This window comes from Acomys russatus, chromosome 15 (genome assembly GCF_903995435.1).
Source record: "Acomys russatus chromosome 15, mAcoRus1.1, whole genome shotgun sequence".
In the NCBI taxonomy this organism is placed as follows: domain Eukaryota; kingdom Metazoa; phylum Chordata; class Mammalia; order Rodentia; family Muridae; genus Acomys; species Acomys russatus.
In genome coordinates this window covers 33,872,871-33,944,959 of record NC_067151.1, presented here as the reverse complement: position 1 = coordinate 33,944,959, position 72,089 = coordinate 33,872,871, and the positions used below count along the sequence as shown (strand labels likewise).

Sequence of the window (72,089 nt, the reverse complement as noted above, 5' to 3'; positions counted from 1 at the left end):
TCACATATAGTCATACTGGCTTAGTAATGCCCTGAATGGGCCTTACCAAAGTGAGCCAAGGCTGGGGGGAAAAGCTGTTTGAGATTTCTGCTTTCATAAAGCTGACATCATTGTCACGAGGAATCAAGTGCATTTCATAAATTAGGAGGAGGGAAAAAAATTAGGAGGAGGTCTGAATTCTACTTGCCATACATTTCACAGTGAGCATCAAAAACTGAACTCTAGACTAAAAGAAGAAAACAAGAAAGGGCTTAATGTGTGTGTGTGTGTGTGTATGTGTGTATGTGTGTGTGTGTGTGAGTGTGTGTGAGAGAAAGAGAGAGAGAGAGAGAGAGAAAGAGAGAGAGAGAGAGAGAGAGAGAGAGAGAGAGAGAGAGAGAGAGAGAGAGAGAGAAAACATGTATGATTCTTACTAAGTGCTTATTTTACTTCAGACCACATGTCACTTGTGTAGACAACCTAGCACTCATGAATGTTCATTGCATAGTTGATGAAACTCAAAATCAGAGAAGCTGGATAGCACATCAACAATCCCCTTGTAAGTGATGAAGTCATTTTTTAGAATCCTTCTGTGTATCTCAAAAGTCAGTTCTTTTCTCCACTTATCCTAAATGCTTCTCACAACTCAAGTGCAGCCCCTGTGATTCTCTGTGCCTTTTATCTGGATTCACTGGATGTAGCTAAGGAAAGGTTTAAGATGTGGGCACTGCCCTGGCAGCTGTTTACACTTCTAGAGGCTTGGCTTCAGGGTGATGAAGCAGTCGCTGAGTGGAAGCTGTATTTTGATTTTGTCTGGAATGAATTGGTACATTTGCTCAAGCTGAGCAGTCAGTAAACATCCTACTGGAGAGGCACAGTGAAGGAGAACTAAAGGCTAATGGTCTGAATTCCTTTAGACTTGTGTGATGAGATTCTGGCCAGTAGCCCAGGGAGGATGCTGATTTCTTTGGACTTGCTATTGGTATTACTGGGCTGCTGGGTATTTCTCACCCTCCTTTCTGATCTTGAATACTCGAAATCTGTTATCTGTAGGGCTACAAATAAGCTCTTTGCCAAATTTAAAGGGAATCACTACATGTTGATCCACACAACCAATGCCTTCTTTTAGCAACACCGAAGACTTGGTTATAAACCATGAAGGGATACATGGGTGGAACTGTCATCCCAATTGTAGAGAAAGGCAAATATACGTTTCTTTAGATAAACTTCCCCTCCTCCCTGGCTTCGTGATGGACTTTGGCTCCACAATTGGGAGGTCCCCACTACCGGGCAGATATTTTTACCAATTATTCCTCTAGTATTAAGATGAAAATCCTTTACTCCTAAACAACTCAGGACACTCTCTTCATTTCCTGTTTCTTTTCTTTTTCTTCTCCCAAGCATGGTCCACCCCTTAGCTGAGATAATACAATCTGGCCAGACCACTACTGAGTGACTCCTGCGGGTTCATTTTGCAAATGCCATTGTGGAGACCCCCCAGCCCCTTTCAGCTGCAGGAGACTACTGCTTTGAGCTTTTATAGCATCATCCTTCTGAAAACCCAGAACTGCTTACTGCTTGTCAGACTTCAAAAGGATTCATCATATGTAATACATAGTAGAAGATAAATGATTTGATGAAATAATTAACTGTCTTTGTATTTACAACCTGACTATACTTAGTTTAGATTTAAAAAAAAATGTTATGTTCTCTATTAAAGTGCTAGATTCCCTTAAATATTATATGTCTGTAAGGAGAGCATGCTTAGTGATTGGGTAAGATGCTTTTGAAGATCAACTGAATTTTACATATGCAAATCATTAAGCAGTCAACACAGTCAACCCAAGTGTCACATGGGTTGAACACCTGCTTATCACTCAATGAACTTACCCAGGTTCTGTGGTCAGCCATTGTTTACACCTTTTCATGGATTCCTGGCTTTCGTCTGTAACCTTTACAAGGGCCAAGATGGTATTGAATGTGTTCACTGCTTATTCATGGGTACAAACACATTTTCCTCATAATATATGTTTCATGAATGTTTATTGAATTAACTCCAAGCTTCAAAAGATATTCCTTGTTATTGAACTGAATTTTGATAGAATAAAGTTAAGATGAGAAAAAAATTATGTGAAAAATCCTAGTCTCACTCATTTAATAACGGGCCAGTGAAATAGGAAATCTTTGTAGTCAATTTGACTAGACTTAGAGTCATGTGGAAAGACACGTCTAGGTGTATGTGTCTATGAAGACGTTTCCTTAAGGGTTAACTGAGGTTAGACCCATCCTAATTGTGGACAGCACTCTATAACGAGATGGGAACATGGACTGAGTAAGAAGGAGAAGGAGGGCTGAGCTCTAACGTTCTGTCCTCTCCTTTTGCATTCCTGACTGTGAGCATACTATGGCCAGCTGCTTCCCACCCCTGCAACCATGCCTTCACCAGCACAATGGACTGCGTCCTCAAACGGTGAGACAAACCGCCCGTCCTTCAGTTGCAGTTGTCAGGTACTCTATCATAGCAACGGGAGAAGTAACAGATACAGTTAGAAGTCAAGCCCTTCCTGGCTTCCATCTATTAAGGGCAGAACTGATGAGTCTTCCCATAGAACAGTTTCATCAGCACCTCTGTCAGGTGTCACTGCTGGCAAGTTTCCAAGCCTGGGAATGTTCCCTTGGGACACATTGAGTCCTGGTTTCCTAACCTGTTTCCTGCCCTGCTACTGAAACAGAAAGAGAAATGCAAAAAATTGAAATTCAAAACCCAGAGCCCCTTGACTAGTATTCCATTGAAGTCTCCACCATCCAACAGCACCTCAGGCTGGGGACCAAGTTACTAACACAAAGATGGGCTCTTAGGGACTGTCTTCATCACTATTATATTGTTGTAAAGGGACACCATGACCAAAGCAATTCCTATAAAAGAAAACATTTAAATGGCGGCTTGCTTACAGTTTCAGAGGGTTAGTCCATTGCTATCATACCAGGGAGCATGTTGAGTTGTATGGCACTGGAGCAACAGCTAAGAGCTACAGCCTAACTGGCAGGCAGAAACCTCAAAGCTGACCCTCAGTGGCACACATCATCCAACAAGGCCACACCTTACTCCAACAAGACCATATCTTCTGATCTTCTCAAATAGTGCCACTCTTTGATGACTAAGCATTCAAATACATGAGCCTATGTGTACCATTCTCATTCTAATTGGTGTATTCCACTCCCTAACCCCCATAGACTTGTAGCCATATCATAATGCAAAAGCATGTGTTCAGTCCAACACCAAATGTCTCCATAGTCTTTTACAGTCTCAACACTGTTTAAAACTCCAAAGCTTAAAGTCTTTCTCTGAGACACATGGCAATCTTTTAACTGTAAACCCCTGCAAAATAAAAATAAAAAACAGATCACATACTACAACATATATACATTACCATCCTAAAAGGGAGAATATACATTACCATCCTAAAAGAGAGGAAATACTGGGTTAAAATAAGAACAAACTCGTTAGAGAAAATGCCAAATTCTGCATCTCCATGTCTAATAACAAGGTGCTCTTCAGCTTTTTGACTTCTTTCAGCTTTGCTGACTGCAACACACTTCTCTTTCATAGACTGGTTCCACACCTTGTTAGAAGCTCATCTCAGTAGGTATCCTATGACTCGGGGATCTTACAACATCTTGGGGTTCCTAATACAATCCAGGCTTCACCTTCATTGCTTCATTCAGTGGCCTCTCTGGGACTCCTAAAGATCCTCAAGAGATATGCATTAAAAGTTGTGCTTCCCACTTCAAATGATTTAATTAAGAAAAGAATCTTTTGCAGGTGTACCCAGTCACTTGGATTTCCATAAATTCCAGATGTGGTCATAGCCATCCCAGGGACCATTCTGGATCTAAGCAACAGCACACATGGTCATTTCAAGGCTCAGTTTAAGCAATGCATTTTGAAAATGTCAACATACATCTATAAATATGCACAGCTGCCTCAATAAGTGGGGAGTTTTCTTGTTACTATAGAATTTTGCATTTCTAGTCGGCCTGCTCATTTTCCTCAAATTGCTAAATGTGTTTTTCTTGCTAAGGAAATGGGACTCTAAATTTTTGTGTAGTTCCCTTTGAGTTCTTAAATATCACTCAACACTATTTATACAGCGGTTTACCACTTTTCAAGTGCTTCCAGTGGCATCTCAGCCACTACACATGGCAATATTTCATAGTGCTTTTTATAGTTCTTTTTTCTCACATGGGGAATCTGGGACTCAGAGAGGTAATTTATTTCACATTCCTGAGTGGCATCAGAAAGGTAAGAGAGGAAGATATGTTAGGAATCTCAATCTTTTCATTCAAGATTCAGGGTTCTTCCCATATTACAGAGTTGTCTCCATTGTTACTGTTATTTCTATACTCTGTAGAGTGACATGTACAAGCAACCCTTATTTTAAATTCCCATTTTGTTTATTAATAATTATGTTTCCTTATATGCTCTGTGCTGTTGTCCCCAGGGTCAGAGATACATAGCTAATGAGTTGCCCTTTGTTCTTGAGAGAGATTTAAAAACCATGCCAGGGTAGATGCAGAGGGAGTCACATACCTAGTGCCCATCTCTCTTTCTTTTTCTGACTTTATATTCATATCCAGATGGGCTCAGCCCCACGGAGACAAAGGATTACAATTGGTCTCTCCAATCAGTCCACAGCAATACTCTTTATAGATCCTATTATTGTCAGTAGAAAACAATTTTGAGGCCTGTATGTGATTAGAGTGGATGGCCAGCTAGAGGCATTTGAAGAAAATAGCTTTTACATTTCCTTTTATTAAATTTGGAGAATTCTTGGTTTAATGCAGGGTTCTATACTGCATTTCAACACAGCAAAAGTTAGCAGGAAATCTCTTTTAAGACTACAGATGGATCTCAGTAATGCTTTGATTAAATAGTTGTTAGCTAGCCATATCTCTGGTGCTTATCACGGGCCCTTCTTTAACTGTGGTAATTCCGGCCTTTGATTTGATTACTTTATGAAAGAAGACAGAAGGGGAAAGGAAATAGAATTTAATGGCTTTGTTCTTTCTCCAGCTTGAAGAGAGAGAGAGAGAGAGAGAGAGAGAGAGAGAGAGAGAGAGAGAGAGAGAGAGAGAGAGAGAGAGCTAAACAAAACAGCTAAAATGGAAGACTGCCAAGCTTTCTAAGCAGTAGATTAAAAAAAAAAAACTAAAATGACTGCTTATAGAATTAATAAGTTATATTCTGGTTTAAATATATACATAGTTAACCATCTTTTTTTTTTTTTATTGCTGTAAGACCCTGGGTGGTGAGTCCTGACTTCTTAGGAGAGCATGTTGCTGCCATGCAATGATGAGAAGATATTTAACTGTGAGATCTCAGCCTCATTTTCTCGTTGCTATATCATCGTGATATAAAGCGTTTTCCTTTCTTGTAATTCAAGTGCATGCTCCTCAGAGGCAGAAAGTGAGTTTGAAACTTCTCTGTTCATGTTTTAAATGGAACAGATGTGTATCTCACATGTGGGAATGAGAGGAAAACATAGTCTTCCTAAGTACTTATGAGACCCAATGTTCTAAACTATGGCTCATTCAAGCCTATTTTTAACGTATGAAATAAATATTGCATAAAGTTTTTAAGATAAGAAATGTGGCATGGATTACAGAGTCAAAGAGGCAGAGAGGTACACAACCTTAGTCCTGTCATTTTAGAGTCTGAGACAAGAGGATCATTGTAGCACAGTCTGGGCTACATAGCAAGTTCTAAGCTACTCTGAGCTATATAGCAACTTTAAAGTTAACGTGGGCTGTATAGTGTGATGCTATTTTTAAGAGAAAAGTAGAACAAGAAAGAGTATTTTGTTTTCCTTATGTGTACTGTGGTGGTTAGTTTTTTGTTATATATTATTATATATATTATAAATTATACACACACACACACACACACACACACACACACACACACACACACAAACACACATATTTTGTCAGCTTGACACAACTAGGATCATCTTGGGAGAGGAAACCTCAGTTGAGAAAGTGACCTCATCAGATTGGCCTGTAGGCCAGTCTGGGGGACATTTTCTCAGTTGATGATTGATGTGGGAGAACCCAACCCACTATAGGCTGTGTTACCTCTAGGCAGGTGGGCCTGGGTACATAGGAAAGCAAAGTGAGTAAGTAATGAGGAACAATCCAGTAAACAGTGTCCTTCCATGGCCTCAGTTTCTGCTGCATCTTCCCTCAATGATGAGCTATAATCAAGATATGTAAGCCAAATAAATCCTTTCCTCTCCTGGTTGCTTTGGTCAGTGCCAACAAACATACAATAGACATGCAACTAAGACAGGTATGTACCCAGACTAGTTCTGGTGATTTTTTTCCTTCACCCTGTAGCAGAGGTTGGTAGCTTTTTTTACAAAGACTAGAGTGCTGTCCTTCCTAGCACTCATCCAGACTTCATGTCCCAATCGCCCTCATAGCTGGGTAGACAGGGATTGTATTGTAGCCACTGGAGTATGAGCAGAGGGGATGTTGGTTTGATCTCATCTTGGCATAAAAATTTCACACCCCTGCTCTCTCACACTTTACATTTTCACTGACTTTAGGGACAGGTGTCATAAATGTCAGTTGCCATTAGACTGGGCTGCTGAGTGGGCCACAGTTTCCTGGGATTGGGCCTCCATTTAGGACTCTCACTTACCACTCAGTCTGGGGGTTTCTGCTGTGCTGCCTGGTCCCACGGGTAGACATGCTCCTTACTGCCATATGGGCACTAGTAGAGCACAAAACTGTTGGATGAGAAATACGGCTTCTGGGAACAGAAAACTGACAGGCTTACCAAGATTTGAACAAGCAGAGTACGGTGTTTCTATGTGCACATTGGAGTTCTCTGGGTGTCCTCTAGGGATTGGAGGAAGGGGCTTGGAGGCTCAGGTGTCAGCGCTGTCTATGAACGTATGTCAGTGTGACAGTGTGGGTACACAGAGCTGTAGATGTTTCCTTTACGTTTGACCTCTTTTGTGGTCTTCCTCCAACAAGCCATCCCTAAAGGAAGTGAGGTTTTCTTCCTGCAGACTGAGTATCCTATGTCCAAAGTGTTTGATGGGAGAGTTGGTTTGGATTGAGAATTTTATTTTGAAATCTTTAAATGCCTGTGAGATAACAGTGGGATAGGATCCACCTCTACACATGGAATCCATTTATATTTGTCTCCTGAAGGTCATTTTTCACACCATTTCTGGTTCATCTACATTTCTATCGCAATCTATCACATGAAAGCAGGTGCAGATTTTTCATTTATGACACTGTGTTGACACTTGAGAAGTCTTGTATTTGGGGTTCTCACAGATTTTTGTAGTTTTGAATTAGGAACAACCAACCTAATTCTATCCAGCAAATGCAAAAGTTATGTCTCAAATGTGTGCAGTCAGGTTCTATTGGTGATGGTGAGGCTGTGGGTTTAAATCCACTAAGCGCCGTGCCTCTCATCTGCCTGTTTGCCAGAAATGTCTCAAGGTATCTGCTCTCTAAGTTTATGATGGAAACTTAGGGAAAAGTAATTTTTATCTGAGACAAAAATAATAATTCATTGTTGTGTCTAAGCTTATTTGGTTCCTTATGCGATCTGGAGGCCATCTGAGATTTTTTTCATTTTTATTTCTGTATTTAAAAATCTTGTTAACAAGACCTTGGGGACAGCATTACCATTCAGTAGTCTTTGGCTGCCTTAAATTCTCTGTTTGGTTTCTAAAGCATCAACTTACCTTTTAGACTTTTGACATTACCATTAGTAGCAGTATGTATGACCGTGTGTGTGTGTGTGTGTGTGTGTGTGTGTGTGTGTGTGTGTGTGTGTGTGTGCCCGCGCGTGCAGGTGTGTGTGCATGCACATGTGCATGCGTGCTACAGCACCCATGTAAAGGTCAGAGGATCACTTTGCGGAGTCAGTTCTCTCTTTTCACCCCTATGTGTGTTCCAGGGATGGTTCTCAATTACCAGGCTTGTGTGTCAAGTGCTTGGGTATGGGTAGCCAGCTTGCCAAGCCCGTTTCTATAATCTTGAAAGACCATTGCTGATATACTAATGGGAAAATTGCAAGAAAAAATTATTATATTCTGATGACCATCTGCAAGCATTGACTTACACTTAAGTGAAATGGATTAAATTAAAGCCTTATTTCTTGTTATGGATGAGAAAAGTGACATTATCAGTGGTTTAGTGGTTGTTTATAAAATCACATAAAAAGCATTTCCAGGTTTCCTGAGGTTTCATTCAGGTGTCTCAGATGAGACAACTCACAGGAAAGTCTGCAGCTTCAAGGAAAGTACACAGTTTTAGATGACAGAGACAGCCATAAACAGTTACCCAAATGGTGCTGTGGTCTTCATAGGATGTTAGGAACACTTAGGTGGCATGAGATCATTGGAATATGAGAAAGAGAAAAAAGAAAACAAAACCAAAACACTACCATTGATCATTCACACGAGATATTTATTGTTCATTATGAGTAATTTGGCTTTTTGCATGGGTGAGGGAGGGGGCGTGTGAGGTGAGCAGAGTCCCGCTATGGAACCATGGTATGCTTGGATCCTGCTACAGTCTCTACAGTCTCCTAAGCACTGGAATTATAAACCCCCTTCTCTCCCTCCATACGCTTTTTTTTCTCTCTGCATGCCATATATGCTTATGTATATAAGTAGGGGATCCAATTACAGAGGTTGACCTTGGGTGCCTTCTTCCATAACTCTCCACATTAATTTGGAGACAGGGTCTCTCACTAACCCTCAATATCACTGATTCAGTAAAATTAACCAGCTAACAAGCTCCCGGAAGTCCCTCCTCTCTGCCTCCCCAGCACTAAGATTGCAAGAGTACACCATGGTATGCAAGCTAATTTCTCCGACTTTGTAATCAATTGCTAAAGTTTCTCTAGATGCTGACTAACTTTTGATCTAGTTCCTGGAATTCTGCAGAGAAAGGTGTGACTGCTTTCCTAGGGCACCTTGAAAATCAGTATTGTAGTGCCTTCACTGGCCTTTTGGTGTCATAGTGGTAGCTGGCCACACCCCACTTTCTTTCCTCTTCCCATCTATGGACAGGATGAGTGACACGTGGCAGGGCATTCCTCTTCACATCAGGCTGAAAGTATTTGCAGTTGATCTTCCTTTTTTTGGAGTATGAACAAAAGAATCTCTTTAATTATACATTGCAGCAGGCAGGACCCCCAAAATCATATGTAAGGCACATGTCTATCCTTTGTGTATTTCATGGTGGCTAAAAACCTATAAGGAACCAACTTGTATGAGAACACAGATGCATCTTTCACAATAAAAGTGTGTGCAACACCATAAGAATCATAAATGTATGCCATGCTTTCCTAGAAAACTTAAAAGATTCAAGGAAAAAAATTAACCCTGAAACTTTGATCTCTTTAATTGGAGTGTGGTATAAATTCCCATCAGGGTCTTGAGGAAGCCCTATTCCTCATTTTCTGAGATAGGGCCAGACAGATTTCCAAAGTGGCTGCACTAGACTGCATTCCCACCAGCAATGAAGGAGTGTTACTCTTTCTCCACATCCTCGCCAGCATGTGGTGTCACTTGAATTTTTGATCTTAGCCATTCTGATGAATGTAAGATGGAATCTCAGTGTCGTTTTGATTTGCATTTCTCTGATGACTAACGACGTTGAGCATTTCTTTAAGTGTTTCTCAGCCATTCTATATTCCCTTGTTGAGAATTCTCTGTTTAGTTCTGAGCCCCATTTCTTAATTGGGTTATTTGGTTTGGTGGTGTTTAGTTTCTTGAGTTCTTTATATATATTGGATATTAGACCTTTGTCAGACCCAGCTATTCCACTCCTTGGAATATACCCAGAAGATACTCCAGCACACAACAATAACATATACTCAGCCATGTTCATAGCGGCCTTATTCATAATAGCCAGAACATGGAAACAGCTTAAGTGTCCCTCAGTAGAAGATTGGATAAAGAAGCTGTGGTACATTTACACTATGGAATACTACTCAGCTATTAAAAACAAGGAATTCCCAAAATTTGTGGACAAATGGATTGAACTAGAAATGATCATAATGAATGAGTTACCTCAAAAGCAGAAAGACTCAAATGGTATATACTCACTTATAACTGGACACTAGCCCAAGGGGCATGTCCCATGAAAGTCTTCACTTACCAGGAAAGTAGGATAGATCTGAAGACATCCTATTGGGACTCTAAGTGAGAGAAGTATGGGAGAATGGGGAAATAGAAGGATCCAGAGGGTCCTAGAAACCTATAAGAAGAACCTTATGATGGACAGATCTGGGCCCAGGGGTTCTGCTCAGAATATGGCACCAACGAAGGACAATACATGCAGTAAACATCAAACCCCTACCCAGATCTAGCCAATGGACAGGACATTCTTTACAGATGAGTGAAGAGTGGGGACTGACTTTCACATGAACTTCGATGCCCCATATTTGACCACATCCCCTTGATGGGGAGGCCCGGTGGCACTCAAGGGAAGGATAGCAGGTTAAGAAGAGACTTTATACCCTATGAGCATATACAGGGGGAAGAGGTCCCCCTCAGTCACAGTCATAGGGGAGGGGAAAAGGGTGAAAGTGGGAGGGAGGGAGGAATGAGAGGATAGAAGGGATGGGATAACACTTGAGATGTAATATGAATGAATTAATAAATAAAAAAATCATGGAAAAAGTTCCCATCAAGGCCCAAACTTCAGAAGATGAAAAACCCACCAGGAACATAGCACTTAAAAAAAACCCCAACAATCATCCCCCTTTCAGGGTGATGTACACACATAGCCAGGAATGAGCCAAGTTGGAGATAAGCTGCCATCTTTATCTTAGGTTTTTCTAGTGTCTTTGTCCCTGAATGCATATTCCTTCATACCTCAGACTTGAAACATGCTCCCTAAAGTGACCCAGTACCTCCATAAGCTTTTGACAAGTTGTTCTGCAAGAAAAAGTTCCCTGTCAACAGGGCTTTTGCAAACCCTGGAAAGAAAAATTACAAGTGTGCCACAACCAGGTGGATTTTACATCATAAGCTCCCAAACTGGCTTCTAATTCAGCAAGCTTCCTCATCTATTATTAATCATCAATGCAGTATTTGCCAAGCTGCCAACTGCCTTGATCCATTTCAGGGGCTCTGGAGAGTCAGGGCCAATCTTTCCTCTCCACAGAATCAGTTAACAACAGCCCCTGAGTAGAACCAACCTTCACCAAATAAAACATATACATTGCTGTTGACTGCTGTGACACCACTGTTCCTTCTGGTAAATGTTAGAAATTGAATATCCACTAAATAGAATAAAAAGTGAAAGAGGAAAGGGAACAGGTTTAGAAAGTGAAACACGAGTTATTTATCTAAATTAGAGAAATTCAGAGGTAGGGTGAAGGCCTTCTTTTTTTCACCTCACCTCCTGGAAAGTCAGCTTCAGTTTTTTGATGAAATGGCTAGTGTTGAGAATTGGCATGAAGACAGGTTACGTGGGCTGGGTAGTGACAGTAGACCACAAAGATATACCAAGCAGATAGTTAGAAGGTGAGAATACCAGTGATTTCTAGTGACCAGGGGAGTGGGGAATCTGAAAAGCAGACAAAAGAATTAAATAATACTTCTACATCTGGGTTGCAAGTGTGATTTCCTGGGATGCTGAAGTCATACAACACAAGGAAAGAACAGGTTAAAGTTGGAGGGAAAGAGGCTACTGGAATTTACAGTAATATATTTGTGACAAGTAATAAATACATCAAGAGTTTCAATACCAGTCTAAGAGGACCAAGCACTCAAACTGACTCTTCACTTCCTAATATATTTGACCTTGGATTTCAGGAGGCATAGCTGTAAGCCTAGTCTCTAAGGGAAATAATAGATTTTTAAATAGTCCTATATTGTACTTTTGTGCCTAGAGTGGTGATATTTGGTCAGCTTTGAATTGTTTCTTTCTTTCTTTCTTTTTTTTTTTTTTTTTCTTTTCCCCCATGAATACAAACCTTCTCCCCTAGCACTCTGAAAGACAGAAACAAAGGGGACCCAGCAAGGAGGCAACCTATCATCTGGCAGTCAACTAACTGTCTCTTGATCTACATAAACTGTGGATAGAAGTGATTTAAATCTACTAAGCATTTTTCTTGATGCAATTTATCTTGCTCATACTCATTTAATTTGTTTTTTCTCTTTAAAAAGCCCTACAAAGTTTAGCCTTTTCAAATATTTATTTAATGGAATTATTTCTTAAACAATATATACATAGGCTTACACAAATGAACTGTCATCTACCTGTCTGTTTGTCTTTCTATCATCTATCTATCTATCTATATCTATCTATCCATCTATCTATCTATCATCTATCCATTTATCATCATCTTCACTATCCAAAATAAGAAATAAAGTAATTCCACATGACAGAAATTGATGGACCTGTGTGTTTCCTTTCTCACTAGCATCTTCTTTCCTCACCAAGCAGCACTGTGATCTGTATTTTTAAATTTCTAAATGCATGGCTGAATTTCATACTAGTTTAAATCTATAAATAGTTACTTTTCTTTTAACTTCATTGTCATTTGAATTCATGTTTTTTGCTTTTGTTCTTGTTTTATAGGTAGCTAAAAGTCATTCACTTTCTCTTCTGTGTATTATTTAAGAGAATCCTGGGCTTCACCTACTGCTGATTCTGTGAACAAGAATTTCTCTTATAGACTTGTGATACGTTCGCCAGATTCATGTACATTCACTAGAATTGCTGACACTGGGTTCTTGGGGTTTGGATATGTTGAGATTTATAGGATAATGCCAAATTACTTCCTTGACTGCTGTCTGTAGTGCATGAGAGATTCCACTACTACACATTTTAGCTTGGCAGAACTTCATTTTCATTTACTTATCATTTGGGTTGAGTAATGGCTTAAAATCCAAGAACAAAAGGTTTAAAAAAACCTCTCTCACCTTCAGTTCTTCTTCGCAGAATCAAAGGGCCATACACTTCACATTGACCTCCTGCAACACAGACCCACACATCTACGCAAATATGGAATGCATATACATTTGTGTGCATGTATGTGTATGTGTGTACACATAAAGGGTAGCAGGCATGCTTCTGCATGTCAGCTGCTCCATTCATTCATAAATTTGGAAATTTTTTTATGCTAGCACATAATAAACAATTTAAAAATCATCTTGTAATGAATCGAACAAAAAGTCAAATAGTCTTTATAGTGCTTTTACAATGTTACCAAGCACACTAATTTTTAAATATTCTAATTTTTTCTCATTCTCATGCTCACATGTGTTTGTTATTTCTAAAGCACTTGAGATTAGATTCCATTCACCATCTCGTTTCTCTCAATAGACTACCTTTTCCTAAGGGCCACAGAGTTTGCTTACATAAGCAATGTAGTTATAAAATGTAACACAGATGTATTTTATGCAGTGTCAATTTAGTAATAATTGTCCTCAAACTTCTCTGTGGCATTTTCTTATATATGAAAATAGTTTAAAGTGAAAAATCTACATTTAGTTAGCTAGGTCATTTTTATTCTGCTTTATTTTGTATTGCTTCCTCTTTCTCATGCTGAGTTTTCCAAAAAAGCAGGACAGATATGTATGAGTTTTTGTGGGGTAGAATGTTTTTATTCATCCCAGATTCTGGTGTAGTAACAGGCCAAAGAACTCATGAATACAATATTTTTTTTTGCATTAATCTATTGATGGTAGTGTTTGCAGCATAGTGATATGATTTTTACTTCCATCAGTCTTCAGTATTTTTTCAATCAGATCTACTACAAGGAAGCTTTCCTCAGTTTATCATGCCCATTATGAATATTATTCAAATTTACCAACACCACCATTTACTTTGTTGCTTACTTCTCCCCATATTTCGTAAGTAAGAGCCTTTTGGATATTTTATCTGTCTTTCTTTTTACTAAGGCATTTGATTATGCACAATACAATTGTACCATGTAAGGGACGCCTATCATGCAATCAATGTTAGAACAGTTTCTTTTTCCTATGGTGCTTCTGTGCCCATTGCTGCTGATCCTCTCCTGTTTCCTGGCAACAACCAAGATACTTGCTAGCAGAACCATTTTTCAAAACTTTCATATGAATAAACTTGTGAAATATGTAGTTTTGCCATTGACCCAACTTGAGTCAATTTTCAAGTAAATGCCTTGATAAATTTGCTGCTTTTAAAAAGATTTTAATGTATGTTAATAATTATAATTATACTATAGATTTCCATTCTCATACTATCTTTGACAGGTTTGGAATTAAGTTTACTACGAAACTACTTAGTTGGCATTTCCTTTTTTGGTTTCACAGAAGAATGTTGGAAACATGGCTGGAGAGATGATTCAGCTGTTCAGAGCAATTACTGCTCCTGCCAAGAACTCAGATTTGATTCTCAGTATCCACATGGAAGCTCAAACCCATCTGAACTCCAGCTCCAGGGAATCTGAGGCCCTTTCCTAATCAATTCGGCCTCCTGCTTCCATACAGTCCATATAAACTTTTGAAAAATATCTATCTGTCTATCTATCTATCTATCTATCTATCTATCTATCTATCTACAATCTATCATCTATCAGTCTATCTATCATCTATCTATCTATCCATATATATTCACATAATAAATAAATAAATAAATAAGTAAATAGTTTTTAAAAATTGAGGTAATTTATTCCCTGAGAGGAGAGTAAGACTACTAACCTTTTACAAAGATTTTGAATCAGGTGATTTAAAGACTTTAATGGCTTTATATTTCATTTTGAATCTTATTTGGCAGTTATTCAGACAAGGCTTCCAATCTTTTAATATAGCTTTAAAATTTAGTGACACAATGTTTCTTATAGTTGTTTTTCTGACTCTTATAATCTCTGCTGTATAATTAAATCTTCTTTATTTTGCTTAAAATTTAGTTTTTGATTAATGTGCGTTAATTGTGGTTTTAATGGGGTACATCATGTTTCTACGCAACACACACACACACACACACAGAGCACAACACATGCTGATCAACTCAAGGTAATTCAGATCACTTCCCTCTCAATATCATTTCTTTATGTTTCGAATCTTCAAGCTCCTATCTACTAGAACTTTATAAAACATGAATTAGTTTTGAAGGATAGACACTCCTTTGTACTGAAAAACCTCAGAATTTACTGTTTGTGTGTGTGTGTGTGTGTGTGTGTGTGTGTGTGTGTGTGTGCGCGCGCGCGCGCACGCGCGCATGCTTTAATACTCACTTTCAGATTCATTGCTCAAAAGCCCCTTGGTGCCTTTGCTATATACTCTTCCAGTCTCTGATACACACTATTCTACATTACAATCTGCTAAGAGCCATAGAGATGAGCCAGCAGTTGAGAACAGGTACCGCTCTTGCAGAAGGCTAGTTTGATTCCCAGCACCTATGTGGGGCGTAACTTCAGCTCCAGGAGGATTTGAATCTTCCCTGACTCCTATCATATGTGCATGCCTTCACGTCATCCACACACATCACGTGAATATTTACAAATACAATAAGTGATATTTTTCTAAAGTTCTTTCTAAGCTTCCACACATGAGAATTTATGGTGAGACTCCATGTTTGGCTTATCTTGTCCAATAGAATGTTCTATAATTCTATCCTTTCATGTCAAATGACATAACTCCATTCTCCTTTATGGCCAAATAGTATTCTACTGTGTATATACATATTTTCTTCCTCATTCACCCTTCAGCAAACACTTGATTAAACATAAAAGTGCAAGGATCCCCTTAGCCTATTGACTTAGTTTCTCTTGTGTCTATATATCTTAAAAGAAATAACCGAGTCATGTAGAAAATCCAATTTTAGTTTCTGAACAACCTAAATTCTGTTATTCATAATTGCTATGCCAGCATACATCCCCATGGACAATGAATAAGGCTTTCTCTCTCTACATACTCACATAAGCTTTGCTGTCTGTTTTGTAGTTGCCATTTTAACAGGATTAAGATGATAACATTTCATTTTGGCTAATAGTTTCTCAGTGGCTAATGATGTAAGACATTCTTTTCACATGCATACAAGACATTTTGTCTTTTGCTTAAAGGCCCAGCTATTAAATATAATAATTCTTTTTATTATATGTCTAGCTTACATCTGAAACCCTCTGGAGACAATAAATTCCTTTGAAAGGTCTCTTCTGGAAGGTTGTCTTTTCTCTGGCCATTTTCTTCACAATCATGTAGTTAGTTTCTTGGCTTTTGACCTTACATACCTCAGGAGTCCTTCTTTGCACTGTATCACGGATGTGTCTCACCTCCATCCACTCTGAATGCTTCATCTTCCTCTAAGTGCTCCATTTGCAACCAGGTCAGCATCAGATTTGGGTTATGAGGTATTGCTTACTCATTTGCTTTCAGCTCATTTTTTTCTTTTCCCTTGTAAGTATTTTACATACCATCTGCAAGCTCACTGATGCATCTTACACTGTGCTTGTTATAATATACCCAGAGGATATTATAAAGGGAGAGATTTTAAAAATATCTAGCCTACATGCTACTCAAACACTGAAGTCCAGCTAATTAAAGACCATTTAAAGTAAAAACCAAGTTATTAAAAAAAAAGCATGAGTTTGTATAATAGTAACTGTTTAAATGGAATATAATTTGAGTCACTCTGTAAACAATTCAATGTTTCCTAGTGGCCACATTTTTAAAGAAAATAAATAGATGTTATTAATTTTAATATGTAGCTAGGATATAATTATATAATCAATCATCTCTGATATATAAAATGTATCTCAAGCATTTAAATAATAATAATGCATTTTATCTGTACCCCTCCTTATGTGCTGGGATGTGGTCTGGCTTACATTTGCACAGGTCTTGTGCATGCTCTCAACCCCACTGTGAGTTCATCTGTGCAGTGGCCCTGCTGTGCACAGAAAATAGTTTTCCTTGTAGTCATCCTCCTTCTTTGGCTCTTCCATTTGTTCCACCCCTCTTCTGCAATACTGTTTGAATGCTTGGATTGAAGAGTGTGGTATAGATGCTTTGTTTAGGGCTAAGCATTCTGCAGTCACTTATTCTCTGCACTTGTTAAATGCCATTCAAACAAGAAATGGAGAAATGCTATATTTTTAGAGATTAAAGTTCTCTACTGAAAATGGGCTACCGATAATGTGCTTAGAATTTGTTTCTATTATGGGGAAACACTGAAAACAGCTGAGTGTTTCTATGAGTATTATAGTTTAGAGGCTGAGAGACTATTCAGGGTTCTTTTATCGGTGCTAATAGGTAAGTTTTTAGTAAATTTTTATCATATTGCACATACTTGATCATGTCCTTTCTTACATGTTTCAAAAATAACCCATCACATATACAACTGTGTGATATTCCTGCTAAAATCTCAGAGAATGGAGTCAGAACACATTCACTCCAGTTATGAAAGAGTATTTGTAGTTTCCCACAGACAGACGCCTGCACATCATGTTTTGCCACAAATGTAACTAGTACCATCTATCTGCTTATCTATTATTTCCCTCATGTTCCTATCTAGTTATCTCTGGGTACTCTGGGGTAATATACAGTTTTGTCTATGTAGATAAGGTTTGTACATGATTCAGGTCATGAATAATGTTACCCACAGTTTTTCCTCAATGATTCCAGAATAAATTTAGCATGTGGAGGCTGACTGTTATTCCTAACTACAAGCTTTTGATTAAAGCTAAATCTCAAAAGCATTCCTTCATCCCCTCCTGTCACTTTTTCCTCAAGGATGACAATCTTTGTTCAGAAAGAAGAGTAAAGTGTAATGTTTCAAAATGCTTAAAAATCTCACCATTCTTGATAGAAGGTTGCCACATTTGCTTCATCAGAACTTTTCCCCTGCTAAAAACAAGAGGAGTTCATTTGAGTAATATGGAAAATAAAAAGTGATTTGTGATATATGGAATAAAACAATATAAATTGGTCTTCCAAGTCCACAATGGCTGTATCAAGACTTTAATATTTGCTTAATTTTTGTATTTTTAAATCAACTAATATGAAGAAATTTCCAATCTTTCTTAAAACTATACACAGTTCTTCCCCTCCCTCCATCTTTCCCCTCCTCTCTTCCTTCTTTCCTTTTTTTGTGGGTAAGAACCAATAAAGTCTCTTAGTACAAAGATGACAGCTCATCTGTAACAATTCTCTTGCTTTCTTGTCACTCTTGTGTGAATTCAAGCCATAAATATTTTCTTAGGCGGGCTGGGAAAATGTAAGAGAGTAGAGCAAGTTATTTGTCTTTGACCCTCATTTGTTTTTAATGGCCAGATAAAGTGATCAGCTAACCAATTATCAACCTTTGTAGTTGGGACAGTCATTGAAAAGTGATTCTGAGCGTACTATCTATGAAGGAATCTTCCCATCAATCAAAGTTTAAAGGTACAATAACAAAATACAAATAACAAGCCAAAAGCATCAAGATGCTTCTGGAAAACTGGCGTCAACACATTTCAAGTGAGGCACCACAGAGTTCTTTCAAAGGCTTTCCAGTTCTTTAATGCTACTTTGGCAAGGACTGGTGTCACTCCTCCAGCCTGGAAGGAGATTTCTGACAGGGGTCTGTGAGAAGCAGCTCCTGCAGCAAGAATGCTAGAGCAAAGTACTGCCTCTCCCCACAGGACTCAGGATGAAGATGATCTCATTTCAGACCATAATTGACAAACTTTTCTCATGGTTTCATATTGAATAGTAAATTCTTTCTTAGTACTTATTTACACTAGCAGATCACTAAGAACAGCAGGTTTCAAAAACAGTTGTTTGAAGGTATAACTGTGTAGGTAGCTACCTGACAAGAGGCGTTAGACAGGTCTGTCTGGAAGATGCTCCCTGCCAGCTCCCCCTGTCTAAAGAGAGGAAGCAGCTGGCAGGATAAAAATGCAGGGCAGCTGCCCAGCTCCTCAAATCAAGTCTGAATAGTGAGCCTTTATTAGTTTTGTTAGAGCTTCATCAGTATTCCCCAACCACTGCATCCGTCCCTGGTTAAATATCAACAAGCAAATATGATCCAAAGATAAACATAACTAGTTTGATGATTACTTGGTGTTTATAAATATTCACTTCCTGGCTCTCTTGTAGGGAAAGCCAAGGAATATCAAGAGTGGAATATCTTTGTTCAAGATTGGACATTCATTTATTGAGAACTTGTTTCCTTATATTAGAAGGGTGTGGTCATTAAATATTAAACTACCCCATTCTAAAAAGGTTCTCCTAGGTTAAGTTCTTAGATAGATGTCACAAGCGTTGAGGTGATTCCTCAGACAATATCTTGGCCATTTTGGGCCATTTCTATTATCAAATGTGCTTTGGCCCTGTCTTTTCTTTTCCTTTCTTTTTTTATTTTTATTTAATTAACTTATTCAGATTACATCTCAATTGTTATCCCATCTCTTGTATCCTCCCGTTTTTCCCTCCCTCCCACTTTGACTCTATAACTCTCCCCTATGTCTGTGACTGAGGGGGACCTCTGCCCCTACTATATGATCATAGGCTATCAAGTCTCATCTTGGTAGCCTACTATCCTTCCTCTGAGTGCCCCCGGGCTTCCCCATCAAGAGGATGTGGTCAAATATGGGGCACCACTCTAGTCAATGGACAAGACATTCTTCACAGTTGAGTGGCTCTGTCTTATCTATGCCTCTACTATTAATGTAGTTTGTCTCATGACAGAGCTGGCTCGGCATTCTTATAATGATCTCACTATCTTCACCATAACTTCTGTACCCAACCTCTATACCTGCATTTTCCAGTGTTCCTGACAACCATAAACCTAAAAGGTGCTTGATGAAGAAACAAACTTTTTGCCAGTGAGATAAGTTTGAGGAAAGTGATATGTTTTCTCCCTTTCTTTCATTGTTGCTGGAGACTTAATCTCAAGGACTCAAAGACTCAACACAAGCATAGCATCATACTGATAGAACTTCAGCCCATGTCATGTCTCTAAAGACACCAAGACATCTAAAAATTTTAGTTGTACAACATGCATCTACATTTGTGGTGAGGGGGTTCATCCAAAAATATAAGATGGTTATGTAAGTTGCTATAGTGCTGAAATGCTGCCTTGGATGCACATTTCCCATGGGGTCAAATTAAAAACTTCCCAGCAGAGAGGCAAGACTCTTCATTTTCTGTCCTAATTACATACCTGTTCATTGCCAAGCTCTGCTTGCTCATACCCTCCTCTTTTATTCTAAAGCTTGTAGCGCTGTGCTCTTTGTCTAGATTCCTCTTTTCATCACATGGAAGACTCACACCCAGCCTGAGATCAAGCTCAGCCTTACCTTTTCTTGCAGTACTCCCTTGGTTAGTGCTTCAGCCCAACCACAAACGCCTGTGTGCCAAGCTCCCGAGACTCTCATCTGAGTGTCTGCTTGTACAGCTTGTTTGTAATGTAGATTTTGTCGATGTTTTCTCCACTGGGTCTCAAATTTCATAACATCAGGACCAGGTTTTATCTGTATTACTAACTTAGAAAGTGGATTAAAATAAAATGTTGGAAAACTTAGTATAAGGGAGAGATTACCATATGAGATAAATGGTCAAGTATGTAATTCTGTGTAAGCCAAAAGAGTTAGACTGAATTTGGTCAAAACCAACCAAAATTATTCCATTGATTTTTAGGTCATTGGATTTATTTCCTGGCTTGGGCTTTAGGCTTTATATCTTGTGAGTCCATGTAGAAACATTTATGGAAATTCTGCGAGTTGAAGGAAATCTTCCAGATTACCCAGTCCAGTTATTTAGACATATAAACAAATAAAGCCCACTACACTAAGGTCTATTAATGCCTGTTTCTGGATGTGTGCCATTCCTGAAAATCAACCCATAGCTACCTATTGAATGGAACAGTGTGGTATTCAGGACTAGCATTCACCATGCAGTTGTGTGTGGACATCACCACAGGGCAGACTTCGTCCACCATGTTTGGAGACAAATGTAAAAGCTGGGGAGAAATTTGCATCTCAGAAGCCTGGAATGTAATGTTGTGAACTTGGTCAATGTTTCCATTAGCAAGGTGTCCTTGAGTAAAATCAATGCCAAGGCTAAAATATAATGCTGCTGTAGCCCAACGGAATGTCTTTTCCTTGGTCCCCTTACTTATCTTCCTGCATTAAAGTGACAAATGAATTTGCTAATGTTTTTGCAGTTTCACAGCTCCTGTTTCCCTTTTTAGATGATTGTAAAGGAAAAATCAAATATGGAAACAAAAACCATGGAGACTTACACGAGGAGACGCATTTATTTGAAGTTAATTATAAAGAAGGAAAACGGGTTTTCTTTCTATCTATTTTCCCTGCCATATGTTTTATTTTCCCTCCTGCAAACATGGTTCAGAAAAAGATGACATGAAAGAACTATCTCTCAGTGATGATACCATTTGCTCACACATGATTCAAGTCCTGATTGGTGAAATATGCTGCGTTAAGACTCAAAGTTAATGCAGCTGAGCTAGCACTTCTCACTCATGTACTTTGCATCCTTTCCTGGATTGAAAAAGGTCATATCAAGCCATCTGTTCAGTTGCTTTCATGAAAAGTGGTATTCAGTGTTTTCTTCCCCAATAAGAATTTATTGAGCTCTGCTGTGTCTTAGGCATTATGCCATGGATAATATAATGAATTAAGAAATTTGTGTACTTAGCGACTGATCGGGGAGGGACAAGTCCATTTTGGAAGGGGCCATGCCTGGGCTTGATATCTTGTGTTCTGTAGGAAAGCAAGCTCAGCAAAATATGGGAAGCAGCCAGTAAACAGCACTCCTTCGTGGTCTCTATACCAGCTCCTACCTCCAGATTTCTACTTTATTTGAGTTTTTACCCTGAGTCACTTTAATGATGAATAGTGATATGTAAGGATAAGTCAAATAAACTCCCAAGAAAGAGAAAAAATGCCTCTTGGTATTCCAGTGTAAAAAATGAATTACAACACTAGGATTTTATCCTGGGCATGGGATAGGATGGTGTGGATGTAAGGACAGATAGGACAGCCTGTAACCTGTCCCTGATAACTCTGGGATGGAGACTGCTCATCAAGGTAGTTCATATCAGAGGACTATAATTCTCATCTGTCATTGGCTGCTGTAGTCCTTCATGAACCTGACCATGACAGCTCCTTGTCTAGTTAGAATACTGTTGACTGTCGTTTATTCTATTGGTGATGTGTACTCATGCTTGCATCTGGTGAGATTTTCTCTCATCTTGGGTATTAAACCTTGTTCTATCTGTATAGCAGGCAAACACTGGGCCATTGAGTAATAGCCTCAGGCCTGTTTCATCTGTAAACAAAACTAGAGAGCTGATATTATTTTATGTTGAAAGAAATATTCATTTTAGCACATTTTATAAGAAACTAAAATTATATACATGCTTAGGTATTTATTTGGCTAAAACTGTCAACAAAAGAATAAATGATAGACAACACTTTCATATGACAGCAATGTAAGTTACCAGAGAATCAGTGATCTACACTGCATCTTCTTCTTTTTATTAGAGCACAGAGGCATGGACAAAGATAATTATGCATTCAGGTTTATACTTTTATATATAAACTCATGGAAAATGAGATTTCTTCACTCGACTGGATCATTGCAATAAAACTTACCATCTGAATCATTATTGTAGTCTCACTAATTATGGATATATTAGTTTCAAATATGAATTTTCTAGTTTTGTAGGTAAAATATTTTAATGTATTAGTTTAAATGATTCAAAGTAAGACTATAAGATTAGTATAATTTTTTATGTAAATGCTCACAAATATGTCTTACTGATTAATACTTAACAGTTAAATGCTAAAAATAGAGTTGAATGAATGAATTTTTTTTGTGTATACTTTGCTAAACTTCCTAACAAGTGTATGGATTTCTCAGCATGCTATTGACACTATGCCCAATGGCAACTCAAAACAACCCAAAATAATAAAAGGAACCAAGCAACTCATTCAGTAAGCATATTGTGTTCATACTGTGAGAAGTGACAAGGATGGGGACACAGCTCTATGCTTTCATCAGAAGCAGCCTGAAGTGTTGCCTTCCTGTTTCAGAAATCATGACTCAGGTAAAAGCAGATCTTCTGCTTCCACCCAGAAAAGAATTTCAGAATGAGCTACTATGAAGCATAGTTGGGTTTTATTAAAAGACATTCTTTTGAAACAAATTTAAAAGCTGAGTTTAGAGCTGAAGGGAAAAGGTCAGGACTTCTCTTGCCCTTCTCTTCCTCCACCATGCAAAAGAGCAACTCTTGTTCCATTTACCCCTCTATTTTCTGCCACATAAGGGCAGTGTTCAAAGCACCATCTTGGATGCAGTACTGAGCCCTCACCAGACATTGAACCTTCTTTTTTTTTTTCTTGACTCACATCTACTAGCCTTTTGAACCATGCAAAGAAAATCTTTGCTCTTTATCAATTTGTTCAGTGTCTGATGCTTTGTTATGATAGCACAATGGGTCTAAGGCAATGGAGAGGGTAAGAACATAGCCACTTCTATCTCATGTGGTCTTGGTCACAGATCTGTGCCTCTGATCATTGGGTGTTGCTTACTGCCTTTAGCCCCCAAAGACTGGAATCACATCATGAGCTCTTCTTTCTCTAGCACAGCTCAGGCAACCAGAAAGAGGCCATGGGGTGTCCTGTAAGATCTTCTGAGAAGGCTTTGGTGTCCTTAAACCTTAGAATTTTCAACGATCACTTTTAAATTGACTACCTAGGCTCAAAACTGTGATTCTAAGTTATGTCAAATGAGGAGTTAAGCATGCCCTCAGGAACAGTCATAGGGGAGGGGAATAATGGGGAAATGGGGGGGGGGATGGGAGGATACAAGGGATGGGATAAACATTGAGATGTAAAAAGAATAAATTAATAAAAAAAAAAGAAAAAAAAAGAAATCTGATGTCATCAAAATTTACATTTGTAGAATTAGAAAGGTGTCAGTGAAGGATGCTGGGAGTTCAAAGCACTCTGCCAAAGGCAGCATGGACACCTCCCCAGTAAGAGCTGACAGAGCCCAGTTCTGTCTCTGGCAGAATTCCTTCTTATATTTCTTGGAAGCAACAGAAAACCCAAGTTCAGGAGCATCATCTTCTCTACTCAGAGTTAGATAGGAGCTTGGGGGAAATTAGGGGGGTAACTACCAGCTACACAGCTGTATCTAAAGCCTTGAAAATAGGATGCAAGCGCAAACAGAATGTCTGGCACCTGCAAGAACAAAGGATGTCATCTTGGATGGAAATAACTTCATTTGCATGACCACACAAATCTGTGTGGTAAATCATTTGTTCAGACCTCAACAGAGAATGACTGAGCAAATGGACAAAAGCAAAATCAGAAATTAAATGGTTGCCTTGAACCTCTCACTTACAATGATTTCAATGCATGGTTGCACAAAGCTCTTGAAAGCTCCGCAGAGGCAACGTGGAGGAGGTCTCCTTGGGCTAGAAACCAGGGGAGTCACTAATGTTACTCCATTGGGCGGCCAACAATGTAATTACCACCAACTCCCAGACCCGAAAAAGCCTTTTTGTTCTTGTTTGTTTTTTGTTTTTTCAAGACAGGGTTTCTCTGTGTAGCCTTGGTGGTCCTGGACTTGTAATGCTCTCTTGAGACACTTTTGTTACTGTTTAGAGACAGAGGCTACATTGCCCTGGCTGTCCCAGAACTCACTATGTAGACCAGGCTGGCCTAAAATTCAGAGACATCTGATGACTTTTGCCTCCTGAGTGTTATGATTAAAGGGCTATGCCAGGCTTATCACCATCATTCTAAGATTTCTGTCTAAATGGATTAATTTATTCATTTTTAACTTTTTATTGATTCTTGGTGATTTCCATATCATGTAGTTCAGCCCCTCTCACCTCTCCATTCTTTCACATCCACCCTCTGCCCTTGCAACATCTACTCAAAAGAAGATAAAAACAAAAATATAAATATAAATAAACAAAACAAAGTATAGAAGCCATTTCATTTTGGAAGTGTGTAGTATGTCACAGTGTGTCTTACAGTATACCCCTCTTTCCACACATCTTTACTTGCACATATTTATTACAATGAACCATTGGTCTGGTACAAGGCCTCTGGCTTCCACTATGTCATCAACACTGGATCCTCACTGCCACTCTCTTCAGTCATACTGTTACTGCCCTGTGTTACAGAGATCCAGTAGCCCTAATTCTGCAGGACTGGTCTCTTCACACACTCCAGCAGGTCACTGATGAGGTAGATGTTGGGGTAGGCCAACCCAAAGCCCTGGATCTGAGGCTGGGTAGTAGCTACACAGCTGGCCGGCCACTAGGTGCTAGGTGTCTTTCTGTACCAGTACTGTGCTGCATTACGTGATGGCAAGAAGGTTTCTGCCTGCCCCTGATGTGTGGCTTGGCTGCAGCTGGTCTCTGTGTGTTTACATCCTGCCTGTGCCCTGTGGCAAGGAGCTAGCCTCTGCGTGTCCTCTGCTCACTCCATTCACTATTTTTATGCATATGTGTGCATGACTGAATGCATGCATGTGCCCTGGAATTAGATTTAGAGATGGTCATCATCTGCCTGATGTGGATGCTGGGAATTAAACCCAAGTCTTCAAGAGCTGAAAGTATTCTTAACCACTGAGCAATCTTTCTGGCCCCTGGCTTCATTCTTTTATATACAGCTTTTATATAATAGTTTTTAACCATGGAATCATCATGCTTTTCCTATGTAGCTATTTCAGGAGAGAGTTACTCCTTCTTAACAAGCAGGTATTAATAAATCTGTATTACTCAGGGATCTCTAGAGTCATAGAATTTATGGAATGAGATTAGGGTTTATTGGAATGACATATAGGCTTCAGTCCAGTTAATCCCGCAGTAGCTAGCCATAGATGGAAAGTTTTTTGTTTTAATCTAGTAGTTTCTTAGTCCCTCCAGGCTGGATGCCTCAGCTGGAATCCTGAAGAAGTAGATTCCAATGCCAGTGCAGGAATAAATGTGCTAGTCAGGCCAGCAGGCGAAGAGTAAAAGCTTCTTTCTCCCAAGTTCTTATATAGGCGTCCAGCATAAAATGTGGTCCAGATTAAAAGTGTGTCTTCCCACCTCAAGATCCAAATTGAAGGCCAGTGTCTTCCAGCCTTATGATCCAGATCAAAGGTGTGTTTTCCTACCTCAACGGTCTGGACTAGAAGAGAATTCACCTACTTCACACCAAGCAAGAAATTTCTCACAGGTGTGGCCTCCATTTCTGGACTATAGTACACAGGACTCAAGGGAATGGAAAGAAGCAATTCTTCAAAGAAGATCAGGAAGGCCATCAGGTGAATAAAATTACAGATGTTCAAACTAACATCCTTTATAGCAGCTTGCCCAAGACTCTTTGTACAAACTATCTCTTTCTGAAATACTTAGCACTGGGTTTGCGGTTCATTTCCTAAATGTGCCATCATGGATGCCATTGTGTTGAACTTGGTATTTAGCTCTTTTCCCAGTTCATTTCAACTCTTCCTTCCAGTTAGATACTCAGACTCTAGAGAGCAATGACCAAGGCTTCCATATTTCTACTCTCCTGCCGTGGAGACAGTCTCACACGAAACAGCAGAATAAGAGTTTTATTTTGATCAAGCCGCTATTAGAATGAGTCACGTCCTCCCATTAAGCTAAAGAGACATCAGACATGGCAAATACTCTCAGCTTCAGTCCTTATGAAAGCAGATAAGTTGTCCATTAGAAACTAATTGGTAAGCACTTTGTAAATGAGTGAAAAACCCATTTCTTTGCTTCTTTTTATTTTTTTCTTCTTCTCTGGCAAGAAACCCCAAAACTGTAATAAAGACACCAGCAGGTAAAGAGATGACATCTAAAACATAACTAACATAATCATACAATTCCAGATGAATGGTCTTTTTGAGGATTTTTTGTTACCAATATCCTGTTTTGTAGTATCGATTAAAAGAACTCGTTTTTGCAATGTTGCTCTTTGGGGGAAATCTTTACGCCCTAATAAACAACTTCCTACATTAATTTGTACTCATATTCTTTGAGTTCAGGCAGAGCACATGGATACTGACAGGCTAGGACAGTACAACTACTTAAATACCCTTTCCCACTGACTTTAGTCAGTGTCCATTCCGCATGCTAATAGAGGCTGCATCATTTCTGTGGGCTAATTGCCATTTTTGTTAACTGCCCCTTAGGGAATGGAGAGAGAGAGAGAGAGAGAGAGAGAGAGAGAGAGAGAGAGAGAGAGAGAGAGAGAGAGAAGGAGAGAGAGAGAATAGGAAAGAGACACAACCATATTTGTTAAGATTTTTATTGGATATATGGGTGGTATAAGATCCATCAAAAACTTCAGAGTTTTAGAAGTATGTGCATCTCAGAATTCAGAAAATACAGTAACATAACAGAAGGAGGAGAGTGGGCAGGGCTTAGTAAATAGAAAGTCATGGAGGAGTCCAGGGTGCCTGCTGCTCCTGTTTGCGGGGCACTGTGCACTACAGTTCTCTTCTCTATCATGTCAATTGCTCTCGTTTGTAAATGGCTTTCAGAAACCAAAAATGAAATTGCATTGACTTTTCATCTCTCTTCATCAGTCTCAGTCAGTTTCAGCTTAGAATCAGCTGCACCTTCTGGCCCCTTGTAGGAACCATTATTTTCATGGGGGAGAAAAATGATCAATTTGCAGGACTCTGTGCAGCCTAAAAGACTGTCTGGGCAGGCAGGAGAGGGCACTGGCTCCACCCTCCTCACATGAGCATATCTTCCCCCCGCCCCAGCCTTAGAACAAAATGTTAAAGTACAGAATTTCTGCACACATTTTAATTCATTTACTACCAGGCCTGTTGAAAGCCTAGTTCCCTGCCCTGCACAGCAATAGCCTCTCTCTCTATATGTGGTTTCCTTCCTTATTTGAATTCAGTGCTCATATCAGCTTCACGCAATTTCAGCACAGTGCAGGGGCAAGAAAATCACCAATGTAATGCTGGCTACCCACATGACAGAGCGGTGTGTGAATGTGTGTGTATGTGTGTGTGTGTGCATACACATGCTTAACTGGTAGAAATAACTCTCATGTGGCCATGCTTCCTTAATGTCTGTAACAGTTGAAAGATCCCAAACTCCTATTTCTTCTTAAATTAATAAGAAATGTAGTGAGGGAGGTATCACCCAGGTGGGAACCGACTTGAGAGAAAAAAAAAAAAAAAACCCTGCAATGTGGCATCTGAAACAGAGGCAGTGCAAAGTCAGTGAAACTCCCTGCCCCCCACCATGTTCACACAGACATGGCACAACCAAACGTAGGGAGAAAGGGAACCTTGAACCAAAGCACTTTGGAACAGTTTCAAAAATCTCCCTTTCATATATTTGACTCCAAGGTTTTCATTGGTTTTCCACATGAAATAGTGCTGACTGGTCAGTTATGGTAGCACAAGCTTGTAGGAAATGACAAGGAGGCCGAAGCAGGAGGATCATGACGTCACAATAGCACTGATGACAGAAAATGAGCAGGGGCTTCTCTTCTGGTTCCTTGTAAGGACAACACGTCCCCAGAATCTTACCCCCCAGTCCCTTGGCTCAAAACAGCTTTTCTCTGTCCCTCCCTGTCACAGGGCCAATGTTTTCCCTTGGCTGGTTGCGGTGGTTGGGACATGAAATGACCTCCATAGTCTCAATTATTAAACACTTAGTGTGTACTTGGAGAAAACAGTCACTAGGGATGGGCTTTGAGTGTCAATAGCCCCGCCCACCTTCCCGCTTGCTGTTTGCTTCATGGGCAGCATTGATGATGTGATCTCCCAGCTTCCTGCTCCAGCTGTCTGCCACCATGTCTCCCTGTCATTATGAACTCTTGTTCTGGAACTTTAATTAAAAAAAAAATCCTCTCCATAAGTTAGTTGGGTTATGGTGTTTTATCTCAACAACAGAAAAGTAATTAGTCCACCTAAGGGGTAGGCCTGTCTGATTGTCACCCATTCCATACAATGCTTCCTTATTTCTTTTTCAAGTAATTAAAGTTACTTTTTCCAAGGTTGCCTTCTGAGGCTGTGTTTCTTGAGCTATTCCAGAGAAACAATCCAATAACTGAAATTGAGAATGCCTTAAGAGCCCGTAGTTTGGCCTTCTGATAGAATACATTAAGGAGGCTGTCCTGGTCAGCTTTAACTGCCAACTTGACATAGTCCAGAGTCACTTGAATCTTAGTTGAGGGATTGCCCTGTGGGGACTGATAGTTGATATAAGAGGCAAAGCCCCAGCCTACAGTGGGCAGCACCACTCCCTAGGAGGGTGGCTTTAGGTTGTGTAAGAAAGCTAGCTGTGTATGAGCTGGCAGCCTGCAGGGGAGCTAGCAGGAAACATTCCTCTGTGGTTTTCTGACTTTAGGTTCCTGATTGAGTTGCCTCCCTGACTTTTCCTCAGTAAATCCTTTCCTTCACTAAGTTGATTTTTGTCGGAGTGTTTTCTCACAACAACCATAAGGAAGGACATCAGACGAAAGGCCTAGAATGGGTTCTTGGCTGATAACTCACTGCATAAGTATAAACACGTGAATGAACTCCTTTCACTCAGCTTTATAGCACAACCACTAATACAGATGCCATCAAAATGTAAAATTGCAAGGAGATGGTCTTTGCAGGTGACATGTTTATGGAACCAGTAAACTCGTAGCTGTACTAACACCGGAAGCATGCCACTTATCTGGCCTTCTGTCCTAACAGCTAGCCATGCTCACATACCAAAGTATGCTAAATATCTTGGTGGGTTTAAAGATACTTAGAGTGATAATAAAACATGAGACTTTAGAACAATACAGGCTCCACTGGGTTAAAATAGGCTTTCCTATGGTTACCTCCTCCTCCATTACTGATATCCAAGACAAACTCCCTGAAGTGCCCTTTGAACCCCCCACTCTTAGCCACAACTTCTCATCATTAGTGAGCCCCATTGGATGTCATCCAAGATACGCCACCTATCTCTCTTTTCATTTCTTCCATCTCTTTTTGTGCTAGTCCAAGCCAGACCATCACCATTTTTTCTTTTGTCCTTGCAAGGGAAACCTCAGACCGACAATCCATGAGGGTGATTCTTTGTTATTGACAAAGAACACATTTGTCACTGAGCCACCTTCCTTGATCACTGCTGTATCAGCCAGGCTGATAAGGTGTCATGCATCTAGTGAACCTCAGCAGCAACAACAACAACAACAACAACAACAACAACAACAAATTGTAAATGAACTGCAAGCAAGGATGCCCATGGGCTGGATATCTATAAATAAGAAGGCTGAGAATGTTTGTTCCAATGGTTATAACTTCCACCACAGAACAGAAATCACCTGCTTCCAGTACATCTCATGAATTTTTCACTGGAATGAGCAGTAATCACATATGATAAATCAAGCAATCAATTCTATACTCTGGTACAACTTTGCCATCCCCAAGTATGTTTACTGAAACATCTATTTTTTTTTCCCTCTGTAATTCTGTTTCTCATCTGTTGAATGCATGGCTGACTTTATATAATAGTGAACAGTTAATCACTTTGTTTCTCTTTAGTGATGTGCTGAAGACATGTATGTTATTTCCTGCCCTTTGATTACTAGTATTCGGAGGATGATTTCAAATGGATTCTGTCTTTGTACAATTGCAAATGAAGAGTTTTGGTGCACTAAACTATTAACTGTAGATGACACCTTATTATGTCAACATTTTTAATTCCATCATCAATGTTCTCAGAGAAGCAGCAATTTGCACTGGCACCTACTTTACACTGACATGACTGGCTCTGTAGTCATCACAGCAGAAAGTCTATTTAGAAGCTAAGCCAGCATTAAAGGCAGGATGTTCATACTGGATCACAATGAAGTAAACTCTGGCAATATGTAATTCTGGTGCTCAGGTTTCTAATTACTATTTTCTTTCTTATCCAAACAATATGAATAAATGAGTATTAAGACACATGGGTCAGAAGCAATGTGACATTAGCCCAGCCAATATAGACTAGGATTGAATTGACTAGATGATGTGGTAAACTTTTGGAAAATATGTATGAAGTCATGCAGACACAATGAAGTTATTACCAGCCTTTTGCAGAATTGCTAGGTGCTTAAAATTATAGCATGATTAAAAAAAATCTTTCTTGTGTGGAAGAGAAACTAATAACACTAAGACCTATCAACTCTGAGCTGTTTGAAAATTGAGAAATTCAAGTCAGGCTCACTAGGTCAGATGCTAAATAATACGATGATCATCATTGTCCTTGAGGTACAGATCACAAGCGGATGGAGTGAACTCATTCTGCTTGCAGACAGCATTTGTGGGCTTGTGGAGTTATGCTGAGGTATGAAAGATATCTCATTTACTATGCATGATCTCACACACACACACACAGAGCAGCGGGAGGAGAGACAGAGACAGACAGACAAATGAACAGATAGATAGAGACAGAGACAGAGAGCAAGATAGAGGCAGACATAGAAAAATATGGACAGAGAAGGGAAGGAGAAAAAGAAGGAAGAGCATGAGAAAAATAGAATTAGCAGCAGCAGCAGCAACAGTAGGAGGAGGAGAAGTAAGATAATAATAATAATAATAATAATAATAATAATAATAATAATAATAATAATAATAATAATACTTAGTAGTAGTAGTAATAGTGTTACCAGGGAAATAAGGTTCTCTGGGTTTGCTTGTTTTTGTTTTTAATTTTAAAAAACTTTTTATTGGTTCTTTGTGAATTTCACATCATGCACTCCAATTCCACTCATCTCTTCCTCCCATCGTACCTGCCCTCCATGCTTGCAACCTCCCTTAAAACAGAAAAGAAATCTAATTTTGGAAGCTGTAGATTGTCACTCTGTATCTCATAGTATACCCTTGTGTCCACATTTGTTTGCTGGCAAATATTCACTGCAATGACTCCTTCGTCTGGTATGTGACCTCTGGATTTTATTATTCTATCAATACTGGTACCTCACTGGGATGCTTCGTGTATATCATTTTGTTGCCCTGTGTCATAGAGATCCTGTAATTTTGGATCTGTAGGACTGGACCCTTCACACACTGCAGCAGTTCACTGATGGGGTGGATGTTGGGGTGGGCCAATTCAAAGCCTTGAATCTGGGTCTGAGATATATCTGATCTGATCAGCCCACTTCTTTCATACTCTCTGGGATAGCTCACCAGCAACCCCTGCAACCAAGGACAGCTCTACCCAGCTGCCCAGGCAAGGGATAGGGCCCATTCTCTCAGCGCTGTAGCAGATGAGAAGCAGGGGCAGGCCTCCTGTTTTCATGATCGTAGGGTCTCCCACCTGCTGTAAGTGGCAAGGCACAAGAGTGGCCTTCACCCACATTGCCACAAGGCAGACAAGTTGCAGGGCCAGCTTTCCCATGCTTACACTCTCAGACCCAGCTCATCCATGCCCCCACCATGAGGGTCAACTCAACTGTGCTGCCCAGGTGAGGTGCAGGGCCTCCTCTCCTGAGCACTGAAGCAAATGAGGGACAGGGACAGGTCTCCTGGTTTTATGTCCCCATTGGAGCCACTCTCTTGCTTGCCATAGGTAGCAAATGCAGAAGGAAGGGGAGGGGATCTCCCCCTCACTCACTCCACCACATAGTAGACAAGAGCCAGGGCCAGCTCTCCCATGCCCATGCCCTTGGGGCTTGCTTACCAGCAAACCCCACACCCAGGGCCAGCTCTACTATGCTGCCCAGATGAGGTGCAAGGCCCACTCTCCTGAGTGCTGCAGCTCATGAGGGCCAGGGCCAGAGCCAGCTCTTCTGCCTACCATAGGTGGCAAGAGCTGGGGGTGGGGAGCATCTCTTCTTTGCCCATGTCACCCCAGAGCAGACAAGAGCCAGGACCAGCTTTCCCATGCTCATGACCTTGGGGTTAGCTTGCCGGCACCCCCACCACTCTGCTATGCTGCCAGGCAACGTGCAGTGCTCACTCTACTAAGTGCTGCAGCTTGTAAGAGGCAGGTCCAGCTCTCTTGTTCTTGTGACTCCAGGGCTAGGTCTCCCATCTGCTGCTGGTGGCAAGGGATTGTGAGGAGCAGGAGGGTATCTTTCCATAGCCCATGCCACCACACAGGAAATAAGTGGCAGGGCTAGCTCTCCTATGCTCATCCCCTCAGAGGCCTGCTCATCCACAATGTGTGGCTGCAATGTGTGGAGCAGCTTTTCTGGTTACTGCAGGTAATGGCTGGTTAGAGGCAGGGTCTACTCTCCTGCTCTCAGGCCAGCTCTCCCACAATGCCTAGGTGAGAGGAATAGCCAGTTATGCCCAGCCCTCAGACATCTACATGTCTTCAGCCAAACCAGGGACATGTGACTGGTTTTTGGTAGTAACAGACCCTGGCTACTGAAGGACCAAGGACCCAGATGGGCCCCCCCACCACAGTGTGGCAGCACAGGCCAGGACCCCATTATGGTCCCCAGTGGCATCACCAGCTACCCCCATCAGGCTGTTCCTCACTAGTCTTAAGTCTCCAGTTCTGCCTCTCTTCATTGTGCCCATAGTCCTCTCTTTCTCCTTCTCTTCCATTTCTCCACCACTTATTTGTTCCTCTTAGTGGTACACAGGGTCTCTGACTAGGTGGGGTCATCTCAGGAGTGGTCTCAGGAGTGCTATATCCCACTTATGCATTATGGCATTGGGCAGAGGTCATCTTGGGCGGGGTCTGTCATCCCCCTCCAGGTCTACATGTTTCTGGACTGTGATCATCTCAGTCTAGCTCTCCATCCAGGTCCAGTGGTACCAGTCTGGTAGTCATATGGGGCTCCATAAAGAATCATCTGTCTCTGGCTTACTCCCTGCATGCATGTGGGATTTTCAAGTTTCCTCCCTGCCCTGGGGGCCTGTCTGAGTTTTCGAAGAGGACTAGTCATCATCTCAGCCTAGCTTCCTGTCCAGGCCCCCTGTTTCCTGACTGGTAGTCATTTAAGGCTTGCTTCCACCCCTGCCCCATAGGGAATGTTAGGCTACTAATCATTCAGATGTTCACAGGTCAGAATACTGAGTGTAGATATAGCTTCTCTCCTCTTTGACACCTGCTGATGCACATGTAAAATGGCTGCAGCGCCTCTAGGGGCAGAGGTTCTCAGGTTTATTAATTTCAATGATTTTTGGTGATTATGCTAGATGAAGCCTATGGAGATACACAGAACCAAACTTTAGGTGGAATCCTGCAGGAAAGGGCGAGGAAGGATTATAGGAGCCAAAGGTGCCAAAAGTATCATAAAAGCGGTCCACAGAATCAACTAAGCAGAGCTCACAGGAGCTCACAGAGGCTGGACCAACAATCAGGGAGATCTGAATATATGTTATGGTTGTGTAGCTTGATGTTCTTGTAGGAATACTTACAGCGGAAGCTGGCGCTGTCTCTGACTCGTTTGCCTGCCTTTGTGACCATTTTTCTCCTATGGGACTGCCTCATCCAGACAATGTGCCTGGTCTTGTTATAAGTTGATACTTCGTGTTTGGTTGATATCTTTGGGAGGTCTGTCCTTTTCTGAAGAGATAGGAGGAGGAGTGAATCTGGGAGAGAGGGGAGATGGTGGGGTGGGACAGGGAGGAGAGAAGGGAGGGGAAATTGTAGTCAGGGTGTATATATAAGAGAAGAATAAATTTTAGGAAAATGTTTTTGAAAGACTCAGAAGGAAGCTCAAGAACCCTTTTATTAGTTTGAAATACAAACAATAGGGCCAGCAAACTGAAAATTTCTGCAGCTACCAGAAGGACAGAGATGGAGAAGAAGAAGAGAGCTAGTCATATGTTTGTTTAGAGTTAGGATCGGGGGATGAGGGGACAGCATATTCAGCAATGGAGCTGAGTAAAGGGCGAGGGCTTCAGGAAATGAGTGAGAATGTCCAGAATGTCAAGGTAAACATTAGATCACTTAAAGGGTTAGAACTCAGAAAATTATGCAACAGCTTAAATAAGCAACTGCATTGAGGGAGGTTTTCTGGGAAGGGTAAGTAAATTATTTCATTAAGGAGATAATTATTCCTCCCATATCCTGAGAATGTCATGGGGAGATTAGACTTCTAAATGAATTCTTTCTTGGTGGTTGATTGGCTCCAATACATTTGATGGATTGTCAGGGGAGGCAGCAGCAATTACAAAATGGTAAGTGATAAATCAACCAAGCAATGTTTTATTTTACATTCTGGTACATTAATTCCCACAGAAGGAAACCATAGTATATCAGTTTAGAACTTCATGGCTTCATCCAGGGCCAAGTGTAATCTATTCTTTTGACCAGATGAGAGTGATTTTCCCCTAGAGAGGCCTGTACAAAGCCAGTAACTCCATCTTTTCATGTGGTGTTTTAACTCTCAAAGAGAGGCAAATGTGGATCACAAGGCAGCACTTTGTCCTCAGAGGCCTACGAGGGTGATGCTCAACTACCCCCTCCCCCAAATTAGGCAGAAAACTTACATCTCAATTGTAGAGTTTAACTTGATTATTATAAAAACAGGAAGCTAGTCACATAGACCTAAAGCAAACCCTTTTCTAGTTCTCCTGCTAAATGTTAGAGGCAGAGCTGTCCTTAAGATTAACTTCTCAGACTTCCAAGATGATTTGTCCAGGGAGTACTACATTTGAGTAGCGGGAGGTTACAGACTACTGGTCTGGTGGGTAGCCTAGAAGATGACACCAAAACACCGATATTGGTGTTTCTCTGATGGGAGCTGGGGGCGCACAGTTTCAGGCCTCCTGCAGCCATCTTTTGGGTCCAAAAGTCCCACACGGTCAGGTCTCACAGTGCCCATCTGGCACTCTCTACCTGGCTCATACTCTTTACCCTCCTGGTGCTTTCCACCTACCTGAGCATGGTTCTGAAGTACCAGGGGCACTCCAATCCAGCAACAAGACCTTTGTTCCCTCCTGCTCCCACCATGGCAGCACCTGATAACCCAACCTCCAATCTATGGTCCTTTTGCCCCCCACCATGGGAGACTGATTGGACAACAGGAACATACAGAGTCCCAGGTCCAAGATGGCAGAGCCCAGCTGAATCTGAGTTCTGGGAGGACAGGAACTACTCAGCTAGAAACCCACTGTGTGGCTGACTCCAAAATGTGTCCCTGTCCCGCGGGTTTAGTTATTCGGGTTCTCGAAGGGGGTCGCGGCCTGTGAATGAAGAATAGGCTGGAGAGAGACACGACTCTAGAAAGGAAGTCTTATCAAGAGTCATTTACTGAAAGCAGGTGTATGATTTTTAAAGTGTGCTTCAGGAAGGGCAGGGGAAGGAGGGAGAGCAGTGGGAAAGTACAGAATCTTCTGGGGGTAGGAACCCCTGGGACAATGTGTGAGGCGGGGGGAGAAGACAGGTGGCCCCACGGTCCTTTCCCAGAGACCACAGCATGTCAGATGTTCATGTACCATGACTCCTGTGAAAGGCTACAAAGCCACGGTACACTGAGTGTTCCTTTTCTCAGGACCAAGTTCCCTCTCCTGGGGCCAAGCACCATGTTTGCGGTTTGTCCGTTGCCAGGCAAAATGTTTGATAAGTTCTTTCTGTATAGGCTGGCTAAAAAGGGTCAGCTGGAGTTCAACGCAACCAGGGTCTCTCAGTTCAGCCAGGGTCTCTCGGCTCCCAACAAAAATGTGCCCATTCCTGTTCTTCCAAGCTTTCCCCAAATCCTAAAGAGGACTACACACTCCAGAGATGTGCGGACCCAACATCAGTTCAGATGTACTAGTTGTCTTGAGGAGACCAGGAGGACCTCACTGGATCACAAAGGCTTCAGAAACCAAGCAGGTGGCTGGAACAAACAGACAACTAGATGGCTAAAGGCCAGCATAAGAACACAATCAACAAAAACCACATTACCCCCTCCCAAAACACTGGATATTCCAATGCAGAAGAAACAGAAAATAACCTTAAATCTATGCTAATGAAGATGTTGGAAGCATTTAAAGAGGAAACAAATAAATCCCTCAAAGAAATAAAAAAAATACAATTAAACAAATAGAGGTCTTTAAAGGGAAAGAAATATCCCTTAAAGAAATATAGGAAAATACAAACAGGTGAAGAAAATGAATAAAATAGTTCAACATCTGAAAATAGAAATAGAATCAATAAAGAACAAAATGAAACAAAAATCCTGGAGATGGGAAACTTAGAGAACAGGAACCAGCAGTAAGCATCATCAACAGAATACAAGAGATAAAGGAGAAACTCTGAGGCACAGAAGATACAATAGAAAAATTGATGCATCTGTCAAAGGAAATATTAAATCAAAAAGTTCTTAACACAAAATATCCAAGAAACGCAGGACAGCATGAAAAGATGAAACCTAGGAATAATAGACATAGCAGAAAAAGAAGACTCCAGGCTCCAAGGACCAAAAAGTATTTTCAAGAAAATCATAGAAGAAAATTTCCCCAACCTAAGGAAAGAGATGCTGTTGAATGATTATTAACATTTAATATTGATTTATTATTTTAATAAAATCAGTGGTTATTCCTTAAACAATTTTATACCCAAATAACCACAGAGGGAGACTAGAATCTATTTAATTAGCCTATAGCACAATACTGTGCATTAATTACTATATCCTAAACCTCCATGATTGTATAGTTTCCTTCCACTCAGATTTCCTACATTATACTTGCTTTTAAAGTATCTCCTAGGCCAGGTTTATTTCTCCTGATGTTTCCCAGTCTCCTCTCCACAGCTCTGTCTCTTTCTCCTCCCCTCACTGGAACAGGAAGTCCCACAGTATTCTATGGTACTGTTCAACATTGGCTAGTTGACTATTATTGGAAATGCAAAGAATAAATAGTGGCATTTAACACAAACTTGAAACAGGAGATACTTAGAATAAACATCACAATGTAATATCTAGACTGAAACCAGATAGTGGGGTAGAGAATTTAGCATTTGAATGAACCAGGGCAAACTATACACAGTACACAAGAACATTTTGCCAACAAGATGCATTTAAACATACAAGAAGCTTACAGGACAACAAATAGACTAGACCAGAAAAGAAGTTCTTACTGCCACATAATAATCAAAACACTATTTACAGAACAAAAAATAAAAAATAAAATAAAATAAAATAAAAGCAGCAAGGGGAAAACATTAAATAACTTACAAAGACAGACCTATCCAAATGACACTTGACTTCTCAGCAAGACCATGAAATCTAGAAGGGCCTAGGCAGATGTTATGTGGCCACTAAGAGACCACAGATACCAGTCAAAACAAATATACCCAGCAAAGCTTTCAAACACCATAGAGGGAGAAAAAAAGACATTCCATGACAAAATAAAGTTTAAACAGTATCTATGCATCAACCCAGCCCTACAGAATATACTAGAAGGAAAACTCTACCCAACAAGTCAACTGCACCCAAGAAAATACATGATACAGATAATTTCAAAACAGCAAAACCAAAAGAAGACAAGCAAACAAACACACTGTCACTACCAACACCACAATAAAAGAGACTAATAATATTGGTCATTAATATCTATCAACATCAATGGACTCAACTCTGCAATGAAAAGACACAGGCTAACAGAATGGATGTGTAAACAGGATCCAACATTCTTCTGAAAACAAGAAACACAACTCAGCATCAGAGATACACATTATGTCATAGCAAAGGGCTGGAAAAATGTTTTTCAATCAAATTGACCAAGAAGCAAGCCAGAGTACCCATCCTTATATCTACTAAAATAGGCTTTCAAGCAAAATTAATCAAAAGAGGTGGTGAAAGACACTTCATTCTCATCAAAGGAAAAAACCCACCAAGAAAACATCTCAATCTGAAACATCTATGCCCCAGGTACAAAGTACCTGTTGAGGCCTGTTCCTCTTGGGTAGCATAACTATTGATATTTTTATTTCAGATCTACCAGCCCCAGCAGCTCATCTCATAACTGATATAAAAGAATCTTTAAACAAGGTCAGCTTGACTAAACTATGTTTGTGTTGGACATACTTTATGGCCTTATTAATCAGCAAAAATTCCCCAACCATAAGCTCAGCTGCCCCAACTGCTGGGCACATTTAGAAAGTTAGCTAGAACTTCTTGTTAGCAGAATAATTTGAGTCAGAGCTGACCATCCTCTTCTACCATCTGCCCCAAGTATGAGCTAATTTGCAGTTTTCACTTTTAAATATCCAATACAACCTCCCTTCAAGGACACAGTTCAGATTCTGAACTGGCCACTTCCCTGGTCTCATATAATAAAGCTTTCATTTTAAACTTCTGTATCTAAAGTGAGTTTTCTCAGTTTCCATCCTGAATCCAAAATATGCACATTTGTAAAAGAAACATTATTAAAGCTTAAATAGCACATTGATCTCCACACATTAATAGTGGGAGACTTCAACACCCCACTTTCACCAGTGGACAGATACAAGAAAATTGAATTAACCCATTGTTCTATATCACACCACCATGGATTAAAGCTGGACCCCAACAACAACAGAAGTAACAAAAAGCCTAAATACACATGGAAACTGAAGAACTCTCTGCTAAAAGACCACTGGGTCAGGATAGAAATAAAGAAATAAATTACTTTCTAAAATTCAATGAGAATGAAGGCACAGAATACCCAAAGATAAAAGCAGTGCTAAAATTAATGTTTATAGCACTAAGTGCTTTCATAAAGAAATTGGAGAGATCCCATACTAGCAATTAAACAACTCACCTGAAAGCTTTAGAGAATAAGAATAAGAATAAGAATAAGAATAAGAATAAGAAGAAGAAGAAGAAGAAGAAGAAGAAGAAGAAGAAGACAACACACTCAAGAGGAGTAGATAGCAGGAAATAATCAAATTCAGAGTTGAAATCAATAAATTAGAAACAGAGAACTATACAAAGAATTAATGAAACCAAGAACTTGTTCTTTGAGGAAATTTGACAAGATTGACAAAACCCTAGCCAAACTAAGTAAAAGGGAGACAGTACCCAAATTAACAAAATCAGAAATGAAAGAGGAAACATAACAACAGAAACTAAGGAAATTCAAAGAATCAGTAGGTCTTGCTTCAAAAGCTTCTATTCCACAAAATTGGAAAATCTATAGTAAACGGACAATTTTCTTGATAGATTTCACCTACTAAAGTTAAATCAAGATCAGGTAAACAGTTTAAACAGTCCTATCACCCCTAAAGAAATTGAAGTAGTCATGAAAAGTCTTCCAACCAAAAAAAAAAAAAAAAAGCCCAAGAACAGATGATTTTAGTGTAGAACTCTACCAGACTTTCAAAGAAGAGCTCATACTAATATTCCTCAAACTATTCCACAAAATATAAACAGAGTGAACATTGCCTAACTCATTCTATGAGGCCGTGGTTATCCTCATACCAAAACCACACAAAGACTCAACAAAGAAAGAGAATTTCAAACCAATTTCCCTCATGAACTTTGATGTAAAAATACTCAATAAAATACTCACAAACTGAATCCAAGAACACATTAAATATATCATTCATCATGATCAAGTAGGCTTCATGCCAGGGATGCAGGGATAGTTTAATATACAAAAATCCACCAATGCAATTCATCATATAAACAACCTGAAAGAAAAAAAATTAAGTTATCATCTCATTAGATGCATAAAAAAACTTTGACAAAATCCAACACTCCTTCATGATAAAATTCTTGGCAAGTCAAAGATACAAAGCCCATACCTAAACATAATAAAGGTTATATACAGCAAGCTGATAGCCAACATCAAATTAAATGGAGAGAAAATCTAAGCAATCTCACTAAAATCAAGGACAACACAAGGCTGCCCACTCTCTCCATATCTCTTCAATATAGTACTGTAAGTTCTAGCTAGAGAAATAAAACAATAAAAGGATATCAAGGGGATACAAATTGAAAGGAAACAACCAAACTATCACTATTTGCAGATAAATATGATAGTATATATAAACAAACCCCAAAATTCCACCAAGGAACTCCTACAGCTAATAAACACACCTTCAGCAAAATGGCTGGATACAAGATTAATTTTTTAAAAAAAAACCAGTAGCCCTTCTGTATACAAATGGCAAAGGGGTTGAGAAAGAAATTTGGGGAACAACACCCTTCACAATAGCCACAAATAATATAAAGTGTCTTGGTGTAATTCTAAGCAAACAAATCAAAGACTTATATGACAAGAACTTCAAGTCTCTGAAGAAAAAAATTAAAGAAGATATCAGAAGATAGATCTTCCATGCTCATGGATTGGTAGGATTAACATAGTGAAAAAGGCCATCTCACCAAAAACAATCTATAGATTCAATGCTATCTCCATCAAAATACTGGTTCAATTTTTTTTACAGACCTTAAAAGAATGATTCTCAATTTCATATGGAAGAACAAAAAACTCAGAATAACTAAAACAATCCTATATTATAAGAGAACTTCTGGATGTTTCTCCATCCCTGACTTCAAGTTATATTACAGAGAACAGTAATAAAAACTGCATTGTACTGGCATAGAAATAGACCGGTTGATCAACGGAATCAAATTGAAGACTCAGAAATAACCCACATAGCTACAGACACTTGATTTTTGACAAAGAGGCCAAAACCATACAGTGGAAAAAAGATAGCATCTTCAACAAATGGTGCTGGTCTAACTGGATGTCTATATGTAGAAGAATGCAAACAGATGCATATGTTTATCACCCTGAACACTCAAGACCAAGTAGATCAAAGACCTCAACATAATACCAGATACATTAAACATATTAGAAGAGAAAGGGAGGAAGGGCCTTGAACTCATTGGCACAGAAGACAACTTCCTAAACAGAACAGCAATAGCCCAGACCCTAAGAATAATAATTAATAAATGGGACTCCTTGAAACTTAAAAGCTTCTTTAAGGCAAAGGTCACTGTCAACAGAAGAAAATGGCAGTCTACAGATTGGGAGAAGATTGTCACCAACCCTACATCCAACAAACGGCTAATATCCAAAATGTATAGAGAACTTAAAAATTTAAATACCAACAAACAAAATAATCCAATTTTAAAAAACGGGGCACAGAGGTAAACAGAATTCTCAACAGAGGAATCTGGAATGGCCGAGAAGCACTTAAAGAAATACTCAACATCATTAGTCATTAGGGAAATGCAAATCAAAATGACTTTGAGATTCCATCTTACACCTATCAGAATGGCTAAGATCAAAAATTCAAGAGACAACACATGCTGGCAAGAATATGGAGAAAGGGGAACACTCCTCCACTGCTGGTGGAAGTGCAAACTTGTTTAACTACTTTGGAAATCAATCCGGTGCTTTCACAGAAATTTGGAAATAGTTCTACCTCAAGACCCAGCTATACCACTCCTAGGCTTATACCCAGAAGATGCTCCACCATACAACAACATTTGCTGAACTATGTTCATAACAGCCTTCTTCATAATAGCCAGAATCTGGACACAACCTAGATGTTCCTCAACCAAAGAATAGGTAAAGAAACTGTGGTACATTTACACTATGGAATACTACTCAGCTATTAAAAACAAAGAAATCATGAGATTTGCAGGCAAATAATGGAATTAGAAAAGAACATCATGAGTGAGGGATGACCCACATAGTAGGTACTCATTTCTAAGTGGATTTTAGCCATATAATACAGTATTAACATACTATAATTCACACACCCAAAGAAGACAAGTAACGAGGAGGATCCAAGGAAGGATGCTTAAATCTCACTCAAAAGGGGAAATAGAACAGACAGAGGTAGCAATTGAAGAGAGGAAGCACAGAGATATGAGGGTGGAGATCAGATGTGGGGAGAGCAGAAGTGGGAGGATAGAAGACCTCTAGGAAAAGAGAAACTGTGAGTGGAGTCATCTCTGTGACAGGCTGGAGACCTAAGTCAGGGTAGCCTCTTGAGAGGATAGGAGGGGGATTCTGGCAGATAATTTTAGTAGCAGGAACCATAGAGATCGAAGAGGACTCCCCATAACTATACAAGACCTCTAGTAGAGGGAGAGGAACACCAACAAACCCACAGAAACTTTGACTCAAAAATTTCCCTGCCTACAAGATGTGCAGGGATAAAGATAGAGCAGATAGAGCAGAGATTGAGGGAATGTCCAACCAATACCTGGCCCAATCCAAGACCCATTCCATGGGAGAGAGCCAATCCCTGACATGATTAACGATACTCTGTTATGCTTGAAGACTGGAGTCTATCAGAATTGTCCTCTGAGAGGCTCCACCCAGCAGCAGCTCAAAACAGATACTGAAACCCACAGCCAAACATTGGGCAATGTATAGGAATTCCTATGGAAAAGTGGGGGGTGGACCTGTAGGAGATAGGAGTTCCACAAAGCCAACTAACCAGGGCCCAGAGGGGCTTACTGAGACTGAGCACCAACCAAGGAGTGTGCATGGACTGGACCTAGGCCCCCTACACAGATGTAGCAGATGGGCAGCCCAGGCTTCATGTGGGTCCTCTAGTAATGGGAGTGGGGCCTTTCTCTGACGTGGATTTTGTTCTCAGCTTTTTGATCACTTGCCCCTGGTGAGACTGCCTTGCCAGGCCACAGGGAAAGAGAGCATGCTCAGTCCTGATATGACTTGGTGAGCTGGAGTAGATGGGAAGGTGGGAGCTCTCCATTTCTGAGGAATAGAGGAGGAGGTGAAGGAGAGGGAAGAAGGGAGGAGTGGAAGGAGAGGAGGGCTGGGGCTACTACCAAGATGCAAAATTAATAAACAGATAAATAAAAATAAATAAAAGAGAAAAAAGATTAACTTTCCTTCTCAATGTCAATCCAGGTCAAAGTCTTTTATTCTTTTACTATACAGTGAGGCTAGACTTTCATCTGCCTACTTGGGCATCCCAGAGTGAAAAAGGAAATGAAAACGACAGAGCTCAGAATAAACCTGGGATGCTCTCTGTATTCAAGTTTCCAACTTAGAGCAGGAATATTGGTCAATATCTCAAACTGGGGCACTCATTGTTGTCTTGAACCCTCCAAAACCCAACTGTCAAGCTTTAGGCATATCCACAGGTCCAGTGGGTATTTTTTCTTCTAAGTGTCCTTAAATTCCTCTACATATTTACCATTATATCTCTGTTCAGTAGTTTCAGGACATATCTCTGTAGGCCATTCTTGAAGTAAGAATTCTCCTGGCTGTAGTGCAGACTTCTAGGACTACAGAAGAGGTACAGAAAACAGATAAGAGAATCTGCAGCACATGTCTGTAGCAAACAGACAGAGAAAGGGGTCATGTGTTTGATGATCACAGCCTTTGGAATGTGGAACAGAACTTTGGACACAACGACAATGGAAAAGACAACTATGGATGAATCTTCCTGTTGAATGTAGAGACCATTGAAATGGTCTCCACAAGAAATGTGTGTAAGCAATGCGATCAAACATTAAAAGAACATACACTATAATCAAGTAGTTTCATTACAGGGATGAAACTTTGGTTCAACATTCAAAATCAATTAAAAAATAAGGAAGTCAAATGTATTATCTCATTACACATGCATGGACACACACACACACACACAGAGTGAAAGAGACAGAGAGACAGAGAGAGAGAGAGAGAGAGAGAGAGAGAGAGAGAGAGAGAGAGAGAGAGAGAGAGAGAGAGAGAGAGAGAGAGAGAGAGAGAGACAGAGAGAGAGACAGAGAGAGAGACAGAGAGAGAGACAGAGAGAGAGAGAGAAATACTTTTTAACAAAATTCAATATCTCTTCAATACAAGAGTCTCACTACCACAAGGCCTCACATCTTTGTACACTTAATCCTCAACTGGTAGCTCTGGTTGGGAAATGTGTGAACCCTTAAGGAGGTACAGCCTCAATTGAGGAAGTGGGTATATGGGTCTTGATGCTTTCTAGCCTGGCTCCACTTCCTGGATCATGCTCTGATTCCTGAGGATGATTGTGACAGGACCAATCAAACTTCTGCTCCTACCACTGTATCTGAGAACCTCAGTGAGGATGAATTTTAAAATAATGAGCTAACCCATTTTGCAGAGGAAGTTTCATGAGAGGGGAACATCCAGGAGAGTGTAGAGAAAAAAGCTATCATTGATAAAGTGGTCAACATGATTGAGGAAAAACTGAGGACAATAGGAAATGTGTCCTGAGAGCAAACCCACCAATAAGAGAGACTATGCTAATTAAAAAGATAAAAGCCTAAATTGAATGGGAAGGGCAGTGGGAATACACCAGAGGATGGTGAGGGAGTAAATACGACCAAAGTACAGTGATACAATTGATAAAAATGTCATCAACTCATTATGTTGTGTAGCTAGTAAAACTTTAATAGAAATATCATTAAACATATTAAATATTAATCTCATATTTTAAAAAATTAATATCAAGTTCAAACTCCAGAATCCATGGTTGAAGCTAATGCCTTTCAAGATAAAATGACGTCACATGTTTGAGCCCTAACCTAATATGTCTGGTATTCCCACAGGAAGAGATATAGAATCACACAGAGAAAAGGCCATGTGAAGACAGAGGTGAGAGCCACATTCCCGTGGAAGAGAGAGACTTGAAGAAAGCCAATGCTGATCTCAGACTTCATGGTTCAAGAACGTTAGCTGCTAACATGGCTATGGGGTCAGTAATTTCCTGTTGGTCAGACCCTTGATCTGTGATATTTGATTGTGCAAAGCAAAAGAAAAACAGATTTATGACTTCATGGACATCATTTGCCTCATTTTCTAGATCATGGTGCTGAGTACCAGTCAATGAAATCTCTTATCCTACACCAGGACAGGTGCAAGAGGCCAGTAACAAGGATGCAGGCATCCTCACCAAATTTTGTGGATTTGTATGTGAACCCCGCTTTCATCTAAACACTCAGAACCCAGTGTGTTCATATTTTTAGTCTTTGACCTCTGACCTAATAAAAGCCAACATGCCAAAACAAAACAAAACAAACAAACAAACAAACAAACAAGAACCCTAAACTAAACAGATGAGTGTTTTCAAAGGGAAATACTCAGAGTGTTTTTCTTTGACAGCATTTCACAGATTTTATTGAAAGAAGGTACTTCCCATATAGACTGCCAGTCTGTTTCCTAAAGTTCCCTTTCCTTAGGATGGCAAATTGAAGGAGGGCATGCCAATTCAGGGCTAAACCTCTGTAGAATATGGAGATTTGCGGTAATTCAGTGTGATGACTTTGCATAGTTAACTTGATAGCTGTGACCATTGTTCTTAGAAAATCTGTGCTGGTAAACTTGACCAGGCACTGGCTCGCTCTTCTGCCCCATTGGATAATTCTCTACAAGGCACAGGTAGGTTTATACAAGGAATCGAGTTCAAATAGAAGTTATTACTAGAAGTTTACTGTATGTATTGTCCTTGGCTGGTGCTATAGTTTGAGAAAGACCCCTGGGTCCAGATCCGCCCGTCATAATGTTCTTCTTGTAGGTTTCTAGGACCCTCTGAATCCTTCTGTTTCCCCATTCTCCCATGCTTCTCTTACCTACAGTCCCAATAGGATGTCCTCCCCTCTGTCCCACATTCCTGGTAAGTGAACACTTTCATGGGACATGCCCCTTGAGCTAGTGTTGAGATATAAGTGAGTATATACCATTTGAGTCTCTCTGCTTCTGGTGAACTCACTCATTATGATCATTTCTAGTTCAATCCATTTGTCCACAAATTTTGGGAATTCTTCGAACCCCTATCCAGACCTAGCCAATGGACAGGATAGTCTCCACGCTTGAGTGGAAAGTGGGGACTGACTTTCACATGAACTTTGGTGCCCCATATTTAACCACCTCTCCTGGTAGGGGAGGCCTGGTGGCACTCAGAGGAAGGATAGCAGGCATCCAAAGGAGACTTGTTACCCTAAGAGCATATACAGGGGGAGTCACAGTCACAGTCATAGGAGAGGGGAGTGAGGGGAAAACGGGAGGGGGGGGGAGGAATGAAAGGATAGAAGGGATGGGCTAACAATTGCAATGTTATATGGATAAATTAATAAAATATTAAAAAAGAAATGATTACTAGATACTGACAAATCAGCTCCTGCAAATTACTGTACATTAGTTGTTTTCAGCTTAATTTTATTCAGAATAAACACTCTTAGCCTCAGCCTCCAGTTGAGAATGTGAGTTCTTTCTATCCTGGGTGCAAGAGAATAATCTAAGTGAGTTTTAAATTATTTAAAATGGTCACCTAGCTCCAATACTTTCTAAGTAACTCTTTAAATCATTGATGAGAGTATCAGGCCTGTCATCTGGGTAGTAAATTATAAAGGAATATGGAAATGTGTGCTAGCTTTAATTACTATTAAAATTGTAGACTCAGAGTTGATCTTACTAAAATCAGATCATAGTCATCTAATAACTCGAAGCAAGGAAACACATTTCTGCTTATATTTTTCCCAAATTTTAAAACTTGATCCTAGGTCATGCACACTGCCTTGATTAAAGATCTGGACCTAACTTCTTTTCCTCCACCCATGGCTCCAGCCTTAGAGACATTTCCATCTCTGGTGCTGCAGGAAAGTCCACTCTCCTGTCACTGGAATGTTGTCTCTGTGGAGCTCAGTTCCTCCACTCATGACATGGAACAAGAGGAAAGGCTTAGCCAAGCAGAGACAGCCGATTTCAGTGCTGTGTTGTCAGATGATGGAAGTGGTGTAACACACAGATTGGCTTTGGAGACTGATTTTATTGGCCAAATCTAGTACGATGCTATGATTCAGTTGCCAGCGAAGTCTCTAAACCAGTGATCAAAATGCCCAGAGATGTTCTTGAGATGTTAAGACACAAAGTCCTGGATTTCATAGTAGCATGTTCATCTATCTGTACATATCATTGGACTTTGTCAAACCTTATTTAGTGCTTTCCAAGCTTACCTAGAAGTTGTGTGCCCAATATGTATTATTATTTTCTTCCTTGTACCTTGCATAGCGTCTACTCTAGTTCTCTCTCTCTCCCTCCCTCCCTCCCCTTCTTCTCTGTCTCTCTCTCTCCCCCTCCCCATCTCTCTCTGTCTTATCTACTTACATACTTGCCTATCTATGCATATGAAATATATGAGCAAGAAACATATAAATATTCCCTTGAAGTAATTTTCTCTCTATCTACCTTATTTTCATGGATGTTTTCCTCCTGACATACCAGCTACACAGCCTTTTAAAGTCCATTTTGAAAGTTAGGATGCACAGTCCTGGATTCCATAGGAGCACTTTCATTTGTCCACATCATTGTATTTTGCTCATATCTGCTCCCTCCTTTCCCACTGTCATCCATCTTCTTCCAGCAGATCCCCTTCTTTCATATCTCATCACATAGGATTTTGAAAGCAGGCTCAGAGCTTGGTAGCTTTGGAGCTGTTGATAATGTTCTTGGCAGTAACCTGGACCTTTCCCTACCCGCTCTCCTTCTCCCATTTCCTTCTTACTTCTAGTATTTTGGCCTCTTATGGAAAACCTATTCCAGAAGTCTATGGTAAGTGATTGTATCGTGGAAGTAGATTTACACTGTAGCTCAAAAACACACAGAAAACTCACAGGGTTCATTGTCCTGAAATCAATTGCTTTTAGCACAAATACATTTTAAGTTGAAGGAAATTTAGAGACATTGATTAAGAATGCATGGAAGGAAGGTAGGGAAGAAGGAAGAGAGGGAGAGAGAGAAAGAGAGAGTTAATTGCCACTTTTTCTTGAAATTACACCAATGTCATATTTTTGCCTCCTTTCTGCCATTATTTTCTTATGTTCCGCTCTACCCCCACCACTACTGCAATTTACTGTGCCTAGAGACTGGGCTTCTTGTCTCTTTCTGGACACAGCTCTGAAAGGATGCTGTTTGTTGAATATGCTGTACAACAAGAGCTAGTTGTAGCCTCTTCTGTGAGTGCCCCATTCCGGGGAATTCCCATGCTTTGTACATTAATAAACCCTCCTTTCTTAATTTGTCTTTTATGACATAGATCCCAGCTGAGAATAAGGACTGATAGCAGCAAAATTAATTTTCTTCACGTGCCACAGTCTTAGCCTCAGGAATAAATACTAGTACTTGTTTTTATCACAGCTAGGAATTCACCTTTTAAAAAACTTTCTATTTAATTAATTTATTCAGATTACAACTCAATTGTTATTCTATCATTTGTATCTTCCCGTTCATCCCTTCCTCCTGCTTCCACCTTATTCCCCTCCTCTAGGTCTCTGACCAAGGGGCTATCCTCCCCCACTATATGGTCATAGGCTATCAAGTCTCATAAATCCCTCGGCACTAACAGCTCTATCACTCCCACCTCTAGTTTCTGCTTTGCCCAACACACCCACACTCTCTCCTTATGACTACACATGTATGACTATATACACAAACAAGGGGGGGTTGTGGAATTATAGCCTATGTGCTGCCAGGCACAGCTCTTCTAACTATCATATTCTTTGAGGCCAAGAATTCATAGCTTACTAAAATTCTTATGTGGAGTCTCTTCTTCAGAAGAAAGCACCTCATCAGCATGAGCTACCTGCTAGCTTCATAAAAATTTGGAGCCTCTAAGTTTATTTAGAGTCCCATGGGGCCACTCTCTACCACACTGTTTCTTTGAGAACATATGCATTTTACCAATTCCATCTAACAAGAAAAAGAGTGTTTTGATCCAAGATCTGTGTTTTGGCAGTTCTTCTTATCAGTCAGATAATCGTTATTTCAGTGACAAACCTTACAAGACTAAGCTCTACAAAGTACGGAATTAAATTCCTGGGTTCTATGTAGTACAATGTATTTGTGACACTGTCTATGAACTATGCTTTGATGAGATATGAACTGGCAATGTATCCATCATATATCCATATACCCAGCATGTAATCATGAAGGTTGCCTAGAGAAACAGAACTGATTAGATGTGCAGTATGCAAATAAATCAATGGAGATTAGTTATGAATATTGGTTCTCTGGCTATGGGGACTGAGATGCCCCAGGACATGCCCTCTGAAAAATGTGAGAACTTTTCTGTGGCCGTAACAGTTAAGCATACTGAAACTGGTCTGAAAACAGGAGGGCCAATGAAGCCAGTGATATAATTCAGTTGGACATTGTTCATAGTTCTAGGCTGAAGGCTTGAAACCTAATGGAGAGCTAGAGGGAAGTGACGTCAGTCCCAGACAGATCTCAAGTGAGTTCTGACATTCAGTGTAGGAGAAGATGGGTGTTTCAGCTCAGGAGGAGATCGCGTTCTCCCTTCTTTGTATCTGGGTACTCAGCAGTTGGGTCACAGCAATTACTTGGGTAAAGAGACTTTTTCTTAGTCTGACAATCCCTTTCAGAAATATCCTCACATACATACCACAAAGTGTTCCACCAGCTATTTCCGTAACCCTCAACACAATCAACTTCATTCATAAAATTAATTATAATACCTCTATACTCCAACGACAAGTGCAGAAGCTAAAGCAGCTTAGCCTTATTGTTATGTGTTTTGCCACTTAGTCAATGATCTGACTGCCAAAGATATTTAGGATTTGCCCCATGCGTGGCATGAGTTCCAATGTTTTTACTTTTTTATTCTAATATATGTTATTATATTATTTCTCCAGTGACTATTCCATGAATAGAACATTACTGTATTTTCATAGAGAAATTTAGAAATGAGGTGCTTGCTGCCACTTAAGTGCATTTAGTCTGAAATAATCTGAATGACTCTGATAATTATTTTTGTTTTATATATGTGTTAAAGTTCTTTCTACAAAACTGTGTTTGTTTCTCTATTAACCTGGCTATCATGCAAATAATTGAGACTACCTTGTATTTGTTTAAAAATAAGCTTTACAGCACAACCTTCATCAGTTTATGTCTATTTTTAGCCCTCCTTGCTATTTTGTCTTACTCTCAGCAAAATTCCCAGTGATACTTGCACTTTGTTGCTTTCCTCAGCTCTAGATCCTTCCTCCTTATCTTTCATGGACCTCTACCTGTCATGACCTGTCTAGTGGAGTTTGTGTGACAAATGATACTACACAACCCAAGGTGACGACCCCCACCCAGGAGAGCCTCCTGGAATGGGTCTGATGTTCCTGCCAGGAGTAACTGATTACAGCCTTCTTGTTTCAGAACATTCTGCCTTTGTTTTTACTTTCTTATAAAAAATTTTCAAACCTAATTGTGTTGCTAGGAGATGCCCTAACTTGGGACTGTAGCCAAGGGCCATCCAGGTTCCACTCCGCTTGTGAAAACAAACATGGATAAAAATTAATCACCAGTTAACAGTTTATATTAAGACTTACAAATAAAGTGTTTTAAAAAGCTCCAGATAGTGACAAAAGAGCTAAAAAACAAACAAACAAACAAACAAAAAAACAACCCTCTCTTGACTCACAGATGTTTGACATAATGAGAGAACATTGACTTTGATAAAGAGGGCACATGCGTTGCGTACTGATACCAATCTTATGACTTAAAAATAATCATTCAAGGTTGATGACAACATTATTACTCTGCATCCTGTATTTTAAATTGTATGAAAAAATGCAACCACAAAAAACACACACTCCCATTTCAAAAAATGTGTATAAAACCCTAACTTACTTGTCTACAAAATACAGTCAGATTCAAACACAACCCCTGGTTTGTCTCTGTTTGTCACTCACCTATCTTTGTCTACTGACACTTCGAGAACCCCCATTCCCAAGGACTTACACCTGACTGAGACAGTCTGTAACATCTACCATGGCTGAATCTCATACTTCTTCTAATTCCTCCTCCCCTGGCTGACAGGAAGTCCAGACATATTCTCTCCTCTCCTCATCGATTGACTGTAAGTTGCTTTATTGGTATCCCAGGGGGCAATAGAACAGCAGAGTTTACACAACATTTAGAGAGGAAGTTCCAGAACAAAGCTTGCAACCATATATGGGGTAGAGAAATCAGCATTTGAACTACACAATAACCTTATGCCAAAATATATGTATATATAGTCTGTGTATTTTTCTGCTTTAGAAAATATTGCTATGTGACCCAAATTGGTCTAGAATCTGTGAATTTGTGATCCTTCTGCCCATACCTCCTAAATGCTTGGATTACAGATGTACACCACCATGCCTGACTTTCCAGTGATTCATTCGTTTATCTGCCCCTCCCCCCGGTCTGTGTGTGTGTGTGTGCGTGTGTGTGTGTGTGTGTGTGTGTGTGTGTGTACAGGAATATAGGCACACTGGTGCTATAGGTTAGATACGGAGAACAAAAGACATTCTTGTTTAACAGACAGTCTTGATTTGTGGTCCTCACCTTCTGCTTGTTTGAGACGGGACCTTTGTTGCTTGCAAATTGTGTCACCAGCCTGACTGGTGAGTTCCCAGGGAGTCTTGTCTCTCTGGCCCCTTATCTCATCATAAGACACTGGTATTATAAACATTATGTCTCCATTCTTCTCTTTAAAAAATAAAAACTAGGCTAAAAACACTATTATCAGTTAAACAGTCTCTCCAACCATCTTTTCAGGAATTTTTTGTCTAGATTTTATGTTTATTTTATGTCTATGAATGTTTGTCTCTTTTATCTGTGTACCATGTACATGCAGTGCCTGAAAAAGCCAGAAACAGGAGTCATATTTCCTATTACTGAAGTTACAGAAGATTGTGAGTTGCCATGTGGTGCCGGGAACTAAACTTGGGTCTTCTGTAAGAGTGGCCAGTGCTCTTAAAGTATGAACTATATCTTCATTCCCCTTGATTTAAAAAAAAAAATTATTTTTCCAGTGATTCTCAATAGTCTCTTAGTTATGGGAAATGTGTGTGTGTGTGTGTGTGTGTGTGTGTGTGTGTGTGTGTGTGTGTGTGTGAAAAGCCATGGATTTTTCTAATATAATGAGATAATAAAACTAAGGTCCAAAGTTAGTGCGATCATCATTCAGAGACAAGAAAATTGCTTTGCTACCAGGTACTCTCAATCTGAAGAGACCTACTTGATGTATTTGTTTCTTTTTTGTTACTATGATTAAATACCATGTCCAGTGGAAATTCTGGGCTGGCTCTGGAATCCAACACCCATCAGATCCACTCTTCTTGATGTCTTGTATGAACAATATTACAATGTTAGAAGATTAGGATGCAGAACGTAGGTGGCAATAGTCAAAAGAAGTGGAATATTTGAGAGAGGTTGAGGTTGAAAGGAAGGACTACGGTTTGGTAGAGGGAGAAAATTCCTAAATAGTAAAATAATGAGTTAGAGATGTGCGATATAATGGAAAGGATGTGATCCCTGTGGCTTGGGGGCTGTTGACCTTCATATCTTTAGTCTATCCATTATGCAGACATTAACATGCTCAGTTCCATGTGACCTCAGTGTCCCTGAGTGTCATATTGGAGAAACAGTGAGCAGATAACATATCTCAAAAGGTAGACAAAGCTCTCACATATTACCTCAAGAGGTTTTCTTTCTTTTATTTTTTTTTCAAGCATGAATAGAAATCTTTAAAAAGAGAAGTAAAATTATCAGATTTGTGAAAGCAAACAATGGTGACAGAAGATGACATTTGATGTTTATTGCTAAGGAGACAGAAAGCCTACGGACCAGCTCAGACCAGAGGGGAGATCATGAGAGAGATCATAGCAGAAGAAAAAGATGGGGACGGTGGGTGGGTAGCACCCAATTCATTAATGCAACAGGTTCTACTTGTATACCTTTTATATTCTATGGGCTTAGTTATATGTGTAAAAGGACAGTTATCTGATCTCAAGAAATTTATATTCTAGTGGGAAACACAGCAGTAAGTACTCACATCATAATACGAATCTTGTATTGATTCCTATCAAAGGAAACAACTCTTATAAATAGATGTTAAGAGTCAAAGTATAAAGGAAGAGTTGAAGCAGGTGACGGGGAGAGCTAAAGAGGAGGACTTGGGGTAACATTGGAGAGTTTAGATACTAAGCAATGGCAGATTCCCTTGGCCTTACATTTTTAAAAAATGGGTATTTCTTTGTGTCTGTGTGAGGGTATGTCATATGGGTATAGGTACCCTCAGATGCCAGAAAAGAGGATTGCATCCCTTGGATCTGCAGTTATGGTTCATTATGACCTAATGACCTAGGTGCAGGGAATCGAACTTGGAGCTTCCAGAAGAGCAGCAAGCACTTGCTATTAACCACTGAGATTTCTCTCCATCCCCTTTGCCTCTCATTTTTTAACGATCACTAGCTGTATGTGCAAACAATGTGTTACGGTGTGATTTTAGTAACATAGGTGAACAATGTTCAGGTCTTAATTTAGGTGATCATTGCAAAGGCAAGTATAAGCAGTCAAGATGTGGAAAATACATCAAACTTCAGCTTTTGAGAGAAAGGTGTTCAGAAGATTGCTCACGAACTCCTAAACAGGAAAATAGTTCCATAAGCCATGGCCTATCTTCATACCAACCATGTTGGTCCCTTGGTGATATCATTACCTGTGCCATGATAAGAAGAGAAGAGTGGGGCAACAGCGGAAGAGGACACAGCATATGGCAGGTGCGACACAAACAGCCATAAATGTACGTGTCAAAACATGACTGGCAGCCACAGTTACTCCTGGGGAGGTAATGAGGCACTAGTACAAAGTCACCACTAAAATATCTACATCAGGACAATGGAGAAGTACGGAAGGGAAGGATCTTATGGATGACAAACGGGCTGCAGGAGAATTAAGAGAGGGTAGGGCAGCTTATGGTAATTTTGCTGATGAAATCTGGGGGTAAGTGTGGAAGAAGAGTGCCTCCTAACTGGAAACAGCTTCCTATGAGAGGACCATGGCAATTTTATTTCTGGAAGACTCTTCCTTAAGCACCTAGAGTCAGGTCCCAAAGGAAATGGGGACAAATGGCTAACCGTGGTGCCTGTTAGCATACCAAAGTGTCTGCTTGGCCTCTGAGCTCGCTCTGTACCTGAGGCTCCTCCTAGCACTTCTCATCCCTCCTCATCCCACCCTCATACCCTAAACCTCTCCAGCCCAAAGGCTTCACTTCCCATTCCTCAGCTCCTTTCCTATATAGTCCTTCACTTCCCCTTCCCCAGATCCTTTCCTATATAGTCCTTCACTTCCCCTTCCCCAGATCCTTTCTTATATAATCCCTCCATTTCAGCCCCTAACTCTCTTGGTTCTCTCCCTCTTGGTCCTCTGGTCTAGGTCCTCTTGGTCCTTGGCTCCTTTCTTGGTCTGCTTGCCCTCTTTCGTCTTCTTTCTTTCTTTTCTTCTTTCACTCTACCCACCTCTCTCTCTGCTTCTGGCCTGATTCAGTCTGGACTTTTCCAGAAGCCCCTGGCTGTACTCTCCCTTATAAGTTCCATAAAACCCATCTTCTCAACCATACCTGGGAACAGTCACATCCTTATTTCATTTACCTAGCGACATGATACTACTTTTCTGCATCTCAAATGGAAACCTCTCTATTTAAATTAATCTTCATCCTGACTCTTGGATTCAAGGGTCCCTTATACTTTATTTAATGAGGTCTAGTGAGGAGACTCAAGGTCTCACTTGGACCCGTTTGTAGACGGCCAAGGCAGAATGTACATATGCAGACTGTGGCAGAGTCCATGCAGATGTGGCTCTTTTAATCTCAGTGTAACTTCTGCTTCATCAGGGAGCAGAACTGGATTGGCAAGCCAACCACTAAGTGGGGAGAAAGAGCCCTGCCTGGCATTAATTCCTATCCTGTAAACTCATTTCCCACAGGCATGTCTTACTTAGGTAGTTAGGTGTGACAAGGTACTACAGAAGTGAGAAAAGCAGCCAAAGATGTGGCTAATTACAAACCTTGGTCCAGAGTGTATGTTCCATGTCTCATTATCAGCTCTGCCACTTACTTGAGGTCTTGAACAAATTAAATCAACTCTCTGAGCCTTAATTTTATCATGTGTATAAAAAGTAAGCAACACAATTCCCATTTTCTGGGTGCTTAATTACATATATTATTTTAGGTCCTTTAAGTGGGGGTGTTGCCGGTTACCAAACAAACAAGCTGCAAGCTATTCCAAAGCTTGTCAGGGATCATGTGGTCAGTAAGTGACACAGCCACAGTTAAAATCCAATCCTGTCTCTTAGTCCCAATGCTTCGTGGCTTTGATGGGCTGTAAGGTTGTGGTAGGAACTTGATTGAATTAAATGAGATCAAATGAAGAAACAGAAATAAATTGGCCACCACAGTGCCTGGCAGATACCAGCTGCTTCACAAATATTTAACTATGAACAGTCAGTTCACTTCTTTAAGGCTTTGTGCTCGTGCTCTTTGAGTAACCTTTGACCTTGAGTAGATTAAATGTCCTAAAACACACATTATGCTCACACATTATCCTAAAATATATTAAGTAAAGACGCAAGCATTATGTGCGTACAAGAGATTGAGTGCTCTCACAATTGGTCAAAAAGTTTCGAAGAGCAAAGAATGAATTTAGTTAGGAGTCATTAAGGAATTCTTAATGAAGAAGGTAGAAGTGAAGTCAAGGAAATTTGCATACACCTTAATTGTTAACATCGTTTCCACGAAGTCTAATTTTATAACGGAGATTAGTTCATACAGCAAACGGGCATGACTCATTTTGGTACTCCAAGCCGTGAATCACTCAGAGCAGCATGATGGGTAGTTTTAATGTAACATCCTTAAGGTCTACATCCCTTTGTTAAGTGCTTCTACTGAATCTAATAAAAAACCCAAAACAGATCTGGTCTTCCTGTAATTTTGCGACCATTGTAATTTCCTAGAAATTCCTAGAATGAAGCTGTGAGTCAGATCAGAAAACTGCATGAGAAGCTGAGCTGGATGTCAAGGCAGAGAGGCAATTTTAGAGTGACTGTTGTGACTAACACCAACTGAGCTGCTATCCTCAATCCCTGACACTCTCTGTGCATCTGATGTGGCCACCATATAATCTGTCCATCATTATCAAATACCTGAGATAACAAAATTATAAAGTGAAAGGGGTTATTTGGGCTCATGGCTTGGGGTTTAAGTTCTTGATCTGTAGCCCAGTTGATTGGAGTTTTGTGGCCATACATTACGGCAGGGGTGCATGGTAGAGTGCATCCACTCATCCTATGACTAGAAAGTGAAAGGGATCAAGAGAAAAGACCAGGGTCCCACGATCCTGCTTGACGACACATTCCCCAGTGATCTGAAGATCTGCCCACCCGATGTTATCTCTTAAAGTTTCCATGACTTCCCAAGAGATTTGAAGGGAAGGAAAACAAAACATTCTCTTGTATGATTCTAGGTTCTCAGCTGAGGCTCTCTAACAAAAATAGATTTAAAGGGGAAAGAGGATAGTGCATTAACATAATTTCTTCATAAAAATATGGGATAGATGTGGGGATAGGTTACTCAAAGGGGTGATTTGAACTTGAATGTGTGCATCAACTAGAGGTAAAATGAAGGAAATGGGGTTGGTACTGGGGAGGCAGCTCAGAAGAGGAGGGCAGCAGAGCAGTAAGAGCATTGTGAGCCAGGGTAAGGCATGCCCAGGGTCTCCTGTAGTCAGCAATTCTCTTCCTGGTGCAGGATGGGAGACTGCCTATGTCCATAAATGGAAAATATACGCAGTCTTTAAAAATTCTCCAGGGTCTAATGTTTCCCAAAATAATATTTATGCCAAATAGGTGGATTTTTGTGCCAATAAGTTGGCACTTGTGGTTACCTATGGACATTAAGCTGTGAATTTTGATTGGCCATTATTCATCACATAATACAAATGTTCTCTATTTTGACAGTGGGAAATTACATAATTTCGTATTTTTGCCAAATCTCAAACTGCACACTTAGAAAGGTAAATTATATCCCAATAAACCTGACTTTGAAATTTCTTTTATAAAATGTCCAAGGTCTTTACTATTCCCTCCTCTTACACTGTGAAAGCTATGGAACTACTCTGTCTCCTCCAGTGTTGCCCCATGCCCATCTTATCCTAGATCTTCTCTCCTCAAAGGTCATTGCAGATTGCCTTCTGCATGAAGAGCAATGCTTCTCTTACTTGGGATATGTGGCTTACAGGACACCTTCCTACCTCTTTCATCTTGACTTTTGTCATTGTGTGGTTTGGACTTCCATTAGTGAGCAAATTTTTGCTGCTATGTCTAACACATGGGGAGGGGGCAAGAGAGGGACAGAGGGAACGGGGGAGGGAGAGGGAGAGAGAGAGAACACACTGGATTTGTACTCAGTACTTTGGCCACTTAACATATTGTTTTACTGCAATGTCTGCTTCTCTTCTCCTGGCTGGATTCTACTTATTATTTAAGGCTCATTGTTCCCTGGCACTGAGCTCTACATTCCTTATTAGGTTGTGTTCAGTGCCTTCCTTTGGTTCCCTAGTAAAGTCTCTGATGATGGCTGAATAAGGCAGGATATAGTTTTCATTTTATCTTATTATATTTTATTTTGTTATGTTGTTTTTCTATGTCCTCGAAGCCTGTTCTTTTCCAATGAGACACAGGAAGGAAGAGGAAATGGAGAGAAACTGGAAGGAATGGAGAGACGGGAGGGGACACGATAATCAGATTATATTGTATGAGGAAAGGACCTGTGTTTAATAAAAGGAGGAGAAACGAAGAAGAAACCAGAGTCTTTGCAGTGGAATCTTCTGGTAAGTGTTTCCTGAGAGCCAGCACACGGAAGCTGCATTCCAGAGGCAGCCAAGGTTGTACCTCACGCTAGTAACTGAACTTGGTAGTTTAAGAGTCACCCAGGTGATACTGGTTTTGAGGGCATTAAGGGGTTATAGAGAGGAACTGAGACTTGGCACTAAGAAAAGTTAGGAGAGGCCATTGGTGAAGGTGCAGTCTCAGTGATGGTTAAAGGTCCAAGATTGAAAGGATCATACAGAGAAGTTGATGCTCAGCTCCATGAAGAGACTCTATGAGAGGCTATTGATGAAAGTGCAGCCCTGATGCAGCAGAAGATCCCAGGGTTTTGGAGCTGCCAGTGCCATGAGATGACCATTAAGTACAGCAGCAACAGTTGAATGGAGCCAGCCAGGGCCTGAAAGAAAAGCTGTGTGTATTGCAGAGGACAGAGATAGAGAATCCCCTTGGAGGAGCCCAAAAGATCATGAGTGAATCCAAGCCACTGGACATTGAGTTATTACACTTTTGGAGTTTGTTTTTTATTTGATTTGATTGTGACTGTACCCTAATTTTTTCCTGTTGAAGTAAGAAAGTACTTAATTTATTTTAGATTTTATAGGAGCCCACAATTGAGAGACTTTGAAATTGAAAAGACTTTGGATTTTAATAGAGATTGGCTATTTAAAAAGATTGAACTTTTAAAATGTTTGAATTTATAAAGATGGTGTGATTTTTTAAATTATCTATATTTTTAATATGAGATCTTGAAGATAAATGAGACAGGAAAGGTTGTGGTGTAAAAAAAAAAAAAGACATAACTCAAATATATGTGAGTTAATGATGCATCTCAAGGTCTTGGAAAACTCAGAGCAAGCCAACTCCAGATCAGCAGGTAGAAACTAGAGTGGAAATTAACTACAATAAGATTTCAAGAGCAACATAAGAATCAGTAAAACTAAGTCAGTGCTTGAAAACTGCAAACAAGATTGACTTATTTAACCAAACTAACTGAGAGAAGGACAACCACTCTAAACAAGACTGTGCATAAGTGGGGGGAGGGGTACTACAACAGATGCCAGTGAAATGCATGGGACCATGTGGGAATGCTTTGAAAACTGGTATGCTATGAGTGCAAAATCTAGAAGGAATGGACAAATTCCTAGACAAAATCAAACCAAGAGGATGGAAACAACCTAAATAAACTTATATTGGATGATATAATTGAAGTAGAAAGTCTTTCACAAAGAAAAGTTCAGGTCTGGGTAGATCTACTGATAAATCCCAACAGATGTTAAGACAACTAACACCAATGTTCATCTAACTACCCCATACTGTAGGATGGCAAGAAAAAAAATCAGACTCACCTTAAGAAGTCAGTATCATCCTGACACCAAAACCAGGCAAGAACAAAACAAAGAGAAATTAAAGGTAAGTTTCCCTTATTAACATACATGTAGAAGTTCTCAAAGTATTTGTAAATCAAACTCAACAATAACAAATGATCACCCTACACTGAGGTTCTACCTCACCCCAGGCAAGAATGTTTATTATCAGGAAAACAAATATTAAAAATGTTGGAAGGGATGGAGAGAGAAGAGCTGTATGCTGCTAGTGGAATGTAAAATGGAGCAGCCACTCTAGGAATCAGGCTGGGCATTTCCAAAATGAAAGGTAAACAGACAAAATAAAATAACCACGTGATTCAGTTATACCACCTTTCAGTGTGACCTTCAGGAATCTAAGTCAGCACAGGACTGAGATTTCTGTACATTTATACTCTTCACTGTAATGGAGTTATAGAATCAGATGTGATGTCTATCGGCAGATGGACAGAGAACTGCATAAACAGTAGAGTTTCTTTCTGCTATAAAGAATAATGGCATTTATGGGAATAGAAATAATATTCAAAAGGCTCAGGGAGGAAGACTGACACTTGTTCCAAGGCTAGTGTAGGCTACACAGTGAGTTCTTTACCAGCCTATTGGACATAGTGTGATCTTATCTTAAAAGAAGAATGGGGTGAGGTGGGGGGAGGGGCTAGAAGAAAAGATGAAAGAAAATAAGGGAAGGGGAAGAGAGAGAGGGGTAAAGACAGAGGGAGGGACAGAGGGAGGGATGGAGAGATAGAGGAAGGGGAAGGAAGGAAGGGAGGAAGGAAGCGGGAAAGAGGGGAAGAAAGGAAGAAGGAAGGAAGGAAGGGGGAGGAAGGGAGGGAAAGAAGGAAAGAAGGAAGGAAGGAAGGAAGGAAGGAAAAATACATTCTGCATATTTTCTCTTGGTAGAGGACTGGGATAGGGCAACTCCCCAAGACAGGGTTCCAGAGGGTGAATATGAGTAAATGCATGATATACCTATATAAAAATGTCAAAAATGAAACATATAAAATAGTGTTTGGCAACAAGAAAATTTGCTCAACTATGTTCATAGCAGCCTTATTCATAATAGCCAGAACATGGAAACAGCCTAAGTGTCCCTCAGTAGAAGAATGGATAAGGAAACTGTGGTACATATACACTATGGAATACTACTCAGCTATTAAAAACAAGGAATTCCTGAAATTTGTGGACAAATGGATTGAGTTAGAAATGATCATAATGAGTGAGTTAACCCAGAAGCAGAAAGACTCAAATGATATATACTCACTTATATCTGCATACTAGCCCAAGGGGCATGTCCCACGAAAGCCATCACTTACCAGGAAACTGGGACAGAGGGGAAGACATCCTATTGGGACTCTAGATGAGAGAAGCATGAGAGAATATCAAAGTAGAAGGATCCAGAGGGTCCTAGAAACCTACAAGTAGAACATTATGGTAGGCAGATTTGGGCCCAGGGGTCCCGCTCAAACTAAGGCACCAGCCAAGGACAATACAGGCGGTAAACTTTAAACCCCTACCCAGATCTAGCCAATGGTCAGAACAGTCTCCACAGTGGAGTGGAGAGTGGGGTATGACTTTCTCACGTACTCTGGTGCCTCATATTTGACCATGTCCCCTGGAGGGGGAGACCTGGTGGCACTCAGAGGAAGGATAGCAGGTTACCAAGAAGAGACTTGATACCCTATGAGCATATACAGGGGGAGGAAATGCCCCTCAGGAACAGTCATAGGGGAGGGGAGTAAGGGGAAAATGGGAGGAAGGGAAGAATGGGAGGATACAAGGGATGAGATAACCATTGAGATGTAACAGGAATAAATTAATAAAAAAAATAGGTGTTTGGGGTATTGCTCAGTCAGATAATTACTTGACTTGAAACAATGGGTACCTGAGTTTGATTTACAGAACATCTTTTAAAATAGCCCAGCATGGCATAGTGTACTTGTAATCTCAGCATTGGGCAGGCAGAGACAGAAAGACCTGTGAGGTACACTGGAAGTCTAGCGTACTTGGCAAAATCCAGGTCAGTGGCAGACCCTGTCTCAAATGACAAATGTGGAGGGCACCCAGAACATGACACCAAACAATGTGCTCTGGCCCCTACACACATTCATCCACATGTGTTCTCTCAGATGTGTGAGCACTCATTCACACAGAGAAACTACGTACAAGCACATATACATAACCCACCCAAAACTTCAAACACCTACAGTCTGTTCTGTTGCTTGTGTCAATGTTCCAGAGGCTTTGAGTCCTTTGAAAGCACCAAGTAGATACTATTGTGAGACAGCCCCACACACTTACCTCTGCACCAAGCAGACACTATGGTGAGACAGCCCCCACACACTTTCCTCTGCACCACGCAGATACTATGGTGAGACTTCCCACATATACTTTCCTCTCATTTCAGATTTATTTTTTATTTTTATCCTTATTTAGTTATTACTATTTTTGAACTACTAATTTTTAAAGTCAACCAGGAGATTTTTTTTTTAATTTTAAATTTGCTAACCTTTGGCCCCTGTTCACTTCAGCTAATTGATGGCTAGAAAGCGGTAAACTTTGACATTAACTGAAGAAAGTGAAATTTCACAAGTCTTCTTCTATGTATTTGAGTGTATGGAGTAAATGCAATTTATTTCTTATTAAATATGTTATTATATATATTCAGATAAAACAATATTTTGTTTTACTGTCTATTAGCTTATGTCCTGCTGTGTTTCCATAGCAGTTATTAATAATGAATAACCTGGTAATTTCCTGATACTTTCCTTCAGCAGAAATAGGAATAGTATATAGAGTTTGTCTATTAGATCAATGCCATGCTGTGTTTCTGAAGCAATTATCTCTGTGGTATAGCCTGTTGATTTCACCTTATTTCTCTTTAACTTATCCAGGAAAGATTAGGCCAGAATCTCACTATTTCCCTCTGACGTGTCACACCAGATGTTAGGATCTGCTTCTTAGGTGCGAAGAAAAAGCAAAATGCTTATCTTTTCAAAATGACAATCCCATTTTAACAAATGGTGTATTTTCTCATGCAAATAAAGAAAAGCCTGTACCACTGTACTGTGGTAACTTCTGAGGTTTGTAGGAGGTCAGCTTCAAGACAAGTGAGACATCCAAGCAGGTGTTTGAACCACTGCTTGCAGGAGTCAGAGCAACAATGGGGCATTCTGGGCTTCTCAGCATCTTATCTCAATTCCAATGACCTGGACGAGCTTATGGGAGTTTAGTCTGTAATCCTAAAAAATTATGTGACTGGGAAGTCGGTGGCTCCCTTCCACTGCAGCCATGTAGAAGAATCTGAATGAATAACCACTAAATCTCACGAGCTTCACAGCAATTATTGCTCTCTCTCTTTCTGCCCCTCCCCCAAGAGTCCTCCAAAGAAATGTGTTTTTGTTGTTGTTGTTGTTTTTCAAATGAGGAAGGGGGTTTCTCAGAATGACTAAGCAAAACTTCCAGATCTTCTTTATTAATTATGAGCCAAATTAGAAGTAAAAGTTAGGCCAAATGAGGGTATGGCAGCGCACGTCTTTAATATCAGCACTTTGGGGGCAGAGGCAGGTGAATATGAATTCATGGCTAGTCTAGTTTACAAATAGAGTTTCAGAACAGCCAGGGCTAGCTACACAGAGGAACTCTGTCTCAAAAATCAAACAAACAAATATATAGTTATGTCAAGATCGGAACTAAACTCTGCCTCAGCTTAACTCCTTTTAATCTCTTAGCGAAACCTATATCAGAATAATTTATCACCACTAATCTTGGGCCAGCATGACATATCCTTCTTGTTTCTCTATGAATTTTTTACAGCATAGCTTTGGTGCAATATCAAATACTAAGGCCTCTTTCCCCACTTCCTATAATGTAGGTGAAAGACTTAGCAGGTTAGGAAGTGGTCTACCCTTCAGGGCTCTTAAAACAACTTAGAAAAATGTCATACACCTTGTCAAATCCCCAAGGATCCCCCTAACATCTCCTAGGAGCTTCATTACAATAGCCAGCATTGACTTTTGCTTCCAGCTGAAAGAATGCTATCCAAGTATTTATGTCAGAAACCCAAGGCATTAGGTTTCTGCTGGGAGTCTGTGGCAAGAAGCATTTGTCCTAAATAGACTGGAAATAGCGTGTCTCCTAAACTTACTGGGAAAGTTAGTTCCCACTTTAGGTATCTTCTGTGCTATTCAAAGTCACTGTATCACACTTTGCCCCTCAGGCTTTCTTCATCAGGCTCCAAATGCAGGGGTTAATATTGTCTGAGTCATCTTTATGACGACTGAGTATTTCCAGGATCCAAGAGAGGGCAAAGATCAGAAGCAAGTGCTAACACATCTCAGGAATGGCACCATAGCTACATCCTGATGTCCACCCAAAGTCTCTGCAAGACCTTCCTACAACGTGTATCCCTGCATTCAGTTTCCTGGCTTGATGCTCAAAGGCAGTAAACAAATTCAATGAAGATGACAAGCAGCTGGCTGGTGCCATCTAGTGGCAGTAAAGAAAGAAACAAACAAACAAACAAATACCTTGCGCTTAATGACCTTTTCAGAAGGAGATGGGGAAGTGGACACTTTATATTTCCTTCCAGGCTGAAGTACATGAGTGGGTGTATTGCGAAAATACAGAGTGGGTCAGAACTGGGGTACCTACCACAGAGAGAAAAGCCAAGAGGTTAAGATATTCCAGTGTCCTGAATTGAGGTGACTGGTTTAAGAGATTTCATTATGTAGGACACTTGTCTGTTTGTTTTCTGGACAGAATCTCAGAGCAGCAAAAGCTTGCATAACATTTTTCAAATGCTTTTAGCAGTTACAGCTGAATGCTACTCAGCAAAGAATCATAATTACTATGCGTCAGGTAAGATGTTTATTTAATTTTCAGAATCACCTCTTGAGCTGGTATTCTTGGTCTCATTTACATATGAAGAAATCCAGGCCCAGAGAACTTAGAGACTTGACCAAGGGCACATAGCCTGTAGAGGTGGTAATGGGACTGGGCATCGCACAGGAGTAGATGTGCCAACCCTGTCTCCAATCTGTTTGTCACTGTGGAGGACCAATTCCTGGCTTCAGCATCCTCCTTGCCTTTAAAAATTATGATACTTTAAAGAAGGCAGCATAAACAAACACAGAAATATGCCCTTGGAGCCTCTGAAAAAATGGTTGTTTTTAGAAATCATTGACTCGTGGGCAGACTGATACCCTGATTTCCTTCCTCATAAAACATCTTCCTTGTGGCTGGAGAGATGGCTCAATGGCTAAAAGCACTGGCTACGCTTCCAGTGGACTCAGATTTGACACCCGGCACCCACATGGCAGCTTACAACCATCTGTAACTCCAGTTCCAGAGCATCCAACTCCCTTTTCTGGCCTCTCCAGGTACCAGGCAAGAATATGGTGCTCAGATACACATACAAACAAAATATCTGTCTTGGGTAGGGTTTTTATTGCTTCAACAAAACACCATGACCAAAAATCAAGCTGAGGAGGAAAGGGTTTATTCAGCTTATTCTTAAACATTGTTATTTATCATTGAAGGAAATCAAAACAGGAAACTAAATGGGGAATAAACCTGAGGGCAAAAGCTGATGAGGAGGTCATGGAGAGTGCTGTGTACTGGCTTGCTCCTCATGACTTGCTCGGCCTACCTTCTTATAGAACCTAGAAGCACCAGGCCAGAGACGGCACCACCCACAATAGGCTGATCACTACTTAGCAAAATGTCATGTAGGTGTAATCTCTTGTGTACTGTATAGATTCTTCACCTGTCAATAAACAGCTGATTGGCTTATTAGCTGAGGCAGGAAATAGGAGGTAGGAGTTCCAGAAGACAGAGAGAGAAGAACTCTAGAATAGAACCAAGAGGTGGGAGGATCCACCTCAGAACACAGAGGACAGACACACGAAACCTGAGCAGAGGTAGCCAGCCAAGTGGCAGAACTTAGAAGAGAATAAACAGGATATGAGTTATGAGCAAGTCAAGGAACATGCCTAGTCATATTTGCTTAGGCTTTTGTAAATATATTTAAGTCTAAGAGTCATTATTTCTGGGGACAAGGACATGGGTGAAAAACACAGATTACAGAAAACCCCATTAACAATGCCTTACAGCTGGATCTCATGGAGGCATTTCCTCCATGGAGGCTCTTTCCTCTCTGAGTACTCTAGCTTGTGTCAAGTTGGCACACAAAACCAGCCAGTACAATACCCATACACAGACATTTACAAGGTTCATGGTCTCGCCACCTATGATAAAAGCACGCAATGAGTAGTAGCATATTAGCTTGATTTTTAAACTCATCTGAATAAAAAATCTATCTGGCTTACACTTCCAGGTCATGAACCATCATTGAGGACAGTCAAGGCAGTAGTAATCCAAGCACTCACTGTGGAGACAGCTAGCCTTGAACTCACAGAAATCTGTCTTTCTCTGTCTCCTAAGTCCTGGGATTAAAGACATGTGCCACATGCTGAGCCCAATACTTACAATATAGAGAATTAGAATGATTTCATAGTCAGGTCATTTTGACTACTATCAATTAATTTACTGGGGCAAATTTATTCAAAGTCAAAGTATGCTAAATGTAACTTCTATATCTTCTTTACATAAGACATCTTTGAAAAGCTTTGACATGAATAAAACAATGAATATTGAGTTTGAGCCGAGAGTGAGACACCACAAATTGGAAATGGTCTCCAAGGAGCATGTCGGGTACTTGTAGGTGAGAGTCAGGTTTTGATGTCTAAATATAAATGTAAATAGCTCACAGGGACATTTTATTTGAATTGAAAAAAATCAGACATATTTCAGAGCAATACCACCATTGGGAGCTGCAGCTAATATGATTAAGTAAACACCACCGACAGAATGCCAGTACTTAATGAAACTCCCGCCCCTCCGCCACCCTGCAAGTGCACTTTTATTAAATCTTAACTGACACCTTCTAAGAGCTCTGGGTTTGTTGATATGTAATTTGTTTATTGGTCACATTAAAGTATGTTCTCTTTCATTAGTGAGTCTGTACCTGAGAGAAAAGATACATTGATATGGCCCCACACTATCAACTCCTAAGAGATTTGGAGCCTGCAGCAAGCCTAGGAAGTGATAGAAAAATGAATAGGCAAGGAAGGAAAGAAAAGGCAGAGTTGAAGGAAGAGAGATGTATTATACTTTGGTTCACCTCACTATGCTGTAGGAAGGTAATAAGTTGTGATTGGTAAGAGTTACACAAACTATGAACTCCTGGCTTCTAGCAAAGTGATCCTGGATTCCCTCCTCCCCTGGCCTCACACACAAATATTATTATTGAGAGGAGTTTGGTACAGCAGGGTATGATATCAATGGCATCATTTTACATAATAAAGTCATCGTAGAGAACACATTTGTTTGAGGATATCTTAAACAAATATGATTTTAAAATATTATCTGATAAATTGACTAAAATAGCTAAAATAAATAAATAAATAAATAAATAAATAAATAAATAAATAAATGAGAAAAGTCTGGCATGGTGACACACAGTTTCAATCTCAGCATTTGGAAGCAGAGATGGGCAGATCTCTGTGGGTTCAAAGACAGTGTGACTTCCAACACAGATATCTGTGTTCATAGTCAAAACAAACAAGTGCTTAAATAAAAATATATAACAAAAAATGAACTTTGGACACAGCTTATATTATTAGACTTCAGTTGTTTCCCTGTGTGTAACGGCATGCAATTTCAAGTAAAGGTTTAAAGGTCACTTTTAATAGCAATGATTATTATGTTGTAGAAAATACAAATCGTACATAGATACAAAGATCAAAAACCTAAAAGATGTGCTAAATATAGAAATAGATGGGCTTTCTTGGCTTGAGAGGGGATTTGATCAACCATCACACCAATCCTAAGAATAATCGTTCAATCAGCAGTCAGAAGGAATAGAGAGGCAACAGCAGGAGGGACAAAATTCCCAGGAGGCAACTTTACTACACAAGCTGGGCGATATGAATACATTGGCTATTAGTGGGTATTTGCCTATTTATATTAAGATCATTTATACTTTAATCCATACAAATCTTTTTGTGGGGAGAGGGTCCTAGGAATGGAAGATAGAGAGGTTAATCCTTTCTTTTGAGACCTGGAGGAAGGTTTGCCCTCTGTATTTCAGCCAAGCAACCAGCGGGCACCTGCCTCTGGGTAATTTTGCAGCTGGCCAGGTGCCTGCTGGCATCGTGGAGCGGGCCAGGGCAGGTTGCAGATGGCTCTATACATAGTCTCTTGACTCCCTGGTTTGCAACTGAGTCCATCAGAGTCTGATTCCTGCCATATGTCCCACAGCCTGAGCACTTTATAGACACTGTACCGCTCTAGCCCCAACACTCAGTGTTCCTCAAATTTCCTGATTCGCATATGTTTCAGGTTTTGTCTTTAAAATAATCTGACTTTTATAGTCTCTTTCCTAAGTAGATGATTGATTCTGTTCTTAAAAGCTCCATGCAGATCCTATGTCGTATTCTATGTTATGGAGTGACCACTGTAGTTCACTGGTTGGCATCCCCTCAGTTAAGATTATGACATGTGAATGGATTTTAGATAAGAACGGCTTAGTGGCTGTGCTGATTATAACAATTTGACCTTGAGGAAGTAATTACAGACACTGTGAACTTTCATTTCCTACCTTCTGAGGGCCGTACCTTGGCAGGTTGTCATGCGAGTTTAGTGGCATACCATATGTAAATAGTGTAATATATGTTAGTTCATTCCATTGTAATAATGCCACCTTCTAAGATGCAGCAACTTGGAGAAATGCTTTCAAGGAGTCAGGCCTACCGACTTTCAAACCTGAAGGGGCTTACGGTACGACCCCACAGTGGCTCCTACAAAGACTCCACACCAGTGCCACCCACCACGGACCTGAGAAAGGCCCCATATAATCCAGATCCCAAATCTTGCACTGGATATTGAAAATTCGATCTGACTTAATTTCTAGAAAGTAGGCAAGGCAGGCTTATCAGCTCCCAAAAAGCCACTGTCTCAGGTCCAGTTTGGAGTCCCATTTTAGGTTCAAAAGCCGCAAGGTGGGGCAAACAAGCAAATAAAGTTTTACAGAAGCATGTGTGATAGTCAGCAGGTGGTTGAGAGCAACACAGCCCATTGTTTCAGCTGTTTCTGCAGGTCATTCTGTTCCAGGTAGCAAGTGAAGCCTCAGCTGGTAAATACGCAGTACAAGCAGTGCAATCACTAAATAAACCAATAAATCAGTATCTAATAATTGGTCTTTCCTGCTTTATTTTACTTCAACTCCAAGCTTGTCTAGTCTTTTTTTAAAGGTTTATTTTAGCTTTATATATATATATATATATATATATATATATATATATATATATATATATATATATATATATATATACACACACACACACACACACACACACACACACACACACACAGACACACACACACACACACATATGTATATATGTATGCATTAGTATGTGCACATGAGTGTGGGTGCCCATGGAGGATAACGGAGGGCATCAGACTACTCCTGGAATTGGAGTTCCAGGCAATTCTAAGGCACCCAGGAACTCAGATGGGCCCTCTGCAAGAGCAGTATGTACTTGTCTTAAGCAAAGTTCTATTGCTGTGAAGAGACACCTTGACCACAGCAACTCTTACAAGGAAAACATTTAACTGGGGCCGGCTTCCAGTTTAGAGGTTTAGTCCATTATCATCACAGCAGGAAGCATGGTGGTGTGCAGGCAGACATGGTGCTGGAGAGGTACCTGAGAGTTCTACATCTGGATCTGCAGGCAGCAGGAAGAGAGGGACAGTGGGCGTGGCTTGAGCATATGAAACCTCAAAGCCCACCCCCAGTGACACACTTCCTCCAACAAAGCCATGCCTCCTAATATTGCCTGTTTCTATGAGCCTACAGGGGCCATTTTCATTAAAACCATTGCAGTACTTTTAATCACTTTCAAATGTTCTCCCCTCCCCCAACAGTGAAACTTTCTAAACCACAACAAAGTCCAATTAACTGTCCCATGCAGCTGAGTATATTTACTTCTCCCATGCAGCTGAGTATCTTTACTTCTCATCCTCTTAAATTTCTTTATCTATTTTAATGAGGCGTGGGGCTATCTACTGAGGCACTGGTAGCCCCCCAGGGCCAAATCCTTGAAGAAAGCTGCTCTCCCTCCCCTCAACCATCAATTGCCAAAGCTCTTCAAACAGGGTAGAACTTCATGACCCCTCTTAATCCATGCTGGCAGTTTGGCTGGCTTGATCTCATGCAGGTCTTGTGCGTGCAGTTATAGCCGCTGAGAACACGTGTGTAAAATAGCCCTGTCATGTCCTGTGTTTGAAACAGACAACTCTCTCTAGCTCTTACAATCATTCTTCGCAGTCATCCTCAGCCCCTGAGTCATAGAGCCAGGCAGAGTAGATGTCCCATTTAGAACTGGCTGTTGATTCCTGTATTAATCACTAGTACAACTGAAGTGGTGGCAATTAAAAAAGCAACATGAAGAGGTATGTATGTGTGTGTGTGTATAAAATTTTTGTTATTTTTCTAGCTCATTCTTACTTTTAAGCTATAAGACTAATACATATAGTCTTAACCAGGCAGGACATTCCAAACATTTCTAATGTAGAACTAGTTATTTTTCTCTAGTCTACCCATTTACTGTAACTAGTGTTGACAATTTGCTATAAAGTCCTCTAAACCACTGAGTCTCACTGTTTCTAATGCTTGAACCCTTTAATACAGTTCCTTGTTTTGTGGTGACCTCCGCCATAAAGTCGTTTGGTTGCTACTGTTATGACTCGTCAGGTACTTGTCTGTGTCTGACTGCAGGTTGAGAACCGCTGCTCTAAGCCACACTCCCAGGTGAGAGTGTTCACCTTCTCTCACCAGACAGTGGAAAGACTGCCTTTCATTCTCGCTCCAGTTTGATAGTTTTATTTACTAGTGAGAACAAACATTTATCCCTCGGCCTTGGTGATTTGTATTTTTCTTTGCCAGTTGCTGCTCGGTTTATTTTCATTGATCAATAGCCATCATGATGTGAAATATTCATCTCTTTTGATGACGCTATGTCAGTGTTCCCCAACCTTTCCATCTTCATTTATTGTCTAGCCACTTTTTTTTTTTTTTAATGAAACACAGTTACTTTATTGAGTTCTTACAATCAAATCCTGCTAACTAGCATTACTTTCACACATGCATCATTCAGGACAAAGGGGAGTGTTCCTCACTATTTTCAAATGATGCACCATATAACACAAAGTTAGAACCTAAAATGCACCCTGATTAGTTATGTAAACTGGTAATCTTTAAAAATGTGTAACTAATAATTTGGTTCCTTTCTTCATAAAAGAGAAATCTTAGTATTTCTCCTGATAGTCTTGAAGTTACCATTATCTTACAAGTCGTGCAAACTGTGGCAGGTACAGTTCCATCTGCAAGTGTGTACCTACACACTGTATCTCAACAAGCAGAATTTGCATAAAATGCATACAGTCAACGCAGGATAGAAAGCATGTTCCAAATACAAACGAGCCTCTCAGGCCACCCCAAATTTAGCTTTTGCATTATCATTTATGGCATTATAGAGCAATTGCACATGACATACTTTTATACATTTGACCCTGAATATAAGAAAAATAACTGAAAAATTATTCCAAGTAGCCATTTGGTTTGTCATAAAACAGCTTGTTCTCATCCAAAAGAGGTGGAAGCGAGCAAAGCCTGAGGAGCGGTTGAAAGCACAGCAGAGCACAGACAGGGATGGAACCCCCCACCTACAGGCATCTCACAGATCCTCTGAGGACATGGAGGACCCAGAGCCCTCTTTCTCAGAAGCGCATCCTTCCCACAGACGAGCAAGCGCCTCCCTGAGGTGCAGGGGGTCTTTGACAGGCATTCAGACACACTGCTATTTTTACTTCTGCCAGAGAATGAGCCATCAGAGCCGTGTAATGGAAGCAAAGCCCCAAAAGATGAGAAAACAACAGACAACCAAAATTGCACATTTGAAGAGGCGTGTGGAATTTCTTGTGGCTGAGAATGAAAGGTTAAGCAAAGAAAATGAACAGCTAAAGACTGAAAAGGCCAGACTTCTGAAATGGCCACCTGAGACTTTGTAGAGAAGTCGGAGCTGTGGAGCGTACCTCCACACTCGGAAGCTGCCACGGCCTCTTTAGCCTGGCAGAAGTTTGCCGCGAGAACCAGGGAGGCCAAGGACAT

The 72,089-nt window shown here is 40.3% G+C and overlaps 2 pseudogenes; one reads left to right on the top strand and one right to left on the bottom strand.

Moving 5' to 3' along the window:
* Nucleotides 1-33,943: 33,943 nt before the first annotated feature.
* On the bottom strand, nt 33,944-34,066 carry LOC127199692 (uncharacterized; annotated as a pseudogene).
* Nucleotides 34,067-68,611: 34,545 nt separating this feature from the next.
* LOC127198992 (nuclear receptor-binding factor 2-like) overlaps nt 68,612-72,089 on the top strand; it is a 3,577-nt pseudogene continuing 99 nt past the window's right edge.